Source organism: Hippoglossus hippoglossus, chromosome 20 (assembly GCF_009819705.1).
Source record: "Hippoglossus hippoglossus isolate fHipHip1 chromosome 20, fHipHip1.pri, whole genome shotgun sequence".
Taxonomy (NCBI): domain Eukaryota; kingdom Metazoa; phylum Chordata; class Actinopteri; order Pleuronectiformes; family Pleuronectidae; genus Hippoglossus; species Hippoglossus hippoglossus.
In genome coordinates, this window is record NC_047170.1 from 11983171 (window position 1) to 12053282 (window position 70112).

Below are 70112 nucleotides of genomic sequence, written 5' to 3' on the forward strand. Positions count from 1 at the left end.
ATATCGGAGAAGCTTTTCCACAGATTACGAAGATGGCATAATGTGAACCGTGCAACAAAGAGGAGATTTAGAGGCTGAGGCGGGATGTGGTATAAGCGGCTTTGACTGCACACGGTGTCGGGTCAGTGTTGAGCGAGAAAACTGCGATTGTTGAATCTACAGATAGCGTACGTATATCTGAGACTTACACATCTTCACATATGGTGGGATATGTAGATGGGCCCCGAGAGAGGCGGCCGCGGCAGCACATGGACAAAAGGAAGCAGATGATTTACAGCGGATAAACTGGGGAGCTTGAAATCACAGCAACTTCTAATATGCCACCACCCCACCACCCCCCCTCTTCAGGAGCTCAGGCAGCATCTTGTGTGAAGACCACGTGTACGTATCCTCTGGGCTCAGGCTACGCCGCGGTTCTTGAACATAACAGGATGAAAAAGTCTCTCACGGGGTCAATATGCTTGGCAGCTGCAATGGAAAGCACGCGAACAGAAGCTAATTTCTTTTACCCTTCAGTGGAAAAACTTCATTTACGGGGCTAAAGTTCGAGGCAGCTACAGAGTCGAGGCATTGGGGACAAACTTAGGACATTATTATATGTAATAAAACACATATTATCGCTGTCGACAATGTAAACTTTTTCGTTACTCCTGTTTTCCAGTTTTGTGTTTTTTAGCTGCTTCAAAGTAATTTATTTAGCTCCAGGAGCAGGGGGGGGGGGGGGGGGATGGGGGGGGGGGGGGGGGGGGGGGGGGGGGATTTTCTCAACCCATGTGGGAATACTTAACACAGGCTGTGAAGAAAAATGTTCAATATGACACAGGAGGTATGAAGTTGACGCACCTCCTCCCATGTGCTTGTTACCTCCCCCCCCCCCCAGACAAAGTGCAGGTTTCTCTCTCTTCATTAACACCAGGGACAGTTACATCAGATCCTTTGTGTCGCTAAATGTTCAGACGACCTCCCGTCATCGCTGGATAAATGGGTGGGTGGCTGGGGCAGTGAAGGACAGCAGAGTTCCTGGCACCTCTCCTCCGCCTGACAGCTGTCTGTCTGGATCGCTCATCCCGAGAACTCGTCCACTCACTCGCCCTGATGAATTTACCAGACAAGATGTCCAGCTACCGGCCCTCCATCCACCCCGACATCTCACTCTTCTCCACCTCCTATATTTCCTCTGTCCCTGATCATAAGCTCCCCCTCGCTCGTGTGCGTCCAGCGTTTCCTCTCCCTGGTGGCTTTAAGCCTGATGGTGGCAGGTCTCCTGACAGAGGAGGTGCAGATTAATGTGTGTACCTCCGCTGATTGATTCATTACATTAGTTTTATTTGACTAGCTCGGCTGATTGATGCCGAGCTCTGGAAGCTTTTAAATCACAGCCACTCAATCGAATTAATCACAGAGAACCAAGTTCAGCGATGACTCTCTGGCACAGTTCGCGCTTTTAAACACCACAATGTACTTATTAAAAACATATTATTCATCGCACAGCCAGAGAAGCCAAAACCAATGTCTGTGCTTGTGTTTTGCTCAATATTATGAGAGGAAGACAGGAATATCTTTGCTTTTCTGTTCTGTGCCATTCTGAGATTTGTTTTCCCTTAAGGTGCAGTTTGGTTTAATAGTCTCATTTTTTTGATGGTGTGATCGGTGCCTGTTTGCTTCTCGCTGATGATCAGAGAGAAAGCGAGGAGGGAACACACACACACACACACACACACACACACACACACACACACACACACACACACACACAATTAGAGAAGTTAAAGAAAAGCCTCAGTCATCTTCTGATCTGAACCAGTAAAAGATAAAGAAGAAAACAAAGGATGAGTCATTTGATTTTAAAGCCTGCTCAGAGGGAGGTCAGTTATGTGCAGCATGCTTTTACTGCGCAGGCACTTTTAATTATTTTGTAATCAAAACTTTTGGTGTTGAAGACATTCCTGTGTCTGCACTGATATTTTCGGACCCCATTTGCCGCTGCACCAGAACACATAACCGGCCCTGCAGTCCTTGTTTTCCTCATTAGACTATTTCAAATGCGCTTTCTGAAAAACAACAATGCATCTGCACAGACGCAGCCGACTTCACTGCATCTTCACTGGCTTGCATCCTGCCTAATGTGGTGGAGGACATCCATTATGTGCGCTATGGGGCAAATGCCCAGCGCGATCATCTGAGAGGACTCGCGGTTTGTGCACATGGCCCTCAGCGGCGGCAGGAAGCCCCATGTTTGCACACATATAGAGAGAGAGGGCAAGGCTTCCCTGGAAACTGGCAGCTCATGTCAGCTGGATGCTCTCATCGCCACTCAGAACCGAGGCCATCACATCTGGGATTGCTTATAGACAGAAAGCTGGTCACTGCCACGTGGCGATGGATGTGCTGTGCGGAGACAGATATCCATGCAGTCTTGCCTATCCTCACACTGAACCGTAACTTGGGATAAAGCTGCGACAGACACGCTTGGTTGAAGAGGGACAAAGAGGCACGCGCACTCATTAGCGCTTCCACTTAAGAGTAGATAAATCTCTCATCGACCGAAACTGGCCCCAACTGCTCTTCAACGCAACAACACACAACTGGGAAGTTCCTTGTCATACACAATCAAATATTGAATAAGCCCCAACCAATCTGCCTGTGCAACTTTCCTTGGCCTGATGAACTTGCTTTGGATCTAAACCCAGGAAGAAGAAAGCCCCCGAATGAACAGATCTGAGCGAAGCACTCTTCGCTGTACGACACAGCAAAGTGACAGACATCCACAGAGACAGGAAGAAGCCCATTCGACCATTTCAGCCTTTATGCTTGTGATTGTTACATTAAGTGAGGGTAGCTGCGCTGGAAGAGAAGGAGAGATTTTTAAGGTCATTGACGCTCCGAGACAAGCCGAGTCTAAAATAAGGAAAACCGCGTGAATGTTTCTTTTTCGCTCTGGCTGTTTTCTGTCACATTGACCCGTATGATAACTGTCAGTGTCGATGCGTGGGATGTCTGTCATTCTGCGCCGAGACCTGAAGTTATTTTTTCTTTTGGCTCTCCTGCCAACGATCGCACGGAGATTTGACAGATTTACTGGGTTGTAAATATTCAGAACCTGAGCCGTGACACCACACAGTGAACACAGCGATCAGCATGTCATGTCCAGATTAAGGGCCCCCGTGCACGAGGAGCCAATTACGGCCCCAGTGTGTTATTAGGGAGCAGAGAAAACTGGGTTACAATTTTGTTGGAATAGCTTTGCCCTAGATTTCTCTTGAGATGGCAATTTTTTGTCGTTACCAAGCAAACAAATCTTCACAGTGTGGGAGTGGACGTCTGCCGCGTAGTTAAACATTACTCGTGTATCAGTGAAAGAGAATATCACATAATAGCATAAACTCAGGAAGCAGGACAGACATTAGGCACAAAGCTGAAACCTCTTATATACATCTCACTTATACTATAGAAAATATAAGATCAAAATTATATAAGATTCCTTGTGTTTTGTGTAGTTTTGATGATCTTTTTTTTATAGTTTTGATGTTATACTTTCTATCTATCTATCTATCTATCTATCTATCTATCTATCTATCTGTCTATCTATCTATCTATCTATCTGTCTATCTATCTATCTATCTCTCTATCTATCTATCTATCTATCTATGAGGCACAACTCTGAGACATCTTAAGGAAAAATCAGGATAAAATACTGAAAACAATTTCATATTCACAATATTTATACATACACATAATAACAGCAACTGGCAGAATCGCATCAGAAAATAACAGAAATGTCATATTTTGAACAACAAAGCCGACGTGTCCCCGGCCTGTGTCCAAAGTCCAGAGTCACGACCTGTGATGGAAAACGAATTTACGACCCTGTTCCTTTTGTCCTTTTTCCACACGTTTACTCATGCCTGTGTAACCTTTGCTAACGGCTGCAGAACCCAGCTGCTGTGGGAAATTATTTCGTTTTTTATAACAATGAAACTATATAGTCGTGGCCCTTTTTTAAAAAACATTTATGCCCTCAGTGGGATTGGGGCAGAATGTCACCGGAGTCAGTTTAGAGACGTCAGGAGGTAATGAAAGATCAGTTGGAACACGGTTCGTGTTGTCAACAATTTTAGAGAAAAACAGAGACTTTATGAATGTGATTTTAGAGATAAGCTTTTTTACATAAAGATGTTTTGACTCTAATCTGTTCACAATCATTTTGGGGTTTTAATTGAAAGGGGACTGAAGAAAGGTAGGAGATGAGGTGTTGTCTTTAGCGAGGAGATTGGGATCCAATGTGTGACCGATCATTAGGGAGGCCTCTGATCTGAGGCACACATGCTGGATTCATATAGACAGAAGGGCCCTTGAGGGATCGCTGCATTATGGGCGGCTTTGCTTCACACGTTCTCTCTGAATGTACACACTGTTGAGTCGCATGCGAACCGTAGGCAGGAAGGCCAGCTGTCTCACATTGAATCTTTCAGGAGGCGATCTTTTCGAGAGCCTCCAGAAGATCGTTACGTTTCATCGTGACACATTCATCGCCTGTGAAATGCTGAAAACAGCATCAAGACAAATTCACAAATGTCTTCTTAAAAACAAACATCTCCTGACTTCCAGTGAAGAATAGCTCAGCATCAACATGACGAGCAGCTTTCATCCTGCATAAGTAATGACTGCTCCAATCTTAAACTGCCATGACTGAACATTTTCATATCCTGGGGGCTGATTGAATAAAAGCTCTGTGCGGTTTTGTGGTCGATTCTAAAACAAGAAATGTCACTTCTGTTTTTTTTTTTTTTTCACTCAAAACGAAAGGCCAAGCTTCCACTTATATTAGAGAGCTGTTTTTATAACAGGTGATATCACTGGGCTATAAACCAGAAGGACACCTGAGGTACAGGACTGAGGTCAGGCGGAGGTTCTGAGTGCTGAGCATCGAGATATATATGCATTCACAGCAGCAGAATACCTGTTCACACTGTTTTAATCAGTGACCTTAGTTTGTCAAAGTCGAGCTGAACACGAGAAAAAATCTGGAAAACAAGGCTCAATCCACTGGGGGAAAGAAGCCCAATTATCTAGGAGGGAGTTCGATTCAGAAAGGCGAATGATCAATTAAAAGAACGTGCTGCAGTGGCGTCTGTTCGTCAGTAAAGCTGTGAAAACCCCCCTCAGAAGGTTTGGTTCCAATCCATTAAAAACATTTTAACATCATCATTATTTCTGTACTTTCCACCTGCACCTGTCAGAGTCAAAGGTCAACGTGCCAATTTCCACAGAGGAATTGTCAAAGTTTTATCAAAGCCCAATCACCCGAGGGACTCGCTCTAATTGAGGAAACAAAGGGATAATCAGTGGAGCCTGAGTGTTTTCCGGTGTGGCTTCACAGGAGGAGGATTTTTCTCTCGCAGTGATCTGTTCAGGGACAGTGATTTGAAAATGAGGTGACATGAGCTGACCACAAGCAGTCACTCTCTCATCTGGCTGTGTTTTCTATTTGTGTCAGCCAACATGTGTTTCTCATGATGGGACCTGACACCTCCCCCGGAGCAGGAAGGGCATCAAAGTGGAGGGAGGCTATAGGGGGAAACAACACCGACAAATGCAAATTATGCTCCGATTCACTAAAGATGTCAAAGGATGAAATGGGAAATTTGTAGCATGGCAGAAATGTTTGAGTAATATCCATCTGGTGCTCGGTCACTACATTTGCAAAATCAATTTTTTACCTCCCGTTTCCTTCAAATTGGCTATTTTTTACTTGAGTGCACTAAAAACTTTTCCCCGAGGTGCATGTCTGGCTCAAATGGAATGGCTGTTGAGGGTTAATGGGAAGGTTTGGGGAAGGGTTACATGTGGAGCTTCTACCTAAGAGGGATAGTGCCAACTTCTGCTCATCCACAGACAAAGAGTGTTAATAAAAGGTTATTTAATTGCATTCCCTGTAAATGTGAACACACAGAGACACTGCCAAGTTCCAGCGGTTTACGATTCTAATGGGCTGTTTGATACTGGATTAAGCTCTCCGTGTTGGATGAGTGGTTCGACGGTGGGACCCTCTGGGGCTTTGTGGCCGAGGCACCCAGTGGTATAGGTAGTGACGTGGTATGTGCAGCAGCAGCAGCAGCAGCAGCAATGAATCACTGGGAAACAATGCCTCTCTCTAAGCCTGAGCTGTTTGCAGATGCACAATCATTCCATAACACAGATAACACGGGAAAGTGCTTTGAGATCATTGGTGTGGTTTAATAAGCCACATGAACTCAGGCCTGCAAATTGCACAAAAATGTACCTGTTGTATCTGATGCATGTCCAATATTTCCATTGTCTGAATAATGGATGATCATTTCAATACGGCACAAGTTGATAATAAAGACCAGTTACTGCAGTTTGTTACTTGATAGAAGTGTTTTTCTCCCCCACAGGCAAAGCACAATTTAATGTGATCCTGCACACATTGTGGAAATCATCTGTGATCGAGAGGCAGGAGAAGAAATTTAGCTCATCTTCACTTCATTCTCAGCCTTTCACTCCAGAGCGTCTTCTCCTCTCGGAATCCAAGAAGCGACTTATTATTTGTTCTTTCTTACACTAACTCACTCAAATGGAAATGCCAGCAGGTGTGGCACCCACCCCTAGAAGCGCGGAGGTAGACGCTCGCGCACGCGCGCGCACGCTCACATATGACTCATCTCGTCTAAACTAAAGCACTTTGTCAGAGGCGCCCATTCACGTTGCACCCATGCGAGGACGCGCAGACTCAATCTCAGCTCGGAGCGCGACATTTATAGTCAGCTTGGCTATATAAGTCCATTCAGCATCTACTCTTAAAGTAACTATATACTTGTTTCTTCAAAGGAGGTGAAGGAGGAGCATCTCGCCAACTACCTGGCAACCTACCCGGCTGTACTGGACCTCCTCTAAAGACTGAAGGTGCGTAAAGCTTCTTCTTTTCATTTCATCCACATTGTGAGTTTGTGTGTGTGAAGCTGATTTGGCGCGTCACATCTGCTGGTTTTCACAGATCACAAAGTGGATTTTAGTCTGAACTGCATTGTTATTTCGCACACAATCTTGTTTTGTAAAATGGAAACACGTGTAACTTTAGCAGGCTTCCACCTCCACAGTCTATCCATCAGTGCACCAAATAGAATCTCTCTTTTACGCGCAAAGATTTCACATTGTGCACCAGTTCCACGACCCATTCGCATTATTAAAACAGATGAAGACGAATTAATTAACAGTCTTACAATAATAAATCAACGTTAACACTTTATTTCGTATAGTTGCCAGCCCGTTACATGTTTCCAATGTCCGTTTCTCCGTGCGTAAATTCCTCTTTACGCAGCACATTTCACACCAGAGTTCAAATGAAAAAATATACCTGTCCCATGAAAGTAATCCTGAGATTTCCTTCTCTTCCCAGATTCCTGTTGATATCCTGACATGAAGCTCAATTTACTTGGTACCACCGTGATTCTGCTTGTTGCCTTCTTGCCGCGCTACGAATGTCGGGCTATTGACAGCCCTGGCGGTGCACTGCGCGTCCTTGCTCCCCAAACCCAGAACTCCCAGCAGCAGCAGTCTGGTCCCATCCTGGAGCGGCTCGGAGAGGAGTTCTTCGTCCGACTGGGCAACGGGGACTCTAACTCTTTCCCATCCTCGTCCATGTATCCCGCCGAGTCGCCTGCCATCTACAACAGAGCACTGCAACTCCAGCTGACGCGGCGTCTTTTACAAGGGAAAGTTGGGAACATCAGGGCGCTCATAGGCGGCTTCGAGGACCGCGGTGACGACTCGATGGAGAGGGGCAGGAGGTCCGAAGACCCGCCGATATCCCTGGATCTGACCTTCCACCTGCTCCGGGAGATGATGGAGATGTCCCGGGCGGAACAGATGGCTCAGCAGGCGCAAAATAACAGAAGAATGATGGAGCTCTTCGGGAAATGAAGAGCTCCTTCCAGTCCGCCAAAGATCTCTTCTCCCTTTCTTTAAGTTTTTAATTTTGGTTTTTTTCTTGCGTTTTTGCCATCAGCACAAAACATGCTCTGTACAATATAGTGCTGCTGTATCACTCTATTATTTAAAGCTTTAACCTCAAACTATGGAGCATAAACGGGCTTGAGTCATAATGATCCGATTGTACCCTGCCATTTTAATGTTGGTGTCAAATCTGTAGAATCGCACCGGTCTCCACATCTGAGATGAAACACCCAGATAGTTTGAGACATGGAATACTGCATTAGCAAAATTGGCAATTTGTTCTAGATTATGGATCACTGTATTTATGATATTTATGTTTGTTAATAAACTTATGTGCAACCAGTCATTTTCTGTTGTGCAAGAGAATGTCTTATATCTATATTTTTTAATAAAAGATTAAAAGCACTGCTTACACTTCTCTGTGGACATCCTTACACATGAGTTAATAATAACTACAACGAAAACAAACTATTCCCAGTTACTTTAATCTCTAATTTGATTAGATACACTTTCATATTGTTTATTGATACACAAATTTGTAATCTTACATTGGACAATAAATGTTTACTGCAAAGCAAACGCTTGGTTGGAGAGAGCACAAATGGCCACTGCATCTTGAGACTTGCCTACACAGATATTGATTGAGAACGCTTCTTTTTTCTGACTGAATACAAAACATCTTACATGGTGTTACCATGGCATTGATCTGCAGCCAAGTCGTGGGCTAACACCATGCCTCCTCTCCATCACACAGACACAAAAAGAGCTGAAAAAACAAAAAATGTAACCAAAGGAAGCTGTGAGAGAGCGCCCGCGGCCATGCAGGTGAAAAACACAGCGCCCTTTCTCCTAAACCCTTAATCCTCAGGAGAGATTTCTCGTTATACCAGTAAGAGGCAAACCACAGACAGCTCAAAGATGCACCACTGATAGCTAATGAGTGTGAAAGACGCGTGTGTGTGTGCCTGCTGTTTTGATCCTTGACCCACAGTGTCAGGGAAAACTAAACAAGAGCTATGGATGTGAGTCATCCGATTCTGTTTGGCCCACTTAGCAACTTGGGGCTTAGCGCTGCATTGAGCCCATTTGTAAAGGATCCAACTCAGTGAGAGATGGTGAACAATAATTGGATGGGACTCCGTGGCAGACTTGCTGGGGAGTCACAGCAAGGTGAGACCACCGCGAGGCAGCGAATAGACGACTGACGGCCGGAGGCTCACTGCAGCCCCCTATGTACAGTAGGTTGTGGGCAGGGATGGTAAGGCGACCATACAGTACACAGGGATCTTATAACTGTCTGAACCAGCTATAAAAAGAGCACTAATGCCTTTGCTAGCTGGATTTTCTTCGACAGAACTAAATGGAAAAGAGTGTGAGGAATAGGTAAATGGAGGGAGAGAGAGAAAAATAGGTCTTTTCCCTTTACACATGAGCACCGAGAGGATGGGAGTTATACAAAATCTATTTCTTTGGTATTTCAGACCCTTTTTTTAACCTGAAGTACATCAACACACGTGGAAATAAGATGAAACTGAAGATTGGAGCTCTACTTGTTTGTACAATTTGGTTTTAATGACACATATAATATAATACACAATGATTTGTCCACAATAGGAAAATATACCTGTGTTACACGACTAATAATACAGGCCGTTTTGTGTATGTGAAATACTGAAATGTCACAGTGATAGTTTTGTACGTGGGCAACCCTAATAATTAAGTCATAAAGTATACGACAGGGAGGAAAACCTAAGGCCGCCTGGTTCTGGCTGCTGTCTAATGATCTAGTTTAAGCTGTGGGTTGGAAAAGGTCAGCAACATGGAAATAAAATGTATGATCATGTTCGAATTCCGGAAATAACCAAACTCACTCCTAGCCTATCTGTCATTCAGTTTGTCCAAAAATTAAAAGGAAGAAGCAAAACTTGTCTTAAATAAGAAAAATGAAATAAAATCCGTCCGTAGGAAATGATGCAAGCTCAAACAATCACAGCAAGAGATAAAGTAGAGAATAGAAACCTCTGTCTCTTCTTTTACGTCTACCTCAGAGATTCAGATTTTCCCTTTGGCACGGATCTTAATCCGTCTCACTGTTCCCCCCAATCTGGAAGGAGAAGGATCGCAACTGGCCTGAGACCAACATCTAAGAGAGACACTTATCCTGCTCCTGGTTTAGGCGTTGTCTGGGCCGGGCGGCTGGCGGCTAAGTTGACGCAGGGCTCTTCGCCACGCTGGGGGAGGGGTTTATCTGCTGAGGGGGAGGAGGCTGGACTGAGGCGGCTGCGACAGCACTGCCTCCAGAAACAGTCTGGGCCCCGTCTCCTTCCTCGGCGCCTGCTTCTCCGTCCTCATCCAGATCGTCCTCGTCGTCCTCATCTGTAAAAGAAAGTAGGAAGGAGACGCAGGTCAGAGAAACTATACAACTATAGGGAGTTTATGGTGACAGGTGTGGCAGCCTCCACCCGCTGGAACTCTATTGTGGCAGAGATCCACAATGCCCTATCTCGGGACACTTGGAGACCACCTCCACACAAAGGCTTTTAACTACTAGTCTCATTTTCCCCAGCATGCATTTCTAATACTATTTTCTGTCCTTGCTTTGTTACCGTTACCAAGGAGCTCATATTTTAAACCCTGCATGTATGTTGATTGCTTTGTTTATATGCAAGATTACGCAAAAACTACTAGACTGATTACCACCAAAAGGTTTTTCAACATTTTGATTGATTTCTCTGAGAAACGTTTTTCTCAATGAAATTTGGCAATCCAAATAAAAATCCAAATCTCATGAATTTAAATGTGATTTCACAAGGGGATTGACGGGCCTAAGCTGAGGTATGCACTCTAATAAGGGCCATTCTCGTTTTTATTTTTCATTTTCCTGAGCCTCTAAATTGGTCTTTGGTACCTGCTATATGAATCCAAGTTGTTATTATATTATTATTATTATTAGATAACTGATCTGTTATCAACCATGATCGATCTCTGCCCTTTCACCTTGGATGAAGTCGATGCTGCGCAGGGCCATCCCCTCCCTCTTGAACTCGACGGTGTAGTGATCCATGTTCTCATAGCCGCGCTCAACTTTATCCAAGTGTGCCGTGCTGGATGCGACTGCAATCCTGAGTGTAGAAACGGAAGTTAGCATATTTATAGAGAGAAAAGAATCACCCTCAGGTCGTCAATGTAACGCTTGCTATATTTTGTCAATCTGTGATGTTTAGCACATTCTACAAGCTATTTCAAAATGCCACGGCTAAAGATAGGGATTTGCGGCATTTCACAGAACTTCACTTTGGCAGCTGGCAGGTGTGATCTCGCCCGCTGCATTAGGCTGGTGGATCTACGTGTAGGTGCGGATGTAAATTTGGGAAATGACTCACTACAGTTCAGAAAAAACAGGGCACTAAAAAATAATCAAAACATACACAGTAACAGTGTGAAATCTTCTTTACATCGCAAACCAGGGTGATTATTAATGCATAGAAACATGTACTCACTTTTCGAGGAGAGGCTTTGTGTTCTGAAAGACACAATATAAATAAAGACTAAATATCCATTTAACTTATCCATAGAATATTGATAAGTGAAACCATTTTGTTTGAAGCGTATAACAAAAAATTTAAAGCCCCATATAGGTCCCTCATTTTGTCTCTGACCTGCAGGAATAAGGCCATCTCTGGCTCCTCCATGGTCTGGATCCCCATCTCCACAGTCTTACAGCTCTCCTCCAGGTGGTCTCCGTACTTCCTGGTCAGGCCCCGGATGTAGTTCACCTTCTCTTCCTGCTCGACCGTCACCTTTTGACTCATCTCCTTCTTCTTCTCCTCCAGGACGGAGTACAACTGATCAAACCTCTCGCAAACCAGAGTCTTCTGCCTCCGTCCGTTCTCCTGTGTATGCGTGAGTGTAAAGGGAAATATTATAACTTCTATAAGTCCGTCTATAGTCATCATTCCTCGAAGTGTGCAGGGAGACAAATGTATATAAATGCAAAGCGAGGTTACAACTGAATATTTGAGCCGGAAAAAATGAGGAGGTCGTTGCTGCCTTCTGTGCACTGTTGTGTAAATAACGTAAATGACAAATATTCTGTGGAGCCTGTCCTCTGCTCATGGGCCTGTGCCATGTGTGCAGGGAGGACGGTGAGGCTCATTCTGCATGTCCGTCCTGAGTGATGCCACTGAGGGCGATGCATGGGTGGGGGGGGGTCTCTCTACTACAACCAACTGTGGCGTGTGAACCATGGGAGAAGCTGTCTGCTCTCCCCCCATCAATTACGCATCTCGTTTTTAATGTCAGTGTGCAAAAAGCAGAATGGAGAGCCCCGCTAAGTGCATGTAGAGGAACATGTGGAAAAGAGGGGATGTAAGATAGGCCGAGGCATTGTTACATTTATTTCCTCTCTCCACCTCGCTGTCTAAACCTTACAGACAGATAAAAGCAGCGAGAGTGGCAGTAAACAAGGACACATTACTTCTGTTGTTCCGACTGTGCAGGTGAATGCAGGTGCATTAGTGTGGGCACTGAGCGAGGCCAGCTTGCTGTGTGAGCAAGAGGCCAGGCGGCTTGCAGCAGTTGGACACTGACCTCTACGACACGACAGGCTTCCTCTAGCTGACTGATAATGCCCTGCATCCTGTCATTGTTCCCGACCATCATGGTGATCCCGTCACTCAGCTCTGTCTGGGGGGCAAGGACACGTAAACACCTGAGATCGAGTGTGAATCAAAACTGGGTCAAAGTTATGATGCATTAAAGTCTGTCTGTCTTCTCTACCTAACCAGACACCCACCCCCCCTCCCACCGGTCTGTCCACTCATCCATCCCAACAGTATCCATGGTTTCTATGACTACGTTCAGGCCTCACCTTCTTCGTCTGGTAAACGCTGCTGATAGGTGCCACCTCACAGTCTTTGTGATCTCCGAACACCTTACACATGGAGCATGTGGGCACACCGTGGGTCACACAGTAAATATTGATCTTCTCTTCCTTGTGGACATCGCACATGGGCGACGCCTCTTCCGTCCTCTCCGGCGCTGGCTTGCTGCTGTTGAGGTGTAAAAAAAAAAGAAAACAGTGGCATCTCCCTGTCAGGCCGTACATTTTAGTGCATATTGGCTGAGGGCTGCTTGATAATGTCAAAGGTACACATGTCAGTAGTTTATTGATGATCCATCAGTCTTGACTTGCCGTGCACATGGACTGACAGCACTGTAATCAATAGATCACCATAATGCTGTTCAGTACACAGGTGTAGTGCAGGTGCACAGTGTTTTTTATTCATTTGTCTTTTCCATCTACATTGTCTCTGGATCTTTGTCTGTAAAATGTGTAATTTCCCACAAATTGTCGATCCAGTGTGAGGATGAGCATCCAGAGTGTGAGTGGATCTTAAGTCATCTGCTAACATCTGTGTGAATAGATGACTCCGACTAGAGACATCCTGTCATCCACTCCACCTCTGTGACTCAGGAGCCACTGGCACTGAAACCACCAACTGCTGCACGTGATGACTATTTCCTTTAATTTTGTGTTATATCACGAGAGACTTAATGTGCGTTAGACCCATCTCACCTGCTTGACTCCTGCTTGAACATATCAATGATATTCTCGACGAGCAGGTTCCTCTGCAGCCCGTAAACACCGTGCCTGTCCAGAACCACCTCGTGCCGGCAGGAGGGGCATCGGAAGCGGCCACCTGACGTCAACGAGCCACTTCTTGTTGGAAGGTACGGGTTCGATGCCTGTAAGCGGTCACATTCAAACACTAAATTAAAGAGGCGTCAATCAGGGTCTGAACTGATGTGTAGCGTGTTGGGTGTAGATGGCAGGATGGCAGACCCTCAGGGGAACCTGCAGTTATGTTGTGTTGTGAGATAAATATGTAATTAAACATGCTTTTCATCTCTGTTCTATTACAGTAATTATGTTAGTCCGTGGTGTTTGTTTAGGATACTGTTGTGAAGGGTGCATTTTAGTAACATGAGTGAAACTGTGGACAATAGTAACCCCACTAGAATGGACATGTGGTTGAGGTCTGTGATGAATAGATTACCTCAGCAAATTATTTCTGCATTCCAGGTAAGATCAGTCCTGTGCCTGAACTAACTCCCTTGATTACTCCCTCTGCAAAGAAGATAATAATTTCATCTGAAATATTTTTGTTTGTTAATTAGCAGGATCACGCCCAAACTTCTAACTACTGAGATAGATTTCCCAGAAACTCAGGGGAAGAATGCGTCACTGAGTCACAGAAGAACACGATAAACTTTGGTGTGGATCCGTATCAGGGGGCAGATCCAGCTATTTCTCTCTCTCTCTCTCTCTCTTTAACATTGCAACATAGGGCATCTCCGTTGACTTCTCACTGAATAATTCATGGATCTCGATGAGAACAAAAATCAGGTATGTTGAGGGGACTGATATCTATGAGTTGTGCCATTTCTTTTTTACAGATCCAAGTAAAAATTCACCTGCAGTGAGTTTATGTGCTGTGTCATAATAAGGGGACTGTTAGTGGAGGTATGCGCTCGGCTGTGTGCTCTTCTAAATAATTTCGCTCTGCAGTTATGAAACAACAATCCACTGGTTCAACAGTCTTCAGTGTATTATACGTTATAAATATTATATTATACAAGTATAACCCAATCACCAAGAAGTTCATATTGGTTATGAAGTGTTTTAGAGCAGGGAGTAATACTTGAAAGCAACATAATCCAAGTTCTTTACGGAGATAATGTTTGTATACACATCCTTACAAGCTATTTTTATTTCTAATGATAATAAAAAACAAAGTGTTGAATTTCAAAGTGTTGACGTGAGAGTACACACATGTTATATGTGTTAGCAGTTATTAGTTCGTGAGGAGATCAGTGGTTCAAATGACACACTGTCAGGGGGACGTGTGATGTGGTGTTACAGTTTCCCCTCGATGATAACAACAACATGTCGGTGTGTCCGGTCGCCTACCTGGAAGACATCGTTGGCACATTTCCTGCAGAGGTTGTGTTGGCACGGCAGGATGACCACGGGCTTTGTAAACATTTCCAGGCATATGGGACAGATCAGCTGCTTCTCCAGGTTCTCCATGGTGTTCATAGCTGTGACTCAACACGATGATCGAGGCTCGGGAGGACGGCAGACACCGAATCAGACAAAGCTGCTAAAGTGAGCTAATAGTCCCGTTTGCTGCAGTAGGCCCAGGGTCAGGCTGAGGCCCTGCTGCCTGCTCTCGTCTCACGGGGGGTGTGGGGCTCCTATCTCGCTGCTGTCAGTTCTGTTTATAGCAGCTATTGCTGTCACGTCAAAGGTTGCCATTTTTACCTTGCCCTTATTTGAAACCGAGCAGGGCGGCGCTGAACAGCTGTCCCCCCCCCCAGGCCTCAGCACTTCCACCAGAGTTCACTTGGGGGGGGGGGGGGGGGGGGGTTTGAAAAGCGGACTTAAGTGTTGTTTTCTGCACCACGTGTAAAATATCACATATGACACAGCCTCCATTTAAAGCATGTAGAGGTCTTCAGATCAGGCCTGATGTTTTCAGCTGAATGCACAATGAGCTATAAAATATATGCTCCTAGACATTAATCTGAATTGCGTCCCAGTCAAACAACTAAACGTTTAATAAAATGGATGAATTATAATATTAATCAATAGGAACATTACACACAACAAAGTCAATATACGATACGAGCTTGTATAAAAACATATGTTGACTGTTAGCCTGATCCAGATGCTAAGTTCAAATGCTAGCTAGTGCTCACAGTGAAAAACAACAGGTACACGAAGGACTCCTAATGCCCCAAAAGGACATTGACGTCGCCCACTAAAAGGTATTTGGAAACATAATATAACTTTACTTATGTACAGTATTAAACAAACTGTGACATGTGAAAAATTAGCATTCGTCTACTTTTTGTTGTGTAAAAGTTAAGCTAGCAAGGTCTTTGCACCTGGACGACCAGCTAACGACAATTGGCCTAAATATAATATACCACCTGGATTTGTGGATAAACTGCGTTATATTCATGTCCAGTGTGACCGGAAGTAGTCAGGAAAATGTATTACAAGTCAACTGAGGTGATAGGATAAGTGTGCTGCGTTTTGATATCAAACAATAATTGAAACAAAGCTAAAAGAAAAAAAAAACATTGGAGAATGCGGGCATCGATCCCGCTACTTCTCGCATGCTAAGCGAGCGCTCTACCATTTGAGCTAATTCCCCTTGCATTGCGCTAAGGTCCAGCCTGTAAGTATATCATTGACAACAGCAGAGCGTGAGGACCGGTACCGGGATGCCGAGATGAGGGACAGGCGCTTGCTTATGCAGCTACTCCAACGACAGCAGCACCTGCAGCCAACTCCCGCGTCCATTCACAGTATCTGATGAACTTCGCCTGATAATTGTGTCCGAAAGTCTTTGTATTTGTGTGTCAACAACGTGACAGTAACTTCGGGGTGCTGCATCTCCGTGTAACCGCCATGGCGTCGCTCAGGTCGATGCCATCTCTGCGTGACCGAAGCGAAACTTAGGCTATCTGGCACCGGTCCCTTTCGATCACACCCTCATTTGACCACTTACGAGAGCCAATTATCCTAGTTCACTTCATAGTGGAATGCGGCCCCCATTGCGCCTAGTTCACCTTCGATAGCTCAGTTGGTAGAGCGGAGGACTGTAGTGGTTACATAGGAATCCTTAGGTCGCTGGTTCGAATCCGGCTCGAAGGAGTGAATCTTTTTTTCTCCCACGTGTATTTGATAGTTTCCCTTTACTGATTCATAATTTTAGTTTTTATAGGTTATGCCATTAATTCATGTGAAGTAAATAATGTTTAAATTGCAAAGAAAAAGCTTGATTGCTGACACAAGATATTCTTTAAAACCTTGTATTAAAGTTTAAATTGCATAGTAGAGAGTTCACCGTCTGATAACGTAAACGTGAATCAGCATAGACTATCAAATTTAAATGATTAATAATATTATAATAATAACAGAATATAGAAAATAGAACAGGACATTGCCATTTCAAAAGCAATTTCACTGTGTGTGTCGTGTAGAGTGTACCTGGTAAAATGTTGGTTTCTCCAAACATATACAAATACATGCTAAAAAGCAAATACACGCTTCGCAGAGGGTGCCTAATATTATTTTTAAGTCTTATACGTAAAACAAAAAAAGGGTTTTCATATCGAGACAGGATTCCTGATCACTAATCCTCTGTTAACCTGACACAAATTAAATATTTGTCGACCAGATCAGTTGATATTTTTGTCACTGTCAGAGTTCAGATTTGCAGCACAGTTTTGATTACAGTGGAGGTCTTGTCACTAAGTGTCCTGCGTGCTCTCCACCATCGATCTGCAAACGATCACACCCGCGAGCCCCTCAGTTCAAAAGGGAGTTTAAAGGTGAGCGTTAAGTGTCTCACTTGGTTGCAGCTATATCGAAACCCTGTCATTTGCTTTGACTTTGACATTCAGGTGGATGAATTGGAAATAATAATTAGCCGTTGTGCTGAGGATTGCAGCAAGTACTACGCACTAAGTGGCTTTTTAAAATAATGGCTGTTACTCCTTTGTGTTGCTGCACAAATACGAGCCTCTGTCCAGCACAGCTATTTGAATCAGGGATTGAAAGGTTCGTACTTAAATACCGTGCCTAATTTCATACATGTGTATGAGTCTCTTTAGTGAATGTAAATATATTTATGATGTCTGAATGGTTTCTCAAGGATGGACTTGATGCTGCTATCATTGCAGGTATTTGTATTGATCCATAACTCTTCTGGTTCAGGAGGAGTCTCACCTGGCCTGACATCTATAAATGACTGATCCTCCACATCCTTACAGAACATGTTCATGGCACCAGCACAAGCAGCAGCTACTTCCAAGGTCGAGGACAACACGCAATCCCCATACAAGGTATTTAATTATTTCCTACCAATAAACAATATCTGTAGAGTCCCTTTACAATGGCTGTTTTGAAAGATGCTTTTTAAATAATATTATTATAAAGGTTCCTGAACAATCATGCACACAAGGAACAAAACGACATTCGCACTCATACAATACCCTTTCATAGAAATCTGATGAGAGAATAACATATAGGAGATAAGATAACATTTACCTGCCCACGCTGTTCACCTCTATACAAACACAGGAATTTGTCTTCTTGGTGGCATCTGACAGCATTGAGATAATAGAAATAGAGTGGAAAAGGTTATCAACTTCATAATATAAAATAGTTGATTGATTTCTTTTTGTGATTATCGTGTATGATAAGGTCAGGTATATGCATTTTCCTTTTTGCTTTACCTTTTTCCTGTGATTCACTACAAATGATATTTTCTTGTCCCTCTCTGATACTGTGGTTAAATCACTTAATTCAGTTTTAATCAGTAAGTTATCAATAAGGCTGAACCAGTACGAGTGCATATTCATTAACGACAAGCAAGGGCTCGCCAAATGCTCCACATTTAGACGGCTCCTAAAAGGGAATTCAAATGAGCTCAATTAAGAACATGTTCTGCGTGATGCCTTTGTGATTGAAGTGAAATCGTAATTGTCAAGCCATTACTGTCTGACTCATCATATTGCAGCTTGTCAAATTAAGAGCAGTTTGGAGATTTCTTGAAAAGCTGACATGAATATAACTCGCAGTGCTGCTGTTGAGGCTCGACGCTGCTGTGACCCTCATATTCCTCCGTTTTGCTCAGTGGTGACATGTGGTGTTTTGAGAATATCGCAAAAGGGTCTGCCGGTAATACCAAGGCCACAAAATGCTCAACAAAAGGTGTCCCACACTCACATACAAGCACATATAAAGGTCTACTAGCTCGTAAGCAAGACAAAAGTGTATATGGGACCCGGATAGGGAGCAGAGCAAAGGGTGCCATCTGTTTCTCCTGTATGAATATTTCAGTTAGGTGGAAGTCATATTGTATTCACACAGATGGTAAGGAGCCACTGTCCGTGATTTGACAGGTCTCGGGGAAACATTCACAGATTGCATGGTCTATTTCTGCATTTACACATTCCTCCTAAAAAGGACAATATATTCGATTGTGTCTTGATTGTGATTGAAAGTGTAGCATAGTGCAAGTATTAGTACCGTGGTTGGTTTTGCTAAGCATGCAAGTGGGCAGAATTAATGATAATGTGCCGAACAGAGGTGTTTTCACGTCTGGTTTCCTTTCAGAACACAAAAACTACACAAAAACACAAATAATGGTGTATTGGAAAAAGTGAGATGCACATGTACACCACAGCTACAGTGGTCATGGTTAAGTCATTGTAAATTAGGCCCCACGAGAGAACCATATAAGTTTATTCTGCTGATATTGTCCATCTGAAGCACATAACCACAGTCAAGATTGGCCATGCAGAAGTATATTATGGAAAAAGGCATTGTCCCACAATATCATAGAGGATAAAGTTTGTTATTCTAAATAATATTTCAGATAATGAAAATTGATATACAATGATAAAGCTGCTGACAAGCCTTAACATTTTCCATTATCTACCACAATTTGTTTGTGATAAGCCCGTTTAGTATAAATAGGGTTTGTATACAGTGGATTCATGTGATAAATGTATCATCACACATTTGTTGGATGTGTAAACCTTCTCGACATATTGTCACCTCATCACAAGAAGAAAGATGAGATGAAATCAAACAGACAGTTTTCCAGATGGGGTTTTATGTAACATCTTCTCCCATACAATGACGTAGAAGAGACGTCAGTGTGCGTTAATAGGCGCCTCTGCAGCTCATGGTCAGGGGAAACAGAGATGTGCTCGGCATTCAAGGGCTTCTCTCAGCCTGGCTTTAACATCACAGCCCCTGCACCACAACAAGTGCAGACCATAATATCTCATGTTCAACACTTTAATTTTGATGTGCAGTCAAGCAGCTTGGTGTTTACACAAGAGGCTGCCAGGAGTTAGCAGGTTACTCTTAGTGGTGTGTTAGTAGTAGCAATAAATTGTATGCAAATAGAAATTCAGACTGCAGTTATCATTATGAATCTTCTTTCATGTATTCTCATGGATGTTAGACATTATTTAAAAGAAGATTATACATTTGCATCTTAATCTCTGTGTAGTTCTTTATTTATTTGTGGACTCAGATCGAAAGAGGACAGGGAGATTGTGTCACGGAAAGTTAAAGTATAAAGTCATCAGGAAGTTTAATTTGACGCAGAGAAAGTGTGACTCAACAAAATAAATTACCACAGCTATTCAGTAAAGAGTGGAATCTCATTGGCAAAACATTCACCCTCTTGGATTAGCCTGTTACTCACCGTTTACATCTGGATCCAAGTGTCTAAACAGCACATGGTGGGCTGTCATATCATATTAGCCAAAGAGCTTTACCATTAGAGCACATACATTTTAGAAAATGCTGATTCTGATTGTGTTGCTGCTGCCCCTATTTTTTTTTTTTTTTTACTTTAAACCATCAAATTCCCTTTGAACTTACCAATGTCAATCACTAATCAATCTAAATTGTAATGCTGGTTAAAGGAGCATCATGCTCTAGCCACAAGTGAGAATGTGTGCTGGCCTTTCACACAGTAAATGGTGCCATCTAGTGGTAGAAAGGCTGTGTCAAGTACATGCACTGTTGCACACTGACATCACTGCATTCATCAGAGAACAAGCTGACGTTGTACTTGGGCCTGTGCTGTTATGAGGTGAATCATAGTCTTTATAATAAGTGTGAATAATGTGGATGGAAAGTAGATTTGTTACTTGAGTAACACAATAACAAATCAAGATGTCTCGGATTGGTGCTGTCCAGGACTCAGTCATTAGGTTTATCAATTCTCGCATTCTTTTCCCCATTGCACATATCCAAGGACAGAAGAGTTTCATCTAACTGTAAGTGTTAGCACATAGAGGATGTGCCAGGTTGGAAACATGTTTAGTATCTGTCAGGAATTAAATAGTGCAGCTGTCACTGTACTGGAGAATATAAGCCTATTATAATCCTAATATCTGTGCTAATTCCCAATTATTACCTTCTGTACACTAACCATTATATACCCTATATAAGTTAAATTAAATATTTATCTATGTTCATTTATTACTGAATATTTATGTTGGTTTTTTTTCCTACTACTTATGTTGCTGATATCTATTTTTTTTCACCAAATGTATTTTTCTTATTTTACCTTTTAAAAATCGTCTGACTAAACTAAACTAAACTAAACCTGCCATATATTCTCATTTAACATTCAACTTTTGATCCACACGTCCTTGTAGGGACACCTTTTCACCACAAGATGGCTCTACATACTCACAACAACATATTTTGTGTTTGTAAATCTAATATGAAAGTACACTGCAGTATAAAAATGTTAATTTTCTCAAAATATCCTAATCTTTCAATACATCAGTTGCAGAATGACTTCATAACGGGATTAATTAAATGTAATTAACTATAGTAACACTGTCGCCTCACAGCAGGAGAGTTCCCGGTTCAAATTCCAGCTTGGTTGGGGTCTCTGTGTGGAGTTTGCATGTTGTCCCCGTGTCTTTGTACTCTGGCTTCCTTCCACCGTACAAAGACATGCAGATTGAGGATTAGGTTAATTGGAGACTTTAGATGGAAGGTGTGAATGTGAGCGTGGATGTTTGTTAGTCTCTGTACGTTGGCTGTGCAATACGACGGCGACCTGTCCAGGATAGACCCCTCCTCTTGTCCAGATATCCTTGCTATTTAAAAAAAATTGGAATGAATGAAAAAGAGAATTGGTTGTTATGTCACATAAAAACATCAGAAAACAGGGATGTGAAAATGCATATGTGTGTTAATGTGAATTTTTGCAGTTGCACGTGTAGAATGTCGATTTGTAAAACTGTTGCGTGGGCAATTGAGCAACAGCTTATAATTCCAGTGATGCTCAGTGTCATTAGAAGGTAACTGGTAAATCAATTAGAGACACCATGGCGGATTACAGTCTGCCTCCAGAGAGCAATCAGAAACTCTAGAGTCAGGGGGAGTGGGGCGCTGGGGGCCTCAAGCAGAAACAGTGCTCATGACCTCAGGGGGAATCAGCAGGTATGCAGCTCTGTTGTCATATGAAGCCGCCGAGGCTGAAGCTAAAGTAGTCAAACACACCTGTCATGCAACAAAGGTGTGTCTGTGCACGGTGTGTGTTAGTTTGCATGCTTGTGTAAATGTGGCGAAAAAATGGGGCCGTGGAGGAAATTAATTGAAAGAAATGCCTAGCATATCCTTTTCCCACGTGTGCACTTAAAGGAGCCAGTGTAGAAAATGCGCTGTCCTTTGCACACACATGTGACGCACTATTGACGCAGTCATATACCAGATCAAGCAGTTTCAGAGTTGTCTGGCAACAACAGGTTTGTAAACTGCGAATGCAAGAGCAGTACCACCCATATGTGGTAGACCTCCTCTGTTCTGTTTGCAGCAAATACCTTGAAAAAAAAAAATCAAGATATGACATGTTAGTCATTTACACTAACACAATTCAAATGGTTTTTAGAGTGTGTGCGCAGCCACAAGTTGTTTCACCACCAAAGTGGAATGTAGTGAATTTGAAGTACAGTCATATAGGAGCTTATTCTCTTACGTGCAATTCAACATTCACACTATCTCATATGTACAATATTCTTTTAATAACCGTTTGACTGAAGTTTCCAAATATAGTTCTTATTGAGAAATCTACTGTTAAGGCTAATTTAGGAAGGTAATAAACATAAATGTAACTATCCCTCTTTTCCATCTAAATACATGGGCGTCTGTGTAGGTACAGAGGGTTGTCCACAAACCAGAAGGTTGGTGGTTCCATCCCCGGCACCTCCAGTCCGCATTCCTTGAGCAAGATACCGAATCCCAAATTTCCCCTGTTCTGACAGTGTATGAACAATGTGTGATACAAAAGCGCTGCGTATATAATTGCTGTATGACTTGTGTGTGTGATGTTAGGACTGTAATCCGTGGCATACAATACACTGTACTTAAACCTGTTCTCATACCTAACATATATATATATATATATTACAGTATTCCCTTAGCTTTATTCAACATCACACATACATGAATGCACTGTGCTCATTAAGACACTGTGACCTATGCCTTAGAAAGAAATCAAGCAGCTGCCCCAGCTTCTGAAGAGCAGATAGGAAAGGCGTTGTCTTGTCTGATAAATATGCATGTTTACGCACACAGAACATACAGCCGATAAAGCAGAAACACAATGTTTCTCACTCCAATGAACAAACAACACTGTATCTGCAAAACTACTGAAGACTCACAAAGCTTCAGCCGGATAAAGGCTTGTTTTTAATACACAAAACCAAACACTGTCAGAATGTGAAGATTTGCCCAGCTACTGTCACAGGAGGGGCGAACCTGGGAGCGGCTCCTCATCATTCGCAGACTCCAGGGCCAAGAGGATCGGACCATGCCTGCGCACCAGCAAGGGAGAGCCAAGGTCTGAACCATGATGACTCCCCCTCGTTATTGACCAATGAAGTTATACCTACTATTATAAGTACTGTACCTGACGTCCGTTCGGGGCGACTACCCCGTGCTACTGACTTAGCCGAGGCTGTGTATTGAGTGCCCATAGCTATGTGCACATAGCTATGCTGTACCTTTTCATTGCTTCTGAATAAATACTTTTTGAACCAAACAGAGACCGACTCTTCTCATACCTCGGGATAAAAGAACACGACAGTGAATGCATCTTGTACAGAGCTTTGAGTGGCCAATAAGTCTCGTGAAGTGCTATATAGATACAGTCCATTTAGCCAATTTATGAATGTATTTGGTGAACTGGTGCTTGTAGTCGGACACAAGTTGTGATATGCTTTCAGTCCGAATACTATATTTTCCTTTCAACAGAACATTTGCAACTGAGTGACTGTTTCTGTTAATAAGTGAAAACAGCCAGTTTTGTGGTTTCGAACACAAACACGTCACCTTAAATAAAAAGTGGAGTCAGATCACAGTATACCCCCTGGTTGAGTTGGCAGTTCCAGCCCTCTTTCCAGCCCTGCCTCTGTCAAAGGCCTCGCTTGTTTGTGTTTTTGCTGTGTTGCCTTAGTTGCCTGGAAAAGATGCAGGACCTCTTTATGGGGGGTAGCCTATGATTGTGGGGGACTACATTCAGACCCATGGAAATGGGGAGGGAGGGGATTATGCCTCCATTGGCACTGGGCCTGACTGTTGCCATGGCACATCTATTGTTCCCCCCCAGCAGCACATGGATATGGCACAGAAACCTCCAGTGCAAATGGGGCTTTTTTCTGGTGCCGCAATGATTGTGAATTATTTGAGCCACTGCAGCATACGAATAATAAAAAGATAAAATACTCCAGTATCTCAGAGGCATGTTGGTGCAGACACACATGCAGGCAATAAAACCTGAATCTGCTTTTACAAAGCCATCTGCACGTGTCTTGATACACCACATGCAGTCATGGGGAGCAAATTGCTTGAGCTTCACAGAGCTGCGACCTTTAGCTCCATTTCCTCGACTGTTGCATTTCAAACTCCCGGCGAGTCGAAGCTCCCCGAGTAGTATGAGTCATGAGAGGAAGGCAATCACAGGCGATGATGTGGACCGCTGCAGGGCAAGCCCCGTTGTGGAGGAATACCCTTGAGAAAGTCCACGCCGTCTGCAAACGACTGCTCACACAGGTACTGGGAGTCAGCCAATCGCGGACGTCCTATTATACCCTCTACGCCACGACGTCCAATCAGCGTCTCCCTTGCAGTAAGGGCTTCCACGCCATTGGTCGGAATGAGACAAGGGCGTTGTATTTTTTTTTTCGCTCGCTCCAACAGCACCATCTCTGGCAGGTGGTGTGTGCGCTTTAACCCGCACTGTAGGCGCATGTTTCGGGCCGTAGGAAGCTCGTTGTAGGGCTTTAAAGACTCTTTACGTGGCTACTTGTCGGTTTTTTTGGGGCGCCGCAGTTTCCGCGTTACGTGCCGTTACGTCTCCTTTAAAGCCGCCGGGCAGCGCAGCCATGATCGCCGGGGATCCCCCTCTCCGAGCCGGACCCGCTGGTCAGCGGTGAACCAGACAACCACCGCTCCTTCATCACTGCGGCTTCAGAGGAGAGGAAAAGAGGCGGAAAAAGCCCCAACATGTTGATGCTGTTCCTCCAGTGAGTGGGACCGAGAGAGGGAGGAAAACGAGCCTCCTCGCCGCCGCCGCCGCCGACACGCTCTCACATCCCGGGGGCTGCCTCACCTCAGCCGCCGCGGATCCCCGTTCACCGTTGATGACATTTGCTCGGAAGCGGTCGTGCCTTTTGTTTTCGTTTCGGGAAGAGACGAGCGACATGCGGATCCGCGGACGCCTCGGAGCGGAGGTTCTCTCGCTGCGATGAAAATGAGGAAGCGCCTGCACGAAGACCCAGAAAATGGCAAGAAGGTCTCGTCGTCCGCGGGCCCGGATTTTAGTAAAATGAGAAGGAAAGGAGCGAAGGCGACCGCGGCATGATTTCTCGTCTCCCCCCCCGCAGAATGACTGGTGAAACGGCGGAGGAAGAGAAGACGCAGCATCAATGAAGACGATCTGGAACAAGTTTTGAGTCGCTCACAATGAACACAAACACTTTTCGATCGTTTCTATTATATTAAAAATATTATTTTCGCCTTGGGGAGATTTTCTAAATCACCATTCATCTATTTTTCGCATTGTTATTATTATTTTTTTATATTTCTGATCTGGATCCAGCCCCGACTGTTCAATGGAAGTATGTTATCAGCTGCCGGTTTTGCCTCTAGACAGGCTGGTTCCCCAGCATGTACTCAGCCGGAGGGGAGCCATTAGTTTCAGCTCCAGCTCTTCTCTCTTCGGGGCCCCTGATCCAAGACAGCTGTCACAGGTAAAAGAAAAATTTCAAAAAAATCTTTAACTTATCTCATCTGTTGTTGCATTGGAACAGCAGCTTTGTCTCAGGGAACCACTCAGGCCTTTTAAAACGGCACATTTCTGTAACAGACACATGAATAATCCACAGGAATCTTGCAGGTGGTTGTTGGATATCTAGGCCCCAACACACACAGACATGCTGAACACTCACCCTGCACAGATGCACGGTACATTGTCTTATCTCTTAGACCTAAAACACACAGCAACTAGCCAATCTCCTAAAACCAATTTGCATTTGTGCATGTTCCCCACAGATAAAGGCCCTCTTTGCTTATACTTTAGCCAGCACTGATGGCGTGATGCCTTAAGTACACCAGTTTACTTCTGGGAGTTGCTACGTTTGTCAGAAGGAACGTGCCACACTGATATTTATGTTCATGTCCCTTGACATATTGACAGAAGGAACATAAATCATTGAGTCACTCTTGAACTTCCTGCTTTCTCAGAGTCTTGAATTCTTGAAATTGTGCCTCTATATTTCTGCTTTGCGGTGACAGAAAAGAGAGGTAGGCCTCAAAACCCAGTCTTCATGGCGTGGGGTAACATTTTTGCCTGACTCTCATGCACTCTGGCACACGAGCACAACGCACCCATGATGCATTAGCCAAGCACTGAGTCACTGTTGTGTTTGAGCATGTGTCTCAGAGGGTGAAAAACCCATTAGGCCACTGTCCAGTACACTTGTTTAACTAACTAATACATGTGTAACCTCCACTCAGAGAAAAGTTGTTCAAGTCGTGAGTCGAGCACCTTCCCCACTATGCTACACTCTTTAAAATTAAACAACATCCGTTTTATCGTACAATGTATTCTCACCTCCTTGGGTCACGTTCTGCTAGTTGATCATGAACAGAAGTTCCCACCGCTCTGCATGGGATTTCCCAACACATTAACCAAGCATTAAGTCACAGTCTTTGACTGTGGGAGCAACCTCTTCAATGGGCTGTCCATTAGTGCTTTGTGCAGGACCCTGCTCCACATAACCACCCATGTGTGTCCGCTTTGAACTTCCCCACACCATCACAGGCAGCTTCCTCAAAGACTGATTCATGAACCTCCATAGGATGACGTTGTCAACAGACCTAAAGGTTGCTCGTCTTCTGTAGTCTTTTGTTGGATAAATTGGTGGGAGATGATTTATATGACCGTCGGTTCAGCTGGACATCCATCCATTCACTTCAAATTTTCAGTTAGAATCCTGTCACTTCATCATCACTCTGTGTCTTTGTTAGGAAGACTAATAAGTAATCCAAGGCCCTGTAGTGGGGTTCCCTTGCCACCCAAGGTCCAAAATGGAGAATCCATAATGGTATAATGCTCGATTGTTCATCCTCTGCATACAAACACGAGTGTGAAGCTATTGTGTCTCTCGGGATAGTTCACCAGTTTTTTTTCTCAAGTGGGTCAGAGTTCATTTCCAATTGGCAGGTGTGAGATGTGCTGTTGTTTAGTTCCTTTGTTGTGAATAAGGGTCATTTCCGACAAGCAGTGCTCTCTGGAGTGTTAAGTGAGTTTTCCAGGCAAACAATAATTGTTTGCATGTCATTTTTGGAGAGACGTTATTAAATCGCACAAGGGTTACCATCACTACCATCACCAACATCAGGACCTGAGAGCAAGGGGGTCCAGTAATTCAACTGCTGACATATTCTTATGTTCCTCCTGAATGTTGGCAGAATTGTGTGAGCATGTGCGCATACGGCACCGTCACTCAGCCTTTGTTACAGAGCAATTACACTTCTACAAATATTGTGTTTCGGGCCCTATTTATGACCATAAGGGTGCATTTGTCCTTGGTGGCTGCTGTGTTTTTGTGTGTGGTTCCACAAGCCTGTTGTTTGTGGAAGCAGGGCTGGACTCCCATTGCAGAAAGAGGCAGTTAGGCATGTGCCTGGGCTCTGTGGGCAGTGGTTTGGCTCGTTGCCAGACTCACAGATGGCCCGAGTCTCAGTCTCTTGTCTTTCGCTGGCTATCTTGTTCTGCTCACTCACAAGCTCCCCCCTCTCTTTCTCTTTCTCCTCCACCACCCACACACCCACCCCCCACCAGCCTTCCTCGCAGATGAAGACATTTCCTCTTGTAAACAGAGGACGAAAGGGTAGGGTTGAGGACATGACCGATTCTCAGAAGAATATGTCACTCAGTGGTCATGGAATGCTTATGGGTGTGAATATGCTGTTGAGGAGGCGTTGAAAACTGCAGCGGCGTTAAATAAATGGGCTTATTTGTCTATTACAATGCCTCTATTGTTTTGTCATCACAATGCATGTTTGCTGCGTGTTGATTAATTCCCCAAAGTGAGGTGGAAGATGATTTGAATTTTGCTCGTCACGCGGTTCCCAATTCAAACTATATAAGACACGTGTATTTGCATGTTAAGTTTTCTTGGAATTACTGCACACATGGCACACAAGAGATACAAGAATCAATAAACGGATGCACGATATTGATGTGGTCCAAGTAGTCACATGGCTTTTGACGATAATGGGAGGAAAGAAGCTTAGACTGGAAACACTGATCTGCCGTCATCTCTGTCCATCATATCACAGTCAGAGATACCATCAAGCTTACGTTGGCCACTGACCCTATATCGACTCCTTTTTATTGTAGATCTTTAGGCACAGCAGATGATGATAGGTCCGTGCGTACGAATGGGAGATAGTGCCGCTTGTTTCATCCACACTATGAACATTTCTGTGCAGAGCCTGATAAGGAATACACTGAAGTGCTTCTTTCTGAGGGAGTTACTTTGTTGATTTTAACTGAACCGATAAGACATTTTTTTCTTCTTCTTCGGTGGAGTGCAATCGGATTGACGTCGTTTCAGGATGTGGTAAGAATGCTGAAAGAGCCATTCAGACTCTGAGCCTGGAGTTTCACAACCTTTCTCAAAAACTTTAACCCTTGAGCTGCCAAAAGCTAGCTTTTCTCAGAAATTTTGCCGAGAGCGAGCTGGAAAGCGTGGGTCCTGTTTGTTATTAAGTGAGGATGTGTATTATTTAGTAAATATACTGGAGCCAAACCTTACATCCTGTCTTCGTTTAAACATACACACACTGCCTGTTTCTCTGCCTGTCTGTCTCTCTCGGTAAGGGGCCCCTCTTATCACATGACCATTCTGTTTTTGTGCTGCCGTGTCGAGTGCAATCGGCCGTGAGAAGGTGGCTCCACATATCAACACACTAAGGGACACAATGTCAAGGGCTAACTGGCTGAATATTAATCATATTTTCTGTAGTCCTACAGACATATGAGATGAGCCTATACAGGAAGAGGGAATTTATTTACCAGCGTTACTGGTTTTAAACCCCAAATAGCTGTCCACAGGCGCACTGGTCGGAGACCTGGGTTTTGTTTGCCCTTCTCAGAAGGTTGAGACTTCCAAGGGTGGGGGTGTGCATTAAGCTGCCCCAGAGAAGCAATTAGAGCCTGGGGATGATGTTTGAAATGAATGAAATTCCTGTGCAGGGTAGACTGCTTCTGAGAATACAGTATGAAACAGGTCTCCCCCTTCCCCCACTAATTTACTCTGCTTGTATCATTGAGTACTGCTAAAAGCACATTTATAGGCCCCTTAAAACGCTCCGTGTAAAGAACGCTTAAATCATTTTATGACACTTTACCTTCCAGTAAAAAAAAAAAAAAAGGTTGCAGATATATTACTGCTCGACAGCATGCTGCTTTGGTCTTTGGCAGCAACTCTGCCCTGTCATTTGCCGACTAAGACATTGGGCCAATTCACCCCAGGCCTCTCTTCAAACCAGCAGCCCTCTCTCAAACACTCACTGCAGCTGGAGTGTGTCACAGTGGAGAGTGTTCTCATAAAACACTCTTACAACAGGTAGACTCCATCCAGGGCTTTTGTGTATGCAGCGGCTGGTGCACAAGGCACGCACGCACGCACACACACACACACATATACTCACTCCAAACCTGTCCACATTTATGGCCTAGCACTCAGTTACTGGAATGTGCCGTCCCACACAGCACAGTGCTGCAAGAGGTTATAACTCAGAAGGAAGCTTTCAGTTTATAAAACCATGAGTCCTGCTGCTGTTATCTCACAAATTTGCGTGTGTGTGGGGTGCGTGTGTGCAATACTTTGTTTCTGATATGTCAGGACTACAGCCAGCTTCCTCAATGTATTGGCCCGCCCAGACTTACTGACTACACAATAGGCTTGTCTTCTGCTAAATGCAAATTTTGAGGCTAAATGACACAGCGATGACGTGTGAGAATGCTGTGCTGTGCAGTGGACTCTTGAATACCTTTCAAAGGGTGTATGACAACAATATCAGCTCAATCACAATGCTATGACGACAACACAACAGGTTTGGAAAAAAACACTGAGCTGTTTCGAATGACTTCTTGGAACTTAGCCAATACCTTTTGATTAAGATATGCAGACACACGCTCAGCAAACATTCATGGGAACATAAAGCGGATATTCAACACACCTTTACTGAATTTCACCAGAAACCAGGAAGGACTACAGGTCACTTGATTTCCCAGTTCAAAACCTTTTGTGATGTTGTTAACATCTATTTAATAGAGTCTGAAAATGACAAATGTTTAAGCCCAGGGGTTCGTCACACAGTCAGAAGTTTAGACATCACGTGACCTTCTGACCTCAGAAACCTGAGTTGTGTGACCCCATGCTGCAGGACTAAGCTGAGATAAGAAACAGAGCCGTGTGTAAACAAGCTTATGAGGAATTGCAGGGAGCACAATAAAACAGTTGTTATGCTGTAGTAAATTCTATAGTAAAACAAAACTGAATTTGACTTGTTCTCAGACTGCTGCAAGCTAAGTTTAGAGTTTTTAAAGCTTCATTGAAATGAACAGAAAGAAATGTGGTCTGCAACCAATTTTGGACATTGTCAACCTGTTAAATGTACAGTACCTACACATACTCAAGTTGGCTTGAATCAAATTTCATGCTTCATATCGTTGTAAATCCAATATATTTCCTGAACAATTTCCTGGGCTCATTTCACACTCGCTGGCAAGCAAATTGGCAAAACCAAGGTTTTTGTATGCACTTAACTACGTGTTCCTGAGCAACATCTCTGGCTTTGCTTTGGGCATATAAACCTGGAATAATTATACTTAAGACAGTTTTTTCTGGTTGTTTCACAAAGTTAGCAGTGTCCAGGATACGCCAGAGATGGACAGTTGATGACTTTGTTCCTTGATAGCCATGCGAGTTAAAATGTTTCCCTTTACACACCACATTTGCATGAGCCTGAAGTTAAAAAAACGCCACAGGCCAACAGATTGTTAGAATTTTTTATCCCAGCCCTGTCTTGTTTGATGCCAGAGGCTGTGGGTCAATTGCAAACTGGCAACCAGTAAGCGTTAGTCCCTAAAGCTACATTTCTATATTGTCCACAAGATGCTGGCACCAACAACTAAGACTATAGCAATGTCAATCGAAAATGACAACAGTTTCTCTATTGAAATGTAAAGTATTTTCCTACAAAAGTTTACGGTCCCAATTTTAGTTCTTGTTAATATATGCCCTGGTGGGTAATTTGAGACTCATTCATCAGAAGATTTGTCTTGTTCAGAGTGTATTTGCTTGATTTAACAAAAGTCTTCTATTTTTTGCTAAGTTTCATCCAACATCCTAAAGTTAGGACACTTTTTGTTTGACTCTCATAAAGGGCAACGATGGTGTTTGAGGTTTTAAGTCCACATCATGTATCGCTTAAGAAACCCACAGATGAAGTCTCAGGTGTTGTATCCGTGTTTGTCTTGAATCTGCTCATGATTTAACTGCAGATTTGGATAACTTTGCTGAGACACACCTGTTAGCCACTATGATCACTACCTGTGATATGGGCATTCTACCACCATGTTTCTCTTTGGAGGACTGAGGTTCACCTCTGCTGTGCTTTTAATCTGCACATCTTTGTATGACAAGTTCAGTTACTCTGAGAAATTTAAGCCTCTCTCAAAAACTAAAATGTCTTTAAAAAAATACCCACATCTATTGTAGATGCACAACAATTGATGTTCGCAGTAACCAAGTCACCACCTCTCAATCAACTTAGCATGTACAAGTTTTGTCTCTGTTCAGCCTAACAACAAGTTTGTAAACCCGTCTTCTGAGAAATTAAAAAAAAATAAAAGAAACTTCTATATGATGCTGATACTAAAGTCTAAAACACAAAACACAAAACTCTAGTTGCAAATCAGAGTGATTCAACTTATAAATAATAATAATTACTAAAATGCGCATTTCAAGAGACCCCAGGATGCTTTACATGTGTCACTAGGGACCAAAAATGAATACACTAAAGTTCAAGTCCTGTCTTTGATAACCTGCATCTCTGTCTCCCTTATTTCCCATCACCCTCAGCTGTGAAGCATAAATGCCGATAACACACGGCTTATAGAGAGAGACTGAAGTTAATGTTGGTCCATGACAGGACAACGGGCACATGGTTTTGTGTGTGTTGGCACTGCAAGGCGTAGCAGGGGTGTGTGTGATGTGGGCTGGCCTTTTCAAGGGTAAAATGTGACTTTCCCCTCCAGTCACACTGGGAATGTGACATTGACACAGTTTTTTGTCTCTTGCCGCCTCCTTCTTACAGCCCACGAGGGAGCACATGCCAGTATCCACTTAAGTTCCAACTGGTGGCTGCCCCAATAAGAGTGTGAGAGTTTGTGTGTGTGTGTGTGAGTGTTGATGTGTTTGCTGCAATCTCTGGCCAAAAGGTTTGTTTTGGCCAGTATTGGCAAGGCAGCAATATACAGTTCCCAGGCAGCTCATATCAACCTTACAGACACACACAGACACACAGACACAGACACAGACACACACAGACACACACACACACACACACACACACACACACACACACACACACACACACACACACACAGAATAAGATACACACAGCTCAGGCACACACAATCTATACTGCTCACACTAACCTGGTGCTGTGTGTAAACACAGAGGCTTGTTGACAGTAAAATACAGCTTTGCAGATTACCAAGCCTGAGTCAAGCTGTTTGCTAGCCGGTAAAATATTATCTTTAGATTGGCAGCTGTCATGGGCTTAGAGGACAGTGTGTATGTGTGTGTGTGTGTGTGTGTGTGTGTGTGTGTGTGTGTGTGTGTGTCTGAACTCTAAGGATATGAAATATTCAAGCTTGTACACTTGTGTTTGTATATGTTTGTGTTTGTGGTGTGACGCGGTAACTGTTATTAAATATTCCCAGAATGTCGACATACAGAGCAGTACTGAGCTCCAGTTTGTTTTTTAGCTTTAAAGATACACAGGCATAACTTTAAACATTTTGTCTTTCTTTGGACAGTGGTTATGGGACCCCTGCAGGTTAGTTGGTGTAGTGCTTGGCCAACAGGCCTATTACGATCTGTCCAGTTATCCCCTTTGTTATTCAGTCAGCAAATCACAAGTTGGCAATCATTGGACCAAATGCTATCATTAAACCTAACGCTATCATTGGACCAACCGCTAGTCCAATTTTTTTAGACAAATAGAAAGCGAGTCCATCAGACAACCAGCCAGGCATGCAGGCTCCCTGTAGAATAGGGTGTTTCCCAATACTCCCGTAGAATTTGTCCCGTCATAACTTTATAACAATGAACTACATTGTATTTAACAGTTCTTACACGTACACAAACGCTTTGACTGTGGGCCTGTCTGTCATAGTCAGACTGGCTGTTGGGAATACCAGGAGAAATCTCACAGAATTAGTGGGCCTGAAGAAAGTCCATAAAGCTTTTAACCATCCTTGACAAGCAGGTAGAACTCAGCGTAACACCAGCCCTCTGTGGACCTGTTATTCAGGGTGTGCCTGAGAGCGTGCTGCGTGCGTGTGCCTGGATTGTGCTCACCACCACAGACTCTTAATTCTGTGGGAAACACTGGAATGGATAACCCTAGATGAGGGTAACCCCAGAAGGGAGAGAAGAGAGTCAGCCTGGAGGGGGTTCAGGATGTGTGGAGTGCATAGAGAGGTGAGCCAACACCTCAGTGTAACCCGGAGCAGCTGTCTGTTGACATAGCAAATATGCAGTAACCACAGTTGTACTTGCTACAATTGACTCTGCTGCTGCAGCTGCCTCCTGGTGAGGGACATTGTTGGCTCTATGTGGTGCAGACAATTGAAGGCGAAGGAGACAACTCAACAACTTTATTTGCTGTAGGGTTGGGCCAGCTTAGAAATGTTCGATCCGGTTTGATATCGAGGTTAAAAACCACACTGGACCAGTTTAGTGAATTTGACCTTTGAGCGTCGCAATTGACTGAACCAGAACAAAATTCGACTGAGAGATTGAATGTGTAGCAACTCCAGTCCAGTTGGTGGTGGTAATCCGTCTCTAAACTGGTTTGCTAACTGCCAATAAAAATGAAATAAGAGGATGAAGCAGAAAATGAAGTGGCACCGCAATCAGCAGGAAAACGGGTTTATATTTCTTGCAACAACCCCTCAACTTTGTTGGCTTCATATCGGAAACATTCCCTTATTGGCATAGTCTTAAGTTTTCTTTGAGACAGAGTCTCCCATATCTCCTCTCGTCGTCACCCCAAAAAACTCATGAACTTTCCAGTAAACAGTCACAATATGTGCCATGTGCGTCTGTACCCTTTACTTTACAACAATGTGATTGTCATGTTGCAATCACTTTTTTGGCAGTGTCAGCTTGCCAGTAAATCGCACGGCTCATCTGACACTAATGGCTCTATTATTCTATTGTTTAAACAAACATAAAAAGTTGTTATTACAAATTCAAGACAAGTTCGATCTAGTACATTGATTGCGTCAACACCGGTTGCTGACGTAGGTTACTTTGTACTTTGCCAAAATTTGTCATCATGAGAAATGTCACCTCAGCTGGTTCATGTAAAATCAAACCGGTTTAAGCTCTTGCACTGGACCTGACCCCCGAAACTGGAAATTGTTATCCACATTTTGGCAACTTATTATTGTTCTGAGATGAACAGAAGCCCCCTGATCAAAAAATACTGTGCTAAAAGATCAGATTCATACCAGAAAGGAATCATGAACATTTTGATGTCTTTACAACTGTTTTTTAAAGATATACTGTTCCTTGAGCTGACCAATACTAAAGTTACTACTCTCAGTTTTTCCATGGGCAGCATTTATTTCTATCAAACACAGCACAACACTAAACAATACAAAGTTGCTTCGCTCTTGAAGATTGTTTTAGCCTCATACAGTATTCACTTCAGCCCGTTCATTGCATTCTCTGTTTGTGAATCTTTAGTACACATGTCAAGGAGAAAATCAAGATCTAATGTCCAAATCTAGACTTTCAATAGCTACTCTTTAGAAAAAGATCGATCTTGCATATCTTAAATTTTAAACTTAAACATGCTATCCGGAATGTTTTAATTAATACGTTGTTATAATTATCAAATAATCTGCAACTGAGGAATGGGCAATCAAAATCAACCCGAATTGTAATTAACATTCTTCACAAACTTTTAATCTTTTAGAAGTTTCTGCAGCAAATTGAAGCAGAGTTTCTTTAAAGGAAGTAAAAAACAAATATCATTGTAATTTCTATTTATGGGAAATGCTGTGCTTGTCCGTGTGTCTGCATGTGTTTCTCACATGACTGATAGCGGCATTGTAGGTGCCGTATCAGGCTGATGATACGGAGCTGGAACATCTTTATCAGTGCAGCAGTGTATGAACACACACACAAACAGCAGATTATAGTGGCAGCACTACATTTCACCACCCTCCACTATTCAAGCTCTGTGTTTGCATTAAGAATCGCTTGTGTTTTTGAGATGTGTGTGTGTGCTTGGGGGTTATGAAGTTGTAAATATTATGCTGATGTGCCAACATAAGTGCAACATTATAGTGGTGTAAACACTGGACAGTTGTTAATGATGTTCCTTTTGTTTTTGTTCAGAGACGAGGTGCCATCTCCTATGACAGCTCTGACCAGACAGCGCTGTACATTCGTATGCTAGGTAAGTCTTTTGCCAATCTTTCTGCACACATGCACACATGTATATTCGCCAGACACACACTCACACACTTTTTCCAGATATAAGTAGGTTTATGTCCTCCATGACTATGTCCATTTCTAATACACAATGGCTCACAAAGTAGTGAGATGAATCAGAAATGCAGAGGGGGATGTTGAGATTATGAAGAGATGGGGATACACTCGAGCGCATATCCAGAGTCCGCTCAATCCCTGGCCTTTTGGTAATCTCTCAATCACAATAGGCTTAGCTTGTGTGTGTCTTTATTGCTGGAGTATCTTTTGAAGTTTGACCAGATTTGTAAAGAGTGCAGGATTTCATTTGACCCCTAAACAGACGTGTGTGTGTGTGTGTGTGTGTGTGTGTGTGTGTGTGTGTGTGTGTGTGTGTGTGTGTGTGTGTGTGTGTGTGTGTGTGTGTGTGTGTGTGTGTGTGTGTGTGTGTGTGTGTGTGTGTGTGTGTGTGTGTGTGTGTGTGTGTGTGTGTGTGTGTGTGCGCGTGCGTGCACGTGTGCGTGTGTGCGTGCACGTGTGTTTGTGTGCGTGCGTGCGTGCACGTGTGTTTGTGCGTCCATTTGCCCAGAGCAACCCCAAACAGGATAAGCTGTTTAGAAATTGGATGGGAGGATGGAGGGCTCATAGCTCTGCGAGGCAGATGGAGCCAGATGCATGTAGGAAGCAGCCAGATCAGCCATGGCTTCCTAATCAATAAGGTTATTGCGGATAATGGTGCGATTAGAGCCTGGCTGTACCCCTGACATCAGTCTACCACACACAGATGTGCCTTCACATGCAACTTTTACCACCCTAATTAATAGATCTGATGCTGTTGACTGGGAGTGAGCAGCATCAAAGAAGGAAGGTAGAATAGCTCAGTGTTTTCCTGTCAGTGTCGTGTCGTTCATAGTTATCAGATTGCTGCTGTGAAGCGTAGTGAGTGGGCAGGGACCATTAAACGGCAGGAGCAGTTTAGGGCTTACTCATATCTTTGTTGGAATCCTGTTTACTGAAGCTTTCACATAATATTTCTATACTTCTCCAGCTCGAAAAATGCCCTTGAGTTGACTGCTGTCACATGTGTCTAGTTGCAGTAACAGCAATTTATTGAGCTGACTGAAGGAGCTTTAGCTTTTTAATCATTTTACTTGGCTAAGTATAATGGCAGTCCCATACGTCACCAGCATAAAGCATCTGTCTCTGTAGATTTTATATTAAATTGAGTGTGAGGAGAGGCACACTAATGCAGACCGGTGTTTGCGCGGGCCAGGGTTCAGTCCGCCAAGTAAATGCTGATGTGCTTGCAAATAGCGAGACTCTGAGCTTTCACCACATCAGTTATAATGACATGACCTACATCCACCCAAGAGCACCAGCACTAATGCACCGCAGGGGAAACATGGACCCTGTGACTCTTAAAACACACTAATCACACGAGTGCACACATACGTGCTGAACCCGAGCACATGCATCTGCAGACGTGACAGATGTATGAGGACACACACAAACACACACACACACACACACACACACACACACACACACACACACACACACACACACACACACACACACACACACACTGGCCTAGAAGTGAATGATTTTTGTTTTGATTTTGCACGTGAGATGCCACTGATATGGATTCACTCTCCACATTCATTCTAACTTTACAAATAGCTTTTAAAAATATTGTTGAGCATCATCACGACTTAAATTGTAATTCTTAGTTCATGATATTTTGATAGGAGCTTGTGTAGTATTCAAACAGCTGTTTGCAAGTAAGTAACATGCTGGTTGGGGGAACACACCTGTGTGACTGCTTTGAATTGAATTCTGATGCACACATGACAAAATCCAAAGTGCCCATTTGAAAACATACCATTGCACTTTTTAGCACCTTGATCAGTTGACAGCCATATAGCGTCTTTCTAGTGTTGCCTGGAGTGACGTACTGGCATTTTATTGCACTAGCGTCATAGCACCATTGTCTGACTATGCTCTCACTGCTCCTGACTGCAGTCCACCAGCAGTCTGGCCTATCCCTGTTCCTCTGCCTGACTAATAAACACCGTCATAGATGGACTGCAGGTCTCTCTCAGTGGTTCTGAGTACTAATAGTAGAGCAGACTGTCCTGACATGACATTGCCTGCTCAGCTGTTTAATCAACTTGTCTGTTCATTGAATTTTCTCTTCCAGTACATGTGAGTGCTTGTTTGTGTTTGACTCTGCCTGCACATGGATAGTATAGGCCAGATTTGTAAGAAAATAAAGTATTAACTGCTTCACAAATCAGAAAAATAACATACAAAAAAGATACAAAATTCAGTTTAGAAAACAGAGGAACCCTGAGGCCAATAAACAAAAGTTTATTAATGACCGGAGTTAGTAAACCTGGAGTCCAGTCAATGAAACTTGACTCACTCAAACATCTCACAAATCTGCTGATGTGAACTGTGCCTCGAAGGACACTTCAGATCCAGATAGGATTGATTTCCGTAAAGCTGCAAAGATATTTGTGTCCACAGTTTGATAAACTCTCTGTGAATAGAGATCATTTAGTTCTGTGGCTACTCTGAGCTAAGAATACTCCAAAGCCATAACACAGAATGATCATTGAGGTTAAAAACAACCCCAGTGTAACAGCTACTGGCTTGAAGGAATCACAGGAATCTGTTCTCATGACTCTACTATATCCGTAGTACATGTTGAGCATGGTGTCTATGGCAGGACTCCATGGAAGAAGCTACTGCTCTCCAAAACAAACATTACCAAGGCCTAAAATTTGCCAAAGAGCAAACTTGACACTCAATAACACCACAAGAGTGTTTTGTGAACTGAGGAAACAAAGCTCGAGTTGTTTGGGAGGAACACAAAGTACCGTGTGTGGGGTAAAAAGGTCACAGCAGTACGGTGGAGTGAGCATCGTAATTTGAAGCTGCTTCCATCATTGGGGGTGAAATGAATTCCTACATTTACCAAGGTATAATAACAAGGTGGCTGTGCACCAGCTGAACGTTAGTAGTTGTTGGGTGACGCAGCAGGACAATGACAATAATAAAATCTGCCTCTTTGAATTTCTCCTGTCAGAGTGCAAATCTTTAACCAGTAGAGATGCTGTGGAATGACCTCCAGAGAGACTTCCATATGAGACATCCTACAAATATGGCTGAGTCCTGAGTGTTGTGCAGATGTGATCTGCGGCTATAAAACCTGCCTGTTTGAGGTTATTGCTGCCAATGGAGGATTTGACCATCGAATGTATACAAAGATGGACAATTTGATGTCTCCTCAAAAGTGAAGCCAACGCATCTTGATTGCCCCCTGGTGGCTGGCTGCAGTATAGTTCATAAACCCTGCCTCCTCCTTGTGACACATGGGCAAAACTAAAAAGTCAAAGTACACGTTAAATACTTTTTTTTTGTCTTTTTAGTTAGTTCTCATCATTATCCAACAAATGGAGGCTTGCGTTAAAAAGGTTCAGGGCTTCTGTTGTGGTAAAGCTCATCCTTGTGACTCCAGTATCTAATGCATTAAAACAACGATTATGAATACTACTTGGCCGAGCACATTCAGACACACTTTCCAAGCAGCATGAATCTTGAGGAAATAAGTGTTGATTTCTTCTAGGAGATGTGAGAGTGAGAAGTCAGGTTGGATTTGAACCGGAACGAAGAGGCTCCCATCCATACCTGTGCATCGACTTCCGAACTCTTCACAGTGAGTATGAATCCGTGTCTGTGAGTGTATCATGAGCCAGCTCCATTGACCCTCCAGCGGGTTATCAAACCATAGCTCCACACACTTTGTTCCTTTCCAGAAAGATTGTGCAGAAGTTTGTACTCAGTGTTTTCGCATAATGATAAAGACCAAGGTGTGTCTTAGTGTAAATCTAGTGAGAGGCTTTTTATCAAAGCTCTTTGAATAGCGGTGTGATAAAGTAGCCGCCTTCGCACTTACTGAGACCTTTTTATAAAACATCAAACGCTTACAAAGAAGTAGTGTGTGTGAGAGAGAATTTCACCTAAAAGTAATCCTACCTCATGCTGATGTTTTTCCGGTCACGTGTGTGTGTGTGTGTGTGTGTGTGTGTGTGTGTGTGTGTGTGTGTGTGTGTGTGTGTGTGTGTGTGTGTGTGTGTGTGTGTGTGTGTGTGTGTGTGTGTGTGTGTGTGTGTGTGTGTGTGTGTGTGTGTGTGTGTGTGACCACTGACAAAGCATGTCTCCTGTGTGATACCAGACGAACGGCTTATGAGTGGGCGGCTGTGTCAGCAGTGACTGTTTGTATATCGCTGTGTTGGTGTCAGATCCCCACCGAGTTTGTGCGACTCAAATGACACCCCGAGCCTAATGAGCTTTTGAAATGAACATGTCCCAGAGATTGTTGCCGTTCTCACGCGTTACATCTTTTGTGTAATTTTTGTGTGTGTGTGCAGCACGGTTGAGCTGTGAGTCCACGTCGGCCGGCTCTGTCCCTGAGAGGAGGGTCCACAGACTGCTCAGCTTCCAGAGGTACCTGCACTCATCCCGCCTGCTGCGAGGAATCCCCCAGCAGATCCCCCTCCACCTCCTCGATGAAGACTACACCGGACAGGCCAGAGTACGACACCCACAATTATTTAATGACGCCATAATTAATTGCTTTGTGTTGACCTCCTCACTTATTGGGTGTCATCTTTTCCCTCTCTTTCTAGTGCATGCTGGGAAAAGTCGGGAGCTGGAATTTTGATATTTTCCTCTTGGACAAGTTGACTAACGGTGAGTGAAATATTGTTCAGACGTTGTTTTAAAAGTCATGATAACGGAAGTAATGCAGCTCTGACGGGAGATTCCTGCAACTCGGCTTTAGATTCAAAGTGTTAACAATGGTGCCATCTGTTGGATGACCAACACAGAGGATGTACTGTGTGAAAATTAACACTTTTATTGAATGACTACATTGTAAAAACAAAAACACCTCGAAAGCAGTTTTGTGCGCGGACACAAGACTTGTGAAATCTTTTTTTAGTGCAGCTGCAAACAATTCAACAACATCCAACAGAAGATTTTACAGCTTCTTCCTACACCTTCTTCACTTTGAACCACAAACATAGGTTCATATAGCGTGAATCTTAAAGATGACATATATTCCTGCTCTGACAGCAGCCTCACTAGATCAGAATGTTCTCCAGTCACTGCACATGTTCTTCCATGTACCTGTCTTGACATGTTGAACCTCAAAGACAGAGACGAGGACGACGCTGCTTACTGCCTTAAAAGGATAAATATAAAAAATCTCAACCAAGTGCTTGAGGGAGAGTTAATGGATTTGAAGTAAAAAAAAGAATGCCCCCAAAAAAACATACCTCCTGTAATGTAATGGGTATAATACAGTTGTAGATTGTGCTGATCTGATCCGTCCTCTTGTTCAGGAAACGGCCTGATCACCCTGACCTCCCACCTGCTGAACCAGTACGGCCTGGTGGAGCTCTTCCAGCTGGACATGGTCAAACTCTGGAGGTTCCTGGTCATGGTCCAGGAGGACTACCACAGCGACAACCCCTACCACAACGCTGTGCACGCCGCAGACGTCACGCAGGCCATGTACTGCTACATGCAGGAACCCAAGGTGAGACAGGCAGACTAGAGTGTGGATACCGGATCTGGGCTTTCTTCTTCCATTTGTGTTATATTGCACATGCTTGTGATCGCGGAGAACATCGGGTTCTGGTTGGGCTTGTTTAGTTCTCTCTCAGGCTCGGACGGGTTCAGACAGAAAATTGCAGCCTGAGCAGATTAGATGTTTTTGCTCCTTTTACTTAAAGATTCTACTTTTTGTGAACCATGACAAAAGCTGGTTGAATATTCAAAATTTAAAGCAAATTTACTTTAGTTCCTTCTTTATCTAAGCTAATGCCTCTAGTACAATCAGTAGATGACTCACAGTGCAGGCTGACCTACACAGCCTTGATTCCATCTGATGAATGTTTTTACATGGTTTAATGTATGAGTGATATCTAATGTCGTATCAGTGTATAACTTTGGGATGTATAAGTGCATCAGTCAAGGAGCACTATAGTTTAATGTTGTTGTCACCTTTGTGTTGCTGTCTTGTGTGTGCAGCTTGCAAAGTCTCTGACCTCCTACGACATCTTGCTGGGACTGTTGGCAGCCGCCACTCATGACCTGGACCATCCTGGGGTCAATCAGCCTTTCCTCATCAAGACAGACCACTATCTAGCTTCACTCTATAGGGTAAGGACCTCATGACACTCACGGTTTAGCTTGACAGAACTGAATGTGTGTGTGTTTACAATTCCTCCCTTTGAACTCCCAGAATACCTCGGTTCTGGAAAGCCACCACTGGAAGTCGGCAGTGGGTCTCCTCAGAGAGACTGGGCTGTTCTCCCACCTGCCTCCTGAGGACAGGTCAGTTAGAACTAGTTACTTCACTTTTCTACTGAGCTGTGGAGAGAAAATACCAACGTGTAACACAGTCTGTGCTGAAAACAGACGTTGTGAAACAAATGTTCTTTCTGCCCCCACAGCCTGAACCTGGAGAGGGACTTGGGCTCCTTAATCCTGGCCACAGACATCAGCAGACAGAATGATTACTTGTCCAGGTTCCGCTTGCACCTGGACCAGGACAACCTGTGCTTAAGCAAAGCCGGCCACCGACACTTCGTCCTGCAGGTCCGTTTACCTCCTCTGCTTTTCAGGCCACGACTTCTGCATCCGAGCAAAATCCTCAGGCTCTTACTCTGTTTTTTTTTGGGCACCCTGTGCAGATGGCTCTGAAGTGCGCAGACATCTGTAACCCCTGCAGACCCTGGGCCCTGAGCAAGCAGTGGAGTGAGAAAGTGACGCAGGAGTTCTTCCAACAAGGTTCTCTTCAATTATGTTACATTATCTACCTATTTGCATATTTAACTATTATTATTACTTTAGTTCTTCATTCTTTTTGTGCTTATTCTCTAATAAAAGTACATAAATATTGTATTAAAATGGCATTAAATTACTGGTCTTTACGCTCTTGTAGGAGACATTGAGAAGAAGCACAAACTTCTTGTCAGCCCACTTTGTGACAGAGGGTTAAACACAGTTGGAAACATTCAAATAGGTAAGTAATCGTCTGTTACATTTGTTTGCTGTGTCTAATATTTAACATTAATCTGCATGTGCTGCCTCTCCTCCTCCCTCCTCAGGCTTCATGACGTATGTGGCGGAGCCGCTGTTTGCAGAGTGGGCTCGTTTCTCCGACACACGTCTGTCTCAGACCATGCTGGGCCACATGGGGCTGAACAAGGCCAGCTGGGGCGGCCTGCAGCAGGAACAAAGCTCCGTCTCAGAGGAGGCGGAACCCAGCAAAGCCAGCACCGACGCAGAAGACGCTGCGGCCCGACGAGGCGCCAGCACCGCTACGACCGCAGGAGGAACCAGCTCCAAAGAAATACCTCAGGGAAACAGAGAATCCTGACACTCCTTGTGTGCCCTTTCACCTCAGCCTCCTGACCCCTGACCCTGGTCTCACGGCCTCCCCACACACTGGGAGCCGAGTGGTGCATCCAACGGCCCACAGACCCATCCCTGCCCCACTGCTGCCCCACCGCTGCCCCACCGGATCCTAACTCCTTGTTTATGTTTTGTTGCTTTTGCCTCCCATCTTGATAAACCACTGATTTTATTTAATTTATTTAATTTTTAATTCCTCTTTTTTTTTTTTTTTTTGGCATAGAGCAATACATAGATACCTCATTTGGCTACTGCTGTATTTTCTGTTTTTTGCTTTGTTTTATTTATTTGTCCACTGTAGTTTTGGCATTACTGACTGAACACACCACTTGTTGTGTCGGTGAACCTTAAAGGGGAAAGCGGTATACGAACCGAAGACGACTTTTTCCTGGTATTTTGAAGTGCCATTTGAAAAGAAAGATTTGAAGAATGTTCTGAACTGAACTGATGGAGGCAACTCGAGTATTCAGACACGAGAGCCTCGTCAGACTTTAGAATAATGCCGTGTTGCATTTGTGTTGAAGATTCTTCCTCATGTAAAAACGAGAAAAAAAAAAATGTGACAAGCCCGGTCCTTTTGCTGCCTCTATGAAGACTGTTTACGCATTAGTCCTTATTCGTTGTTTCTTTTCCCTCGAACTGAAGTGAATCACGTTGGCTCGACGGTTTGCCTTCGGAAACACAGATGTGAAGAACCACTCGTTTGAACTGTCATCCCACTGTTGAAGCCATGAGCAGAATCTCACTCGAACGCACTAGATGCCATAAGTAACTCCACCTCCGCTCAAATGTGTTCCTGCACTCCAGAGTAAAGATGGCGATGGATGTGCAGCTTCGTCTCCATGACATCTCCAAGACGTCTTGGAAGGTATTAAAGAAATTCGCCCTGTTTTTTTTGTTGTTGTTTTTTATCTTCCAGTGCTGGTTGAACTCGGATAGCGTCGCTCCCAGACTGGAGATCTCAAACTTTCTGCACATGTATCTCACCTGGAACTCCGCTCAACGCAACTTGACTCGCTCAGGGGTTTTGCCAGTCTCTTATTATTAAGAGGGAGAGGAGGAGGAGGAGGGGGAGGAGGCGACTGCGGGAGATGCAAGGGTTTATTTTGTTTTTGTTTTGTTTGTGTGTTGTTTTTTTGGCTAGGATCTACTGAAGGAGACTCTTCCTCTCCACAGAATGTCTCTCACAGCCACATGCAACCTTAAGGACTGCTCAATTGATGCCTTATAACTATGCACAAACTATGCTAAGTGACCAAACCAACTCCTGTTCCCATCAAGTGCATGGTGTGCTTGTCTTTGAATGCACTGTCCAATCCCTTGGCCTTTTGTTGTGAGGAACAACTCCAGCTGTCCTTTACTTTCTTCTTCTTCTTCTTCTTCTTCTTTTTGTACGGAAACAAAATGGTCGAGTGACTTTGAACATTCCATTTCTTTGTGTTTGGTTTGTCTACTTCGATTCTGTATAGTGGCACAAATTGTGTTTGTGTTTGAACATTTTGAAAGATAACAGGTGCTTTTCTTACTTTAGCTGATTTGTATTTTGCTGTAAGTGCTGTAAGACTGTTGATAAAACTGTTTACAATTTGTTGCGACAGCCATTTTTGGGAAGACTTCGGTGTCGAGCCAGATTTTGTAAGAGCTTTGGTGTATTGACATTTTTGATACATGCCTGTTGCAGTTACAATTTGAATAATAAAACCTGTTGACAAATGTTTGACTTTCACACAGTTGGTGCTGATGTTAACAACCACTTAGTTATGTAATTTTTTTCAGTTAGTATAATTTTGTTCAGTGCTACTGTTGACTGATACTAACTGAACAAATATAGAGTCAGGTGACTAACTCCAAACTTTATTTTCATAGCACACTTTACAAGTCAAATACAAAAATGCTAAGCCAACAAAAGCAATTTGAAGATCACACGGCATTAGAGAACAGACAATCAAAAACCAATGCTACAGATGTTCTTCTCAGGGAGATTGTTCCAAAGAGTGGGAACCCCGACGGAGAAGGTTCTGTCACCTCGGGTCCTCGGCCGTGACTGTTGAATGGTGAGCAGGGTCTTCGCTGAGGACTCCAGGCCACATAAACTGGAGTTTGCTCTCTTTAGCAGACTTGGTGGAGTCTGGCTGCTGTGTTTTGGAGAAGCTGTAATTTATGTAGACTCTGTTGGCCCAGACAGATGAAGACAGGAAATGAAGACTTGAATGACAAGCTGGACTATATTGACATGTTATGTTAAAGTGAGGTCATTGTCCAAGGTGATGCCAAGTTTTGGGAAAGAGAGCCCAGGTGCTTCGATGTGTACGAGAGCTGTCGGAGCCAATAGTCATCACCTCGTTCTTTTCAATATTTAGCTGCAAGAAATTCGGAGCCATCCAGAATAAGGATAAAGTCAAAGACACGAAGCAAGTCAGGACTGACGATAAACTTTTATTTAGACTCCACAGTTCAAGTTAATTTTCATGGAAGACAACTCTTCTACATGATTTTTGCATCATAAATTTAAATCACTGACATGTCTGTTCCACTTTCCCTTATAAAAACTTCAGAGTTGACTACAAGCAGCAACTACAGGGACATAAATAAAACAGGTAACAATGTGCAATCAGTCACTTTGAATTGAATACTGCCTAAAAACCTCAACTGCAAGGAGTTGATACGTCACGTGTCACATTTCTGGACTGAGGCTTGAAAAAACATGATTACTGGCAACATTTAAACCTTTGGGATACTGAAAACAGCATGCACCTTCCCATGACTTCTTTAAATAAGCAATGTATTTTTTGAGTTATCTACAATCGCGGTATTTGTTAAGTGTTGATACTGAACAATGAGTCTATGTTCTGGGAAACGTGTTAGTGTTCTGCAATGAGATGCAAATCTTATCAAAAGAGGCACTGATAGAGAAACAAAACACCGCTCATGTACCTGAACTGCCTGAACTTTGCTTAACAGTAAGAGTATCTTTTCATCACCCTTAAAGCATCATGGGAAACAAGAGAAGTTTGTTAAACAAAAAAAAAAAAGATTTGGCATTTAAACACTGGCATCACTGGAATGTCTTTGGCTCTTAAAAGCAAATTGTAGTAGAGATAAATTACATCAACTAAAACTAGGATACATATATTAGAACCAACAAAAACAAAAAAATAAGTGTCAAGATTAGCAACTATGACACAGTTTACACAGGATCAACACATAACGGAAAAATAACATTGATCTAAGGTATATTATTATTATTATAATTATGTTAAAGGAAAAAAAACCTATTTAAACCACAACATAAATACTTGGATTCCAATTATAAATTAGTCCACTAGTCTGTATACATATATAAACAAGACATCACAATATCCCACAAGTAAGAAAGTGCTCGCTTCCTTAAGCGGGAGAAGAACTTAAGCTTTCACACACCCATTAGAAACAGGGATGTAAAACTGATGTGTGCAATGTGTTTGTTTAATACAAACCTAATGAAGACTTAATAAATTTAATAACATTAAAAGATTGTGTAGTGTTGCTTTAACGAGCACTTGTGTGCCTTTGACATTTTCTCTCAGTACTGTGATAAATTTTAAGTCCAACAGAAAAACAAAGACATTTTACTTCCATAAAACAGATTGTGAATGTTATGCTATAAAAGTGCAAAAAACATGAGGCTGATCATCGGATGTGACACTTAAGAGATGACTGATACTTGGAGCGGCCCGTCGTCGAGCTCGGGCAGAAGCCCTTGTCCTTCCACACACAGAGACAGCAGATATTAAAAGTGTTGATAAGGCACTTTAAAATGTCCACAGCACTCGTTGGACTCGGAGTTCAGAAGCAGCTGTTCAGAGCAAGTTCCTTTTTCCAGTTGATTTCAACATGTGTTGCCCAAACTGTGGAAACAGACAGAAGACTCAATAAAGTACAGACCACTTAGATAAGTCACATCAGTCATATTACATTGTGTATATTACATTCAGGGGGGACAGGTGACAATATATCACCCAGGTATTTTTAGAAACACATTCTTCAGTCAGTCCATTAATGATGAATTAATGGCTGATTTTTGTGTAGTCGGATCTTTCTAAGATGTTTTTTTTTTAGCTAAGAATCAGAAAATAAATGGAGAACAGTGTTTCACCGAAGGGGTTTCGATTCGAGGCTTCACTTCTGGAACTGGAAGTTGGAAATCGTCCTTGTCCTCTTGTCCACTGTCGTGTCGATAGCGGTGGGCGAACTTGCGTTTCAGGGCCTCAGCGATGAGAGCGGCAGGATCCATAGGCCCATTGGACTTTAGTCTGGCATCGCCTTCCAAAGGACGACTGTGAAAACATACAGGCAACGACTTCTGTATGTCTTCTGGCTTCAAAAATCACTTTGTCTGTATTTGAGGGTTTGAATATGTCTGAAGTGGAGCCTTACCTCTTGACAGATCGCAACTTGACTTTGTTGATGTCCTTCAGGATATCCAGCATGTTGGGGAATTCTGCCGCCCTCGACTCCAAAATCGTCTGCCCGTCTGTCTTCTTCCCTCTGCGCTCTTTTATCAATTCTATGGCTGAAAATGTCCGCTGGAGGCTTGAAGGTGGTGGGGGAGGTGGTGGTGGTGGAGGAGGAGGAGGCGGGGGAGGGGGAGGTAGGGTACCAGAGGGCGCAGGGGGGGGCATAGGGGGTCCTGTGGTTGCAACAAAGAGGAATATTAAAGCAGTTTAACTTTTGAGATTCTGCTGCCACCTAGTGGACATTTTGTATTACTACAGGGGAGAAAGGGGGAAAAACAAATAGCTCAATACTGAGGAGCAGAGTGTATGATTTGGAGGTTGTGTTAGGAGATACCTGGCTGTGTGCTCCTTTCCTGAGCCAGGACGATTTGTGCTATCTGTACTCTGAGTTTGGCAAGTTCTGTCTCCAGAGCACCGATCTTCTGAATGGCCTCATCGTTGACTATTGATGGCCCCTGAGGGTCAGGAGCCCCCTTTTGCAGGCTGGGCAGTGACCTGCGGCGGGATAACGGTCTTCTCCCAGGATGAGGGCGCTGGGCTCGAAAGACAAATCCTGGTGGAATCCCTGACCTGCTTCGAAAAGACAGTTTATCATTACTGATGATCAAGAGAATCACAATTTCCTAGACACTAATCATGCAAATATGTTGATTATCTGCCTCTCACCTGGGTCTGCCTAAGTAATCTTCTTCTTCATCCTCCTCTTCCTCCTCGTCCTCGTCAATCCAGCCGACATCAGCCAGAGAGGTCACCTGACAGTTCTTCCTCCTCAAAACACCAGCGTTCTCAGCGTACGGATGAAGCTGTCAGAGAAAGAGCCACAATAAACAATTTTACACAATGAAAAGAAAAACATGCCAGAGAAGAAAACACATAAGGTCACATTACAATAGTGCTAAATTTTAACTATTTACAACAAGAATTGAATTATATAAGAAGTAATTTGGAAAAACTGAGGATAGTTCAGAAAAAAAGGGGGGAAGGAGGAGTTGTTTTTAATAAACAGTTCAGGTAGATCAGTAGGTCGTCAATCAGCTCAAGGTTGTTAAAGTTGCCGAACAAACTGACCTAAAGCAGACATACTGCATTCCACATAGCTAGGGAGGGCGGCTGGAGACAGAAAAAAGGAAGAAAAGAGAAAGCACAATGTTGAAGGAGACAGGAAAGAAAAGACAATTAAATCAGTTTCTTTATGTACATGCCACTGACAAATTGCAAAAGACTGATTTGTTAACACCTGAACAAATGTATCTCTGTACTCATGACTTCATCCACTCTGTTTATGGTTCAGAAATGAAAACAGTCAGACAGGCAGACGTAAACAAAAGTTGAAGAGGGAGCGTGATTTGCTGTCACATGACAGTGACTCCGACAAACAGGAGAGACGGGCAGAGAGAGAAGATAGTGACAAACTTAAAGAACTTGAAATCACCGTATGCCACAATCTTAAAATACAAGATATCCAGGGTACATGTTCTTAGACTAACTGACACAACACTACATAAATAACGATCCCGTTTCTCTTCCCTCACCTGAAAATGAACCCTGGGGCAGGGTTGGATGGGAAGACTAGTAGCTATTCTCCTCACAATACTTCTGGAGGACCCGTAGGGCTTGGCTGATCCAGAAGCCTGCAAAAACAAAACATATAATACATGACATATATCACAAATAAAACATTTTGATAAGTGTTTATCTATTAATGAACTAAATGCAGTCTTTTTAAGATGCATTCAAGTGGAAACCCAAGCATATTTCATTTCATTTCACATACATTACAATTGAGAAACTTTAATGATGAGCTGACAGATCACACAGAAGACTTAAGGGCCAGACTCTTACATACCAGGTCCATTTCAATCCTTTCATTCTCTTTACTCATTTCTGTCGTCATGTTTCACAAGAGCAGGCGCACACGTGCCTGAAAACCAAGGGCATTATCGCCAAATGGTCGTCTAGAAGAAAAACACAACACAAAACAAACAAGGGTCAGGGATTCAGATTGAAACACAACACAAACGAGGATTACGTGAAGTACTTGAAATATGCCTGTGTAAATATGCTCCAGTATTATACAGGCATTCAGAATCTTGTATTGACTAATCACAATTAACTGTCCCAATATTATCATTGCTGTGAATACAAAGATTATTCTTATGCTCTTGTGTTTGATTGTTTTGTTTGCTACTGGATGTCTTAATATTTGATTGATTAAGGAATTCGTATGTGACTGATGGATTTTATTCTAATGAGTGGCAACATGGTAAAGTAACTTCATGGTATGAATAAAAACCAACGAGTTTACTTAAGCAGGGCCCCTCCACATGTAGATAAACAACACAGTGGGATGTGTCCAGATATATATTAGCAACTGTCATTGAACTTTATCATTCTTGTATTCGAGGCTTAACTTTTAACTGCTGTAAAGCCTGAAGCACTCGCTCTGTGCAAGTATGAAATCCTCTCAGACAGATGTGAGCTTAGTTTAAAGGCTAACGTGCTAATCTACGTTAAACAAGTGGCTCCCAACTTTAGCTGACAGTGTGGCTAACTGATGCTAACAGCGACAGCTAAGTTCAAACAACTTGACCAAACGTTGACAAATTAATTAATAATAAGTGGAAGACTCACTAAACTCCGGAATCACCACAGACGACGTGTTAACAACATAAACATATTGAAATATTAAATGAGAACATGTTTGACTTTGGTACAAACTCACCGAGCCGGGTGCTAACTGCTAACTGCTAACTTTCTTCATGTTTCCACCTTGTTGGATTCTTTCAAGAGGCGGTCAGTGGGAAACATCTGAGCCAATTGGATTATAGGGACTACAGGGGGGGGTGGGTTGTAAATCTGTTAGGTTCCTATTGGTTGTTCCCGATGATTGACAGACGCCTCCACTAATCACATTGGACATGTGAAACAAAACTCTCTGATGATTGGGCGTCGCGTCAGTCGATCAAACCACACCGTCACGTCACCCGCCAGGAACGGTGTGGGTGTTCGTTATAGTTCCCCGCTCCTCCCGGCGGGGCTGTGTCCGCCTCAACCCGCTGGGATCCCAATGGGAAAACCGGGATGTCCCGATTCACAAAACAGCTGCGCCCTTTGACGTGCCGAAAAAAACACCCCAAACACCGCGTCCAGCTGCTAGCTTAACCAGCGCAGCACAGACAGAGGCGCAGGCCTGGACCCGCTCCACTGTTCGTCTTTCCTTTGTTTTTATTCTTGTTCACGCAGGAACCACGCCGTCTGTTGTCACGTCGCTGTCGCAGCTCTGCATTTAGCCGGAGTTGTCTCATGGTTTCACAACACGCTGACGAAAAGGTACGCCGCGACAGTCAGCTGACGTTAGCTAGCTTAGCTTAGCTTAGCCTAGCTGCGGGAGCCCCCTCTGTAGCACAGGGCGAGATTTAAGGTGAGGTTGGGGGTCGTGGACAGTGTCTTTGTCAGGGACGAGCTGTTGTTGCTAACGACACCGACCCGAGTGTGTTACCAGTGGAGTAAAGGGATTAAACAGCCGGGTCACACGAGGAGCTTCTGTTAGCACGCGACACTATGTGATCCTTTATGTGACACGTAAAGGCTTTTACGAATCAGTTCGGTTCAGCTGGTGCACAAGAAGGATCGATCAGGACCGGGTTTAAATCCCCAGAAACTCCAACAAAATATCGTGTACGGTCATGGGACAGTAGGGAAAGTTCCATAGTGAATGGATGTCCCTCTTCATTTATCACATGCACATAAACAGTGTTTTCTGGTTTTAAATTGATCTTTACTGGTTATTTAATTCACAGGGATATAGTTGTCAAAAGCTTTGGGTAAATTAAGGTTGACCTGACTAAGAGAAAGAAGACAAACACTTTCACAAATTCCATCTTCTGGAACGTGAATATTTGCTGCTTGTTTTCTTATTTATATTATTGCAAATTGAAGTGTTAATTTTTTTTTTTTTTTTTTTTCCCTCACTTGTGGTCTTAAAAATAAGACCTCACTCCGGGGAAATCAAGAGGGATTTTTACCAATTTTATGATATTGTCTTGGTGAAAGAGTTAACAAAACAACAACTTCAGATCATTTTTTTAGTTCAAGTGAAATGGCCATTAGAGAGCACATTCAATCACCAAGGCTGAATGAAACCACATTTAACTTCACTTGACCTTGGTTAATATTTGGATCTGCACCAAATTGCAGACTCATAAATATCAGTCCCCTAGATGCCGTATTTTATTTAATCAAGATCCATTAATTATTCCCAGTGAAATCAACAAAAATGTTGAAAAACACCCCATCTCTCAATGTTAAAGAAGGGGAAAAAAAAAAAAATCCTTGATCCGAACCATATCAGAATTTAATGGGATCTTTCCCAACCCACACTGCATCCGTCCATCAAGGTTTGTGGTAATCTGTCTAGCCATAAAACAAACATCAAACATAATCTTCTTGCCAGAGCTAATAACTAGTATTTGCAGTCACAATTAGTCTAAAGTAACCTCCCTTATTTGCTTTCTCTTTTCAGTAGGGTGAAGGAGTTGGTTTGATGTGCATGGCATCAAGACAAGAGGCACCATGAGTGCGGAGGTGGACGCACTGACTGTGGTGAACCAGCTGCGAGACCTTGCCGCAGACCCCCTGAACCGGAGGGCCATAGTAGAGGATCACGGCTGTCTGCCGGGCCTCATCCTGTTTCTGGATCACCCCAACCCACAGGTCGTCTACTCTGCGTTGCTGGTAAGCAAGCATCCGAGTACACGTTGACATAAGGATGCTTTATGGTACATATAATTATTGTTACGCAAAAGCACAAAGTTTGTATACACAGTGAATTACTTATGAAAACGTGTTGAGTGAAGTATCTACAGTAGTTGGTTAGATAACATTTATTTTGGTTGAATAGTTGGCTCAGTTCTCTACTTGTTCTGTTTTGGTGTCAGAGCAGTTTCTGGTCACCTTCCAAAGGCCACTTCCTCTAAGCCACAGACACATGCAGGCATTAAAAATAACTACATGTTTAAAAACCATGTACAATGGTGACACCTGCTGTCTGTGTTGTGGTGTAAATGCAACCGCTTCTCGATACAGCAGCCTCTCCCCTCTTACCCCTACCACCACCATGTTCTACAGTACATGACTTGTAGAGTGAGTACACATTTGAGTGGCTTTACGTAATAGCTGCTCTTTCACGGTATCCTGCGGAGTGTAAACACAGAGTCGGTTCATGTGTATGTATTGGTTATGTAATATTTTACCATTGCACACGCACGTCAATCTCAAAGGCTCTCGCCCTCAATAATATCACAAAGGGTCTGTCAGCTTTTAGTGGCGGATAGATAATGGGTGCCCTTGTCCTTGCAGGCTGTGCGCTACCTGGCAGAATGTCGAGCCAACAGGGAGAAGATGAAGGACGAGCTGGGCATGATGCTGAGTTTGCAGAATGTCATGCAGAAGCAAGTTCCTGTCACCACCACATCACACTCACACACGCTCGCTGTGCACTTTCTTTACATAAAACCTTAACCTAGGATTTCTTTTGTTTTGCACTGTGAATCTGTGACCGTCTGCAATTTTTTCCAGGCCGGTCAACATCCTTCCCTTTGCCATGTCAGAATGAATGTGATTAAAGTGGACTTAGAATAGAGTGGTAACCAGTTAAATTGCTGTTTCTGCATGTCATAGATTTTAATACATCCTGCCACCTCGCTGCAAGTTCTTGATGAGTCAACTTCCATATTTTTACCCCTGTATGCTTTTATTTATCTCCATTATCGCCTAACAAAGGAAGTTGTGTTTTCGTCTTTTTTTTGTTAGTTGGTTGTTAGTTAGCAGGATTACACAAAAATGAATTGATTTCCATGGAATTCTGTGGAGGGGTGGGTTAGAACCCAAGGAAAAACCCTTTAAGTTATGGTGTGGGTCAGAGGGAGGTCCCAGAATTATTATTTTTTTCACTTTCTTAAACATTTAGAGTAGGATGTGATTTTCAATATTTTTTCTTGATTAAAAAAAGCTGGCATGTTTAGGGGACTAAACACTGAGTGTGTGCAATGAGATCCAAATATAAACTTGATTGAGTGAATTTCATAAGGGGACTGTTGGGCCTTGACAGGTTTGCTCTCTACTGAGTTCCATTCTAGTTGCTCTTTATTTGTAGTGTTGGAAGACATGGCTGAATTTGCACACATGGTGTATCGTAAACACTTTCCTTTGGTTGTTTGGTTTCAGCCTCATACCCGTTGTTTTATTTAATTTAATCTGTATTGTCTTGAAGAGCTTGATAAACTTATTCTGGTCCAGCAATGTGTAAGTGGGAGGTCTGGTTTGAGGTGACATTGTGATCCATCCCACTGGTTTGACCAGAGGGTCAGGAGGCAGCTTTGGTAAGTGTTTGCTGTTCGTCATTAGCACCCTGATAGAAATAGACCCATGTTGAAGTGGCCGACCGTAGCTTGTATGATTTTGTTCCCCGCTCGTCTTCCTGCGGCAGAGCTCTTGCTCGCCCTGGAGTAAGCCAGTCACTTCAGCTAGTCGGGGGTTACATCACGAGGTGCCCTGCAGTGACAGCAGCGGCTCTCCCTACTCGCTGTCCAGTCAATCTGACTTTGAGCAGAGGTCAATCATAGCTTGACTGAGTGGGAACACATAGCTGTCAGGGAACATCTAGGACGGTTGCACGAAACGGGTGTGAATACCATTTTTATTCCTTCGTCTCATTAAGGTCCGAAGCTCTAGGAAACGCCGCCTTGTATTCAGTGAGATAAATAAATCGATTGAGGAAAGTGTTTGTTTGCTGAAAGGCTGACTGGATGTGTTCAACAGCGCCTGGGAGCACCAGGCTCTCGGAGGACAGCCATGCCAAGTCGCTGATGTTGTTTGTGTTTACTATAAAAGGAGTGATGTCTCCGTGACATATAAAGCAGTGTAGCCTGCGGGGGTATCCCAGGATGCATCACGGTATATCAGTTCTGGCTTTACAACTGCTAATGGTCTCATGTGGCTTCTTCAAGGAAAACTGCTGCCCAATAAACAGCTCTGTTGTGGATTTTTCTTTTCTGCTAAAAGGGCAGTAAACTGATGAGGTGTTGGCTTAATTAGCACAAGTCTGAATGTTGGATGGTGGATGGTGGCGTTGTCTTTGTGTCCAATAAAGAATAGGGAGAATCTGTTTTATCTGTCATTGTGTCGCCATGTGACGGCTGCTAAGTACCGAGTCTCCAGTGGCAGAACAAGACAGACACGTCCAGATTCAGGTCGCACCCAGTGGAGTTAATTAGTTAATTTCATTCACTTCTGTCCCACAGAGGCGTACACGCATCATGATAGAATAGAATCCCTTTATTGTCATTGTCAATGAGATTAAAAAGCAACCCTGTAGGTGTATTCACACAAATCAAACAACACTTGATAAACCGAATAAGTGTGAACATTTAGTTGTGTAAAGGTTGAGAAAGCAGGGAAGACATGCTGAACTATTGAGAGTCCCATGTACTGAGGTTTAAGTCCTCAAAATGTCTGTTTCTACCATCTCAGGATATTAATCTTCTCTTCTCGTTTACTCATCCTCACCAAAGGAGTACCTCACCTGGAGAGACCAAACTTCTGGCCTCTGAGATCTATGAAATCCTGCAGTCAGCTGGTAAAGAGGAGGCCGAACAGGCGGAAGCAGATGCTGCCTCCTGCCGACGTAAAGCTCAGTTCTTCCTCGGCTCCAACAACAAGAGAGCCAAGACTGTGGTGCTGCACATTGATGGACTGGACGACTCTGTAAGTTCTCGCATCGCACGCAGGAAGCAAAGATTGTGTGTGCATTGTGTTTGCTGCTGTAATGATCACAGTGAGTCTTAAGCCATTTAAAAGTGATAAGAGCTGACATTGTCGGCTCTTATCACCACAAACCCCCCCACACATCAAAGTCTTTTTCACCGGGAGATATTTGTTTTCGGTTATTTTTTTTCATTTTTGCGTCTGTCACACGTTATAAGCATCATCAACCCCCCCACTCACTCGCAGTGAATCCCCTGATGTGTTCTTACATCAAATTCTTCTGAATTTCTATGCACTTTATACTGGGGGAGGTGGAGAAAGTCAGTAACTGCGAAGCCTCTCACTCGGACATTCGCGTTCACACATGCACCTCCTCCGGAGCAGTTCAGTGCATGTCTGAAAGCAGCTTTACATAGGAGGGTGGAGGGGTCAGGTTGTAAATGTCAGGCATTGAACAGCAGGACGTTGAGATTGAACCTGAGTGCTGCTCTGCAGGAAGTTGCATCTAGCCAGATTACATTACAGCAGACAGACGGCCTCTGGTGGGCTGCATCGCTATCACTACAGCGGAAACACGCATCAATGTGGCAGCTGGAAACCGTAGTCATGTAAACTGCTTCACTCAATATGTAGAAACTGAAAATTTACAGTATATATTTATACCCAAATTTGATTTCATTAAACTGCATCATCTGCATTTCCTGTCTTACACTGTATAATGTTTCTCGTAAGCCCCGGTCGTATCTTCACTTGGCTTTGTTGTGTCACACACATCTATTCATACTTCTCACCTGGTTCTTGTCCGCTGTCAGACTCGAAGGAGCCTGTGTGAGGATGCGTTGCTAAAGATCCGAGGGGTCATCAGCTTCACCTTCCAGATGGCTGTCAAGAGATGTGTTGTCAGGATCCGCTCTGACCTTAAAGCCGAGGTACGTACGTGTGTGTTCGGAGGCAGAAAACCACACAGGAAGTTGGGGACACACAATATTTTGACCAGATAACAAATTATTATCAGGTGTAATTTTAGTAATTAAAAGTGGTTTATTTTAGCGTGTCCAGTTTAAAATTTGATTTATTAATACCAAGATTAATTGTTGTTTTATGATACCAGAAAAGGAAAATCTGCTCCATCGATCTATTTGAAATGTTTTGGAAATAGTGTTTTTCGCCTAATGTAAATGTGCTCTTGAAAAATCATACTTAGTGTATCCATTTGGTTAGCTCTGTAGGGTAAAAGTATAATATTAGCCCTGGTACCAACAGCATCGTCATTCACACTGCTCAGGCAATTAGAATTTAGGATTAACCTAAGTATTTAGCACTAATATTTCATTTAATCAGAAGTGCTCTATTCATGTTTGAGATGTGGCGACTTTCATGAATGAAAATCTAAGTGGGCTGCTTCTCTCACAGGCTCTGGGTACCGCGATCAACTCCACCAAAGTAATGAAGGCTCAGCAGGTGGTGAAGACTGAAAATGGAGGAGAGGTGAGATTGTAAACTGCTACAGAAAGACTAATGCATGTCACTTAATAGGGAGTAGTCAGCTAATAGGTCGTTGTGCTGGCTGTATGTTGTGTGTGTCTCAGTACGGGGAGTGTGGCCCTCCTGCCTCTGGCTGAGACTTATTCACACTGACATGATTAGTTGGTCACATCTCTGCCTCAGCCTGTAGGCTAGTTGTTTTTTTGCCAAACACATGACCGGTCCCGGTTGTACCCCCCCCCCCCCCCCCTTTTTTTGCGTGCTAACCTGCAGCACGTTCCAAACTGTACATCATTTGAAACTGCTCAGTTCTATTAATATATGAGACTCATAAATGTTTGTTTAGCAATAATTGGCAGATAATTGTTGCCCCTGTGATTGAGAGTAATGGGCAAAGAATGCATTAGTAGTGATATACAATGTGGCCAGCAGGGGTCAGACCTGGCTCAGTCATGTATTCTGAGTCCAGAGGATGATTTTAGTGGAACAACTGTGTTTGACATTAATCCTAGAATCTTATGAATCTGTGTTTTGGGAAAATTTGTTGTTTCATGGTGAACATGATTCTTCATGTCTTTGTGCAGCGGGTGGTGCCATTCCAGGAGGACTCCGCGGAGCTGGTCGAGGAGAACACAGACATCCCGGACTACCTGCCCGAGGAGGAGAGTCCGTCCCAGGAGCCGGACAAGGCCGTCACACGCGTGGGCTCCATCACAGACGGCATGGGCTGGCTCAGCACGGCTGCTAACTTCGTCACCCGCTCCTTTTACTGGTGACCACTTCCTGTGTTCCTCCCTCTGCACCCCATTTTTCTCCAAAAGTACTATCCAGCTGCAGCCTTAGCATCTCTCAGCCTAGTCCCAGACTAAACCCTGCCTCTCGGCTCCAGACTAGTCTAGACTCCCCTCCGCAAAGCACACGTGAGCAACAAGTGCTGGACGGCCAAGTGGAACCTGCAATAACTTTAAGTTGTGTATATATTGAGCTACAAACCTCACTACTGGCTGTATGCATACACTATATACTAGCTGCATTTGTATCTCACAAAACATAGCCAGGGGACTTTAAATTAGCCCAAACCAAATGGAAATGTGTATCACTGCGTTGACAGAGCTGATGTGTGGCAGGCGTGTTTAATTGTTCTTTGGCTAATTTTGTGTACGTTTAAAAATTGGGAGCTTCCTTTTTTTTTTTGCACGGTTTTCTTTGCTGTCCTCCTCATACTGTATGTTTCCCCCAAATTTTCCTATTACTCTCTATATATTTTTTTGTTCATATTTTTCATTCTTTATTTCATAATTAAGCTCATTATTTTCTTCCCTCTCCAGAGTTTTTAGCATGTTGGGTCTTTTGTGCCAATTTTTGCCTGATGCCTAGATTTGTGATCATTGTGTGTGCCTTTTGTTGACATTTCACTGCAATTATTATTTATTCATTCATTCAAATGATTTGAGAGCTTAGAGAGTGTCAGAAGTAACGTTGGTGCTTCCCTAGCAGCAGCAGCCGATGACCCCCCCCCCCCCCATCAACCTTTAGCTCACAGAGGGACGTCACTTCAGTAGAAAGGGTGAACTAGACATCAGCAAGAGGCTGCAGCCCTTTAGCCACTGGCTCATGTGCATAAGACTGTTTGTTGCATCCTGAAAGAGGAGCTGATAAGCTAGCTGGCTTGTTTATACACCACCCGTCGCTCCCGCGTCGAATCAGGGCTCCTCTGATGATGCTTTGAGCGCAGCAAAAAATCAAATGCGATTTCTGCAGCAGCATACAATGGACCGACAGCTCCTTGTGTTACTTGCACAGATTTTTAGGCTACCTCTGCTCTCACTGTCCCGTCTCACATCATCAACACTAAGGTCCTCTGTAGTTTGAGTTAGAGCCGTAGAGCCGCATGATGAAGACAAACCTGTTAGCTGCCTGCTCGTGCACCTGGACTCCAGCCAATATTTTACAGTATTGTGCACCCGCCTGTTCAGTTTAATTTTCAGTTTAGCCAGCAGTGTCCTTAAAGCAAAGATCATGTCGGTCCACACACTGACACACACACATAGAGAGGACTCACTGATGCTGTCATATGAGCAGTAGTAATACTGTAACAAGGGCGTGGTTATGTACATTTTGTAAATGGTGCCTGAGTCTCTCGGGTGTTAGATGCAAAGACATTTCTTTTTTCTGTTTTTGTAATATCTGCATTTTATGTTACACTTCAGGATACTCAGTCTTTACAGTCCTCTGACTCCCACCCGTTTTAATTATCATCTCTTCTGACTCATGTGAGCGTCATTGACAGTCGTACACAATGCTGACCAGGTGAGTTTTATTGTTTTGATGGTGCGGAGATGTCACAGTTGATTGAGGTCAAACTGATGGGATGGAATTGATGGTGCTGTTCTCTGTAAAAGCAATAATTTTTTTGCGCATTATATGTTGTGACCGTAGTTCTCCATCAGCCTCCAAAATAACATTTTGGATAAAAAGTATTGGTTAAGTTAAGTTAAGATCATCATCAGTATTAAAACTTATTCTTTATTTGTCCATTTTTGCACATAATGAAATTCTAAATTTGTGTCTTCATGCTAATATTTTGGTCTCTTCTTCGCTCACAAAGAGAATCATTGAACAATTTTTTTTTCCTAAAAACTCCATGTGCTGATCAAAGTGTAAATTTCCCTTTACTGTTTTATTCAATGAATCTGTAAGACTGACAACGAACAGAAAACTGTCACCTATAATGTAACGTGTACAGACGTCATCCTATGTAATATAATGTACTGTAATGCAGATCTTAAAACTGTAGATTCCCATACACTGTTAATGCAAACAATGATAAACTTAAAATCAAACTTTGTCTGCTGCTTCTTTTATGCCTTGCATCATAATCAGGGTTAAGTGGCTCTGACAAGTGTTGACCTATGATTTGTCAGTACTTCACTCTTGTGATAATCCGGTTGTCTCATATCCCTGGTGTGTGCAGTTCACTGCAGCGCTGCAGACCTCGCTTTGTCAAATCAAATTGCTGAGGGCAGCAACCATTCTCAGCAGAGAGAGCGAGAGGGGGGAAATTCAGGTTTCTTTACTGGTGCATAAGTGAGGTGCCCCAGGGTGATTCTGTAGCCTGACCACCACCACCTCCCCCAGCCACGGTGCTGGTAGGCAGGCAGCAGCAGCAGTGGCTGCAGGGCTTCCAGCTGGGGCTGGCTGCTGCTGCTGCTGCTGCTGCTCCATCATCTGGACTAAAGAAATGTTTAATGTTGATTTGTCACAAAACATTTTCGAATTTGCTCCATTTTCTAATTCAACTTACATTTGATCTGGATAATCTGTTGAGAAGACCTTGTTTGTTTACACGCAGGGACGGCAAAGAAATACAAATTCAAATATTTTTTAAGTTGAAAATTCAGATAAAAAAATATTTGAATAATATTTTTCAGATTTAACATGTTTTAAACTGTAGAGCCTGTAAAAGTTTCACTTTTCTTGTGTTAAAATGTTGAGGTATGATTTTTAACTCATAGAGGTAAGGGACAATATGCATAAACAATAAGCAGCCATGTCCAGTCTCTTTGGAGACATCACAATCTGATTCCTTAAACACAGTCATCTCCAGGTCCAATTCATACTGCAAAATTTTATGTAAAGTACCTTTTTCTCTGAAGTCAAGTAGTTTCAACAGAGTAGAAATTGAAATGTCCAATTGTTCTGATCACTTTATGGAATTCTCAGCCATGTTGCTCCGTTTGCATCAAGAGGCTGGCAGCGTGTTCAGTAGATGCTGTTGCCACAATCCAAAAATAACAGAATGCTGTTTATATTTTCAACTTTTAAATAATTTTGTGTCCCGCTGCAAAGCCACAAACACCCTGCGTAAATATCAGCCACCCACAGTGACTGAGCACACTGTGGGTGGCTGTGTGACCCGTGAGGCCTCCTATTTCTCACACATGACCACTAGAGAGAGACAGCAAGCCTGACAAAGAACGAATGAGAGAGTGTGAGGTCCAGAGTGTAACTGATGAAAACACTTGTTTGTATTTCTAATATTACTCTGCATGTGCAGCCTTGTTGAAGCTGCATTTAACAAACTGCACATATGAGCTTCTTTGTCCACCTCAGACTCTAATATCTGTGGCCTAATGCAGCCATAAGGTTGTTTTTAGTGCTTAATATAGTGTGCACCTTTCTCTCCAACGCCTGAGTACTAATGTTCAGCAGCTTCCAGCTCTAAATGATTTTATTTAAGGGCTCATATGCTGCCTTATGATGATATCGCTTCTCTCAGGAGGTCTTAGCATGCAGGAGGACATCCTCCAGAGATCATAAAGAGGCTCTCACCTCTCATTTTCATATTAAAGCCTCAGATAATTTCACTTCCGCCCCTTCTTGAGTTCTTTGGATCGGATAAGCTGCTTTACAGTTTCACCTCTGCTCTATCTCATATCAGATCAAACACAATCAGTCCTGCGTGTGCACAGGCCTCGTCCACCCTGCAGGGCCGTATCAGTTGCATATATGTGCATGAATGTGTTGTCGGTATCACCCCTCCCTCATTCTCTCCACCACCACCTGTGTGTGTTTGCATGGTTAATCTGAGCAGGGGCGGAGAGGGCCTGATGGTGGGGGGAGATAGGTGCGTCTCACGGCCCCACAGGCTCTTGAGGAATTTTATTGGAGGTTCAGCTCCCAGTCAATGGGATCAGCCGTAAATCCTGCTCAGAGTGTGGCGGGAAATGATGTGACTCCGGCAATTTATGTCAAATAACTTTTGAGGATGTGTGAGTGTAGCGATCAGCGCTGCCGGGGCGGCGATAACTCTTCTGCAGGGGGCCCCGGCGAAGATTTAATTGAGACATTTTTCTCTATCTGCAGCGAAGCGCCAGAGCCGTGTTGTTGTGTAACGAGATGTAATGTCTCTCTTTATACGGGGGTCAACATCCGAGATGAGGGAAGGTCAGGGACTGACTGTTTGAGCATCCAATTTGTGCACGTAATACCCGCTCCACAGGGAGCTGGGTAAAGACACAGAGTATTAAGTTACACAGAGCACACATCAGACACACTCACACACTCACACACACTCAGTCGTGTCTCCATGGCTTCAGGGGACATTACACTGACTCACATTGATATCCTGGAGATTTACTCAAACCTCAACCATGGTTACTACTTGCCTAAGCCTAACTATTGCCCTAACCTTAACCTAAACCTAACCTTAAAGAGTTTCTTCACCTTCTAATTTAATGATTACATTATCTGGACTTGCTTTTTGTCCCCATAAGGACAAAAACTCCCCATAATGTGAGTGTGACTTATGCAGATTCAGTATGATTTTCAGTGATCCTTTAAAGAGAGAGAGAACGATGGAGAATGATTATATAAATGTATTTACAACATAGGTGCAATAGCGTAGTGTCTATAAACCAAAAACCAGGCTAAAGAAAGGTTTCAAGCTTATCTTTGAAGCCTTCGGCTGCTCTCAGGTGCCACTGTTCCAGCGTCTTGGAGCATAAAAGCTATATATATATATATATATTAGTATATATATATATTAGTAATGATCAAGAAAACTATTTGCAACAATTCCTCAATAAAGTACGTCTTATTAGAAAGTGCTATTCAGTACCACAATGTACATATTTTTCACTGCAAGTACTAGTTCTGTATTAAAAGGAACTTCAACATACTCAAAGGTAATAGCCCCTTCTTAGAATCCAGAATGGCTCCTGTCAGTATTATATATTATAGCCGATTTAATATATATATATTATATATTATAAGCACCATTTTAGGTCGTGGCTGTATGGTCAAGGTGAATTTTAACTGCAGTTGGTCGTGTAATGAGTCACAATGGATCATATTCTGTACGTTTATAATGTCTTATTAATGTTAATGTGCAGAGACAGGATAAAGCTAACGTCCTGCATTTTGTTAAGCATCAGCAAAATGTACTTTTAACTATTACGTGTAAAACTATTCATTGTGAAATCTAATAATATTTGGTCATTTTTTATGATGCATCAACATGGAGGCAACATTTTAAAGCTGCAGCTCAACAGTTTTAGTAAAATCACACAGCAACTTACTATGGCTGCTATAGTGCAAACTGTACTTCAGCACTGTTAATGTGTAGTAAAGTAAGTAATAGCAAAACATTACCTACTGTTTACTACTGAGAAAAAGTGAAGTATTATCATTAAAATGCACTATACAGGCCTACATCCAACACATTTAGCAGCAGCAGCAGCAGCAGCAGCAGCATGCATGGGGCCCTTGATGAGATGCATGCACACACAGGCACATCATAATTGTGGCCATAGCTCATTATTGTCCCCGGGATGATTTGGATCCACCGGAGGGGGGAGGGAGTCTCGTCCTCTGACACCGCCACGTCCGCCCGGCGACAACCACTCCAGGCGCTGATTGGTGGGATGAAATATTGCCGGCGAAAATTAAAAGGTCCCAGTGTCAAAATAATTCATGATATGCATATCTTCCCCCGGCTTGATGAAATCGCTGATATCTGGATTAGGTGGATAATAAAAGCGATCAGGCTCCAGTTAAACAGTTTCAGCAGCAAGAAGGGAGGGAGGGAGGGAGAGGGGGGGAAGAAGGGAGGGGGGCCTCTTTATGAGTCAGGCAGGGGGGGGTCAAGATACAACAAGTGTGTGCGTGCGCGTGCATGTGCACAGTTGGTCAACCCGTGTCAGGTATTTCCCCCCCCCCCTGCCCACCCAGACCTGTGATTTGAATATCCGCTGTAATTGTCCCAAAACGGCTCATCAGTGGATCTGCCCGCCGCCATTAGGGCCCAACAATATGGTGTGACATTCAAATTCCCCTCAATGACAGGTTATTAGGAGCCCCGAGCAGCCGGCACATAATTAAGCACCGCAACGTTGACCTGTAATATGAAGTGATGGCTCAGTGCGGGCAAAATGAAATAGGTGCTTTGTTGAGATGTGGAAGTGGAGTTATTTTTCCACACGCGGAGAAGAAGAAGAAGAAGAAGAAGAAGAAGAAGAAGAAGAAGACAGCTGTCAGTGAGTCAGAAATCCTCGTTTCAAAAGACACACACAGAATATTATTTTGTAAGTGTAAAGATTTCCAATGGCGACTGCTGTCACGGATCAAAAAGGGGCCGTCAGAGTCATCGATACAATCAATACAAAAGGGACACAGTGGAACATTTAAGTGCAGAGACCGTTTTTATCATCTGTGATGTTAAACTGCGTGAACAAATCTTTTGAGTTTTATAAAAACGGAGGACGGCCAAACAACCTGAGAAAAAAACGAAAAAAAACCCATGTGTGACTTTCATTTGTGACACTAAAAAGCCTCTTACACAATTTAAGACATGCTGTCTGAAGCCCCCGCTTTCCCCTTTAGAACAAGTGGACGTTGTGATGAGCAATGGACCCATCTGCTGTGCCCTCTCCTCCAACTGGTGTGTGAACATGATGGAGTCTGGAGGTGCCGTTTCCAAGTTGGAATATAATACCAGTGGTACCTGGAGATATATTCTTTAAAAAAGAAAAAGACAAAAAAAAACGAGTGTGAATGTGAGTTGAAATCCCATCATGTCCCATGGTGCTGTGGTTAAAGACAATGCTGTTAACATGTCGCTGGGTCGCGTCAGAACCAAACCACACGTGCACGAGCTTCACGACCCACTTCTGCTTCTTTAATTGGACCCACAGCTCACCTTCACTATACCGGGGCAGAGCACGTCTTCATGTTAAACTGTAGGCCAGAGGCCCGTGTAATGGCGGGTTTGTGGCAGGGCTGCTGAACAGAAGGTCTGCACTTCCCTCCCTCCCTCCCTCCCTCCCTCCATTCCTCCCTCTATCTGTCTACAAGCCCCTCCATCCTCCCTCCCCCCCTTTCATAACGGTGGCAGATGGCTGCAGATGAATCCCTCATAATCATGTCAGGACGGCTCCTCCGATCCCAATTCATCTCTTTAAACACATTTCATCAGACGGAGAATTACACAAAGATAAAGGCGGCCGGGCAGACGACAAAAGCACACAAAGATTGTCCTTGCAAACAAGTGTTCCTAGTCCCCAACAGCACTTCATCATTTGTGCTCCTGTTATTGCTCCTCGCCCCCACGTCCAATCAACTCACCCCCTATTTTCCTTGCTCGGTCTCTCACTCTTTCCCTCTTTATTTATGTTTTTCCATACAGTTAATTGTCCCCATCCCCTGCTACTGTCTGTCCTCACCAAGCGTAAATCTTTCTAACAAGCTTTCCTCTCATCCCTGTCGTTCTTTTTAAAATAAAGACAAGGTGTGTAAAATCCTCTCCTCTCCTCATTGACTCCCGGGTTCCGATGGCTGCCTTTTCTTCAGGGGGTTGATAATTTGCCACAAAGTGAATTGTGACTTTTTATCCTCCCCCCCTCTCCCCCCTCCCCTCCCCCCCTCACTTCCCCTGTTGGGTGACCCGGCGTCACCCAATCCGCGCGACGCCGTTAATTGTGGATCAGGTGAAGTTTGTCTCACCTCATTTCAGGGCCATGCTCCGCTAGGGCCATTCTCCCCACTCAAAGGCCACATCATTTCACAGCCTCCTACTTCTCATTAATCCCCCCTGAGTGGCTGCTCTCCCAGTTCCAGATCACAGATTTGTTTTGCTCTTGTTTTCTGACTCGCTGCCCTCCCTGCCCCACCCACTCCTCTCCTCCGCCTCCATATTAACCCCTTTAGTGAGACCCCTCCCCGGCTCCCCGGTGTGCGAGGGCCTTCAGCGTGTGATCCCTCTCATATCCCCTTTACTTCCCTCACATTTCCTTTTGTTCTCCACTTTCTGAGATAAGATCTCCCAGAGTCTGCTTCTTATTTATTATCAAAGTAGACACCAAAAGGCTTTTGTGTGCGTCTGCTTGCGGTGCCAGTATCACCTCTCCTTCCAAAACAACTCCACACCGGGCAGCATTGTACATTCAGCTGATGAAACCTGCCATCTCCAGCCCAATAAATGCAAAAAAGTGACAAATTGAGACAAAAACAATAGGAATGAAAGGAGAAAGCTGCGCGTTTGTCTCGGCACATGTGCAAGAATTCCTCCTTCCTTCCCTGCTAAACTTTTTTTTTTGTTGATTCATAAATTATTCATGAGGAAAAAACTGAAGATCTCTCATTACCATAAAATAACAATTTGCTAATTTATGGAAACTCCTAATTACTTGCCTTATTTGCCATGACCATATTAAATATTCATAAAGATGTGATTATTTCTTTGATTTGACTGTCGTTTGGTTTAATCTACTATTTTTGCTCAACAATAGCGACGTGCCGTCTTCTGCTGTGTGCACGAGCCAAAACAAAACACCCAGGAGGGAACAATGAACAACACCGTGCATTTATAGTCGGAAGCCTTTAATTCTTAGATGCTGTAATTTCAACACACCTCTATTTTATATTATCCAAATGCTAATTCTGCATCTTTGTGGTTATTTGAATTCTTCTCTATAAGAGGAAGTCTTTAGCGGCACATCATAGGTCAAACTGGAACGTGAATGATCCTCTGATATTGAATGCAAAGCTGCAACAATTGAATCTGATGGGAATGAGATTTACTTTACTTTTTTAAAATCATTATTTGAATGTGACACATCTGAAAGCGACAGACTTTCCCCTAAAGAAAAAGCTTGTATTTACAAAAATGCTTGAGCAACAGCACCACATTGAACTAGGAAATACAAAAAGAGCAAACTGCACATTCATAACATGCAGTAAACTCTTATTTTTGGACGTAGTCTTGCACAGAATTATTTGGGAAGAAATCAAATAAAATGCACATTTGTAAATGATGTGGCTGCAGCTTCATTTCAAAATCAAAAATGCATTCATTCATTTGGCTTTCATCCAGAACTAATCATTTCATTTTCCGTTCTGTAGCCTGGAAGTCGGCTTTCACGCCAGTTCATTTTGATTTACTCCAAATTGAAAAAGACTGAGGTGGGGGTGAAGCGAGAGGAAGATGAGTATATCGTCGATTCTCTCTCTCCTCTCCTTCTTTGTGGCGACACGCAGTCGTCGCAGGAACCAGGAAGTCTCAGCCAAGTTCTTTGGGAGAAAGCGGAGTCTTGGATCCCATCTGGGGACGGCTAGATGAGGTCTCTTGCTGTCACCGCGTCTGTTGTCAAGGCTGCGTTTAACCTCAAATTTATGACTTTGTTATATCAGAATTAATTACAGATATTTCCCCCCAAACTGAGTGACGTTGACGAAAACGCTAAGCACAGGCAATTTAGCTCTATTTGCAGATTAATTTGGGCCCACCTGTGATGCTTGGTGCGCTAAGTAGGTACATCAGTTTTAATTACAGGCCTCGCAGAGTGGGTTTAGTTAAATTACAGTATTAATTATCACATTTGCCACATATCAGAGTGACAAACGGTTGTGGAGGAGCACTTCCGTCAAGCCTCCTGTTTCTTCAGACGTCGTGCTTCGCGTCTGCCCTTCAGACGACCTTCACACAGGTGGATACGACGGAGAGGCTTTTGTTTACACCTCGATACGACACCTTCCACGTACTCTGCCAGAAAATGTCACTTCTGAGGCGCAAAAGAAACATTCTTATGGGTTCAGTCAAACAAAGAACAACGTCTGATGAAAAGTTGAGGCCGAATATTTGGAAAATGGAGAAAACTCCTGATGAAAATCCAAAGCAGTCGCTCCTGTGATGAAGGGAAAATAAGTGGCCTTTGTCCACATCATTACCCTCTTCATTCAGTCAGCTACATTAATCTCTTCAAGGATAATACGGTTCACGCTTCGCCGCCTCTTCACCGGTCTACATCTGAGAGAGAAAAGATCGACCTTTGACCCATGACATCATTACAAATGGAAGATGTATAGAACCACGTGTGATCAGAGACGTTAATCTTCTGTTTATATGAAGTCAACGTTGTAGTTCTCAAACAGCGACAACAGAATCAGCTGTTTGAGGTGGATTTAATCACTGATCATTCAGAATGAATACTGACAAATTCAATTAAAAATGTGATATGTAATTAAAAGGACTAGTTTGACATTATGGGAAACAGCTTTTCTTTGCTTTCTTGCAGAGAGTTAACTTTGAAGATTGATTCCACTGTATGAAGACCAGTAGACCAGTTAGCTTAGCTTAACATAGTGGAAACGTGGGAAACAGGAAGACCGACTTTGTCCAAAAACCAAAATCCCTCTCATTGTGAGGTCGCCAGGCAACCAGCAGAAAAACCACAATGCCTGTAAAACCATAATGTGTTTTTAGATTTAGTTTTCGTATGGATTAAACAAACGTGACATGACCTGTCACAGCTGCCATACCATTTCTATTAACCCCGCTAAGGAGGATTTGTTACCGCCCCTGTCAAAAGGGGCGGATCCAGGGATTTTTTCACTTTCCTTAACATTGTGAAATGTGAGATTTTCCCATTTTCACTGATTTCCCCGCGAATAATTCATGCATCTTGATGAATAAAACCAGATGTATTTAGGGGCCTGTTGGGATCATAAGATGTAAATGCAAATTTAATAACCACCAGACCCTGGAGCTTTATAGACCCTTTTAGCTCGTTGTTTTGTTTTTCAGTTTTTATTCTATTACCATACATTTTTTGCGCAGCTCCAGAAACCAACAATATACAACATGCTTAGTTTAAAGGAGCATTAATATTGATCTTTCATTTATCAGGTGGCCAGAAATACATAAATATTTACCACTTCAACTTAAAGATGATAATATGTCAAATATCTGTTATTGCAGGTTTATTCAATGAGCTTTTGAGGTATTTGTGGATAGATAATCTATAACCTTTAAACACAACCATTTTTTTACTATAGATGATGCTAAGCTAAGCTAATTGCCTATTGGCTGCAGCATTATTTTTACTTTGCACGCATATAGTAGGAGTGGTGTTGATCTTCGCAGCTCATGCAAATAACTAAAGAGGATGGAGGCAAAGTAAAGCAGCTGTTGTTTAGTGAATTGCACCGTCACCGTCTCAGCTATGAGACACAGACGCTGTCCAGAGGCCCAGAGCTGAGCTGAAATGTGTCCAGGACTGGAGCTGCAGAGAGAAGGTCCTCATTAGCCCTTGGCTGATGTTCTCTCCCACCAAAGTACTATATTAATCATAATCACACAACACCATTAGACTATGTCATTCTATTAAAGAAATCACATTATCATGCATTTCATTAATTAAACTCGAACCCAGTCCATCCACTCTGAGGAGCGCCCCATCCTGAGGGTGAGAGCGGGAGACGGAGGAGGGCCGGGACGGAGGAGGAGGAGGAGGAGGGGCGTAGGAGGGTGGCAGAGGGCAGGGCACTTCACCGCTCCACTCACCATCCCTCCAAAGTGAAATCAAGGGGACAGATTTGCATGTCGTGAGCTCCTAGGGCGGGTTACAGCTCGAGGCTTAGACAATAGCAGCTGATAATGGAGGTGGAGTGGGGAGTCAGGGAAGCAGGAATCCTCCTGACAAGTGTCTACGCTCTGGAAAAGGAGAGAAATGGTCGACTCCCTCCTCCCTAAATGTTGATCACTGGTCAGAGTCACAGGGCGATGCTGTATGATGAGGATACAGACGTCTGATGCTTCCTAACCGACACAAACATACTTCAAGTGGCTGTGAAGAGACTGAGAGAATTCAGCAAGAGGCCCTTGTAAAATATCGTATCTGACTCCTGCAGAATTTATCCTCAAAGACGCACCAAAGATGAACAAAAAGAAACAAGAGATATATTGTTTATTCGGTCCTGTTCTTTATTTTGTCAAACACATATAAGTGCACAAAATACAGTTTCAAAGGAATAACACCAACATTTTTATTTTGACCTTTTTGGATGCTCCAAGCACCTGCACCTTATGAAACATTTTATCTTTGCGTAGGTGACTGACTTTTCAAAACTGTGTGTTTTTTTATTGTTGTGTTGTGGCTTTTGCGTTCGTGTTTTCCGTTAATGCACTTGTGTGACACGTCTCTGCCGAGG

General features: G+C 43.3%; 5 protein-coding genes and 2 non-coding genes across 13 annotated transcripts; 4 read left to right on the top strand and 3 right to left on the bottom strand.

The window, feature by feature from the left end:
• Window positions 1-6280: 6280 nt before the first annotated feature.
• crhb (corticotropin releasing hormone b) lies at window positions 6281-8379 on the top strand. Its single transcript, XM_034572234.1, has 2 exons — window positions 6281-6924; window positions 7418-8379. Exon 2 carries the CDS (start codon window positions 7438-7440, stop codon window positions 7939-7941), a length of 504 nt encoding a protein of 167 aa, XP_034428125.1. The 5' UTR covers window positions 6281-6924; window positions 7418-7437; the 3' UTR covers window positions 7942-8379.
• A 1140-nt stretch (window positions 8380-9519) lies between these two features.
• On the bottom strand, window positions 9520-15371 carry trim55b (tripartite motif containing 55b). 2 transcript variants are annotated; one of them, XM_034572232.1, is made up of 8 exons: window positions 14948-15371; window positions 13553-13722; window positions 12845-13025; window positions 12565-12660; window positions 11634-11867; window positions 11475-11497; window positions 10972-11096; window positions 9520-10350 (listed from the first exon to the last, which is right to left on the bottom strand). In XM_034572232.1, exons 1-8 carry the CDS (start codon window positions 15074-15076, stop codon window positions 10178-10180), a joined length of 1131 nt encoding a protein of 376 aa, XP_034428123.1. In that variant the 5' UTR covers window positions 15077-15371; the 3' UTR covers window positions 9520-10177. The 2 variants fall into 2 exon arrangements, with proteins under 2 accessions (XP_034428123.1, XP_034428122.1); XM_034572231.1 differs by having other exon boundaries at window positions 12845-13028; window positions 14948-15369.
• A 755-nt stretch (window positions 15372-16126) lies between these two features.
• trnaa-agc lies at window positions 16127-16199 on the bottom strand. Its single transcript has one exon. It is a non-coding gene; the product is annotated as a tRNA-Ala (tRNA).
• Window positions 16200-16616: 417 nt separating this feature from the next.
• Window positions 16617-16702, top strand: trnay-gua. The gene is given in 2 exon segments: window positions 16617-16653; window positions 16667-16702. It is a non-coding gene; the product is annotated as a tRNA-Tyr (tRNA).
• Window positions 16703-17778: 1076 nt separating this feature from the next.
• pde7a (phosphodiesterase 7A) lies at window positions 17779-45088 on the top strand. Of its 4 annotated transcripts, none has more exons than XM_034572229.1 (12): window positions 17779-17895; window positions 35818-35878; window positions 39521-39610; window positions 40326-40489; window positions 40584-40647; window positions 41301-41497; window positions 41992-42123; window positions 42206-42297; window positions 42417-42561; window positions 42657-42753; window positions 42908-42988; window positions 43074-45088. In XM_034572229.1, exons 1-12 carry the CDS (start codon window positions 17827-17829, stop codon window positions 43343-43345), a joined length of 1464 nt encoding a protein of 487 aa, XP_034428120.1. In that variant the 5' UTR covers window positions 17779-17826; the 3' UTR covers window positions 43346-45088. The 4 variants fall into 4 exon arrangements, with proteins under 4 accessions (XP_034428120.1, XP_034428121.1, XP_034428118.1 ...); XM_034572230.1 differs by having other exon boundaries at window positions 39524-39610; XM_034572227.1 differs by lacking the exon at window positions 17779-17895 and adding an exon at window positions 24802-25848.
• A 708-nt stretch (window positions 45089-45796) lies between these two features.
• On the bottom strand, window positions 45797-50695 carry mtfr1 (mitochondrial fission regulator 1). 2 transcript variants are annotated; one of them, XM_034572373.1, is made up of 8 exons: window positions 50599-50695; window positions 49723-49831; window positions 49409-49507; window positions 48543-48679; window positions 48211-48449; window positions 47797-48049; window positions 47516-47696; window positions 45797-47267 (listed from the first exon to the last, which is right to left on the bottom strand). In XM_034572373.1, exons 2-8 carry the CDS (start codon window positions 49768-49770, stop codon window positions 47220-47222), a joined length of 1005 nt encoding a protein of 334 aa, XP_034428264.1. In that variant the 5' UTR covers window positions 49771-49831; window positions 50599-50695; the 3' UTR covers window positions 45797-47219. The 2 variants fall into 2 exon arrangements, with proteins under 2 accessions (XP_034428264.1, XP_034428265.1); XM_034572374.1 differs by having other exon boundaries at window positions 45804-47267; window positions 48211-48446.
• Window positions 50696-50980: 285 nt separating this feature from the next.
• Window positions 50981-58581, top strand: armc1 (armadillo repeat containing 1). Of its 2 annotated transcripts, XM_034572376.1 has the most exons (8): window positions 50981-51206; window positions 51677-51767; window positions 52399-52610; window positions 53235-53326; window positions 55448-55640; window positions 56453-56569; window positions 57054-57128; window positions 57710-58581. In XM_034572376.1, exons 3-8 carry the CDS (start codon window positions 52449-52451, stop codon window positions 57899-57901), a joined length of 831 nt encoding a protein of 276 aa, XP_034428267.1. In that variant the 5' UTR covers window positions 50981-51206; window positions 51677-51767; window positions 52399-52448; the 3' UTR covers window positions 57902-58581. The 2 variants fall into 2 exon arrangements, with proteins under 2 accessions (XP_034428267.1, XP_034428266.1); XM_034572375.1 differs by lacking the exon at window positions 51677-51767 and having other exon boundaries at window positions 50984-51206.
• Window positions 58582-70112: the final 11531 nt, after the last annotated feature.

Coding starts and splice junctions, on each gene's coding strand:
- crhb (XM_034572234.1), top strand. CDS start 7,438: ATGAAGCTCAATTTACTTGGTACCACCGTGATTCTGCTTGTTGCCTTC.
- trim55b (XM_034572231.1), bottom strand. CDS start 15,076: ATGAACACCATGGAGAACCTGGAGAAGCAGCTGATCTGTCCCATATGC. Junction 11,097..11,474: donor ACAAAGCCTCTCCTCGAAAA/GTGAGTACATGT, acceptor TTCTACACTCAG/GATTGCAGTCGCATCCAGCA. Junction 10,351..10,971: donor CAGCATCGACTTCATCCAAG/GTGAAAGGGCAG, acceptor TTTCTTTTACAG/ATGAGGACGACGAGGACGAT.
- pde7a (XM_034572227.1), top strand. CDS start 25,711: ATGGAAGTATGTTATCAGCTGCCGGTTTTGCCTCTAGACAGGCTGGTT. Junction 25,849..35,817: donor ATCCAAGACAGCTGTCACAG/GTAAAAGAAAAA, acceptor GTTTTTGTTCAG/AGACGAGGTGCCATCTCCTA. Junction 42,124..42,205: donor ATCTAGCTTCACTCTATAGG/GTAAGGACCTCA, acceptor TTGAACTCCCAG/AATACCTCGGTTCTGGAAAG.
- mtfr1 (XM_034572373.1), bottom strand. CDS start 49,770: ATGACGACAGAAATGAGTAAAGAGAATGAAAGGATTGAAATGGACCTG. Junction 47,697..47,796: donor AAGTTGCGATCTGTCAAGAG/GTAAGGCTCCAC, acceptor ATGTTTTCACAG/TCGTCCTTTGGAAGGCGATG. Junction 47,268..47,515: donor CTCGAATCGAAACCCCTTCG/GTGAAACACTGT, acceptor CTGTTTCCACAG/TTTGGGCAACACATGTTGAA.
- armc1 (XM_034572376.1), top strand. CDS start 52,449: ATGAGTGCGGAGGTGGACGCACTGACTGTGGTGAACCAGCTGCGAGAC. Junction 52,611..53,234: donor TCGTCTACTCTGCGTTGCTG/GTAAGCAAGCAT, acceptor TTGTCCTTGCAG/GCTGTGCGCTACCTGGCAGA. Junction 55,641..56,452: donor TTGATGGACTGGACGACTCT/GTAAGTTCTCGC, acceptor GTCCGCTGTCAG/ACTCGAAGGAGCCTGTGTGA.